This window comes from Quercus lobata, chromosome 2 (genome assembly GCF_001633185.2).
Source record: "Quercus lobata isolate SW786 chromosome 2, ValleyOak3.0 Primary Assembly, whole genome shotgun sequence".
NCBI lineage: Eukaryota > Viridiplantae > Streptophyta > Magnoliopsida > Fagales > Fagaceae > Quercus > Quercus lobata.
In genome coordinates this window covers 87165418-87237506 of record NC_044905.1, presented here as the reverse complement: position 1 = coordinate 87237506, position 72089 = coordinate 87165418, and the positions used below count along the sequence as shown (strand labels likewise).

The 72089-nt window shown below is 39.6% G+C and overlaps 2 protein-coding genes and 1 long non-coding RNA gene across 5 annotated transcripts; 2 read left to right on the top strand and 1 right to left on the bottom strand.

Annotated features, from left to right (window-relative positions):
- Positions 1 to 40328: 40328 nt before the first annotated feature.
- On the top strand, positions 40329 to 48032 carry LOC115977021 (potassium channel AKT1-like). Of its 2 annotated transcripts, none has more exons than XM_031098640.1 (11): positions 40329 to 40868; positions 42449 to 42814; positions 42972 to 43029; positions 43115 to 43432; positions 43554 to 43799; positions 43897 to 43995; positions 44140 to 44169; positions 44302 to 44487; positions 44653 to 44847; positions 44949 to 45024; positions 46788 to 48032. In XM_031098640.1, exons 1-11 carry the CDS (start codon positions 40681 to 40683, stop codon positions 47684 to 47686), a joined length of 2661 nt encoding a protein of 886 aa, XP_030954500.1. In that variant the 5' UTR covers positions 40329 to 40680; the 3' UTR covers positions 47687 to 48032. The 2 variants fall into 2 exon arrangements, with proteins under 2 accessions (XP_030954500.1, XP_030954501.1); XM_031098641.1 differs by having other exon boundaries at positions 40781 to 40868; positions 42430 to 42814.
- Positions 48033 to 48687: 655 nt separating this feature from the next.
- On the bottom strand, positions 48688 to 55429 carry LOC115977022 (boron transporter 4-like). 2 transcript variants are annotated; one of them, XM_031098642.1, is made up of 14 exons: positions 55150 to 55429; positions 53746 to 53851; positions 53548 to 53630; positions 53252 to 53444; positions 53027 to 53165; positions 52755 to 52920; positions 52511 to 52677; positions 52114 to 52287; positions 51904 to 51999; positions 51708 to 51824; positions 51039 to 51355; positions 50649 to 50928; positions 49749 to 49886; positions 48688 to 49133 (listed from the first exon to the last, which is right to left on the bottom strand). In XM_031098642.1, the coding sequence occupies exons 2-14, from the start codon at positions 53847 to 53849 to the stop codon at positions 49083 to 49085; spliced, it is 2025 nt and encodes a 674-aa protein (XP_030954502.1). In that variant the 5' UTR covers positions 53850 to 53851; positions 55150 to 55429; the 3' UTR covers positions 48688 to 49082. The 2 variants fall into 2 exon arrangements, with proteins under 2 accessions (XP_030954502.1, XP_030954504.1); XM_031098644.1 differs by having other exon boundaries at positions 49779 to 49886.
- Positions 55430 to 64243: 8814 nt separating this feature from the next.
- On the top strand, positions 64244 to 67992 carry LOC115956758. Its single transcript, XR_004084306.1, has 4 exons — positions 64244 to 64381; positions 64925 to 64995; positions 65144 to 65214; positions 67714 to 67992. It is a non-coding gene; the product is annotated as an uncharacterized LOC115956758 (long non-coding RNA).
- Positions 67993 to 72089: the final 4097 nt, after the last annotated feature.

The window sequence follows — 72089 nt, the reverse complement described above, 5'->3', positions numbered from 1 at the left end:
TATGGTTTTTCTTTAAATTGATGGGATTGTTGTTTTAACCAAAATTTTGATTTGGTTATTTGTTCTTTGGTTGCAAATGGTGGTGGGTAGAAGAGATATGAATTCATTGAGAAGGGTGGTTGGCCATGACTGTGTTGATGGCTTTAGTAGCCTCTTGTTAGTGGCACCAATGAAGGTTGGAGGTGGGTGGGTGGGAGGGGTAGTATAGTGGTGGTGGTGGGTGGGTTTGAGAGGGATGAAGTGGAAGAGAGAAGGGTTTATTGGAGGCAGTGGTTGGCCATGAATGAAAGCATCGATGGCGTCGGCGAAGGTAGGTGGTGGTGGTGGTGAAAGTTGGTGGTGGTGATTGGGGTGTGCTAAGAGGGATGAAGTAGAAGAGAGAAGGGCTCATCAGAGGCAATGGTTGGCTGTGAATGGAAGCGTCAACGATGCTAGCAAAGGTAGGTTATGGATTAGTGGTGCTGAAGGTTGGCAGTGGTGATGGGGTGTGTTGAGTTATTTATTTATTTTCAGTAACTGAAATATTAAAGGAATACAATTAGAATTTAATTCATTGGGTTACACAGGTCAAGTTTTTATTTTTGGAGTAGGAAAAGTGGGACAGAAAAATTTGGAGTCAACCTAGGAGGGGCAATTGCCTTAAGCTCCACAAATCAATCCTTAATTATGTTATAAAGAAAGTATTTTACCGTGACACAAATTGGAAACTCTCCAAAGATAAAATGTGACCATCATTTTTGCATTTTCCTAAACAAACAAAGAAAAAAGATGACTAATAAGTCCCACTAAATCTCACTTAAAAAAAAAAAAAATTTGCTTATCAGATATTTCACTCCCTTATGAGCAAGTCTTGTTTTGGGTTTAAATTGACCCTATTTCAATTAATCAATCATCCAGTTTAATTAATTAGGTTAATTATGCAATGGTCTAATTAATTGTGTGACAAGCACAATCACTCGTCAATTCTAAGTGTAGCAAAAAATAAATTTGAACATAGGTGATGAGAAAACCTCTAACTAGAAAAACCCCAACAAGTGGTTTAAAGCCAACCACCAACTTAAAAAATTTACTATAAAAGATTGAGATTACAAATATAAGGAATCTACTTGATCCTAAAGTACCTATCTATAGTAGAACCTACTAAGCTATCTAAGCACAACTCCAACCTGGTTGGACTACTCTTCCAAGTATCTCTTCAATGAATGGATACCCAATCTATGACTAACTTCACACAATCACACTTTGATTGTTGAAGGTAGAGGGTGCAACAATCTTGACAGGAACAATATGAATTTTGCAGCTCTAGAAACTCGACTTGGTGCATAACGTTGCAACAAATTCTTTTTGTATAAAGTGCTCTAAATCTGAAAATATGTCTCCATGATGTTACAAAGGAGTTCTCATAGACCTCTTATGATGACGGCTCTGAAAAATACTATTTAAGTCATCTTGGAACCCTAATGCATGAATTCCAAAATTGCCACATCATCAAACAAAATAGAATTAAAATTATGTTTTTCTGTGTCTCAATTGAATAGTAGATCCCATAAGATAATAATTAAAAAAGGAAAATACTAAAATTACTACAAATTTCATTATGAAAAACTTAGAAATTGATGTGTCAATCAATGTAATTGATGACACTTCAAAATAATAAATAAGTGTTTGAATTACTTTTTGTGATTGGTGACACATCAATTTCTAAAAGCTATTTAGGGTGTGTTTGTATAAGCTATTGGAAAACTATATTTTGAGTTTAAAATGGCCGCTTGTAAAAAAGTTATGAGAAGTTGTAGTTGCAAAATAGAGTTTTGAGTTTTAAAAATGCCCTTTTGATCTCTCACCAAATGGACCCTTCATAAAATTTGTAGTATCCCTTTGATCAAATTTTAACAACTTAGAAGAGTAGAGGAAGAAAAAGTTGAATTCTACATAATTTTTAAAAGCATTCAAAACTATGAGACATGTATACAACTTTCTACGTATATTGCTATATTCTTCACACTTTTTTATTTATTTATTTTCTCAAAGTATTTTACGGAATCAAATTACATCTTCAAACTCTATATATTTAAATTATTCTTTTAATTTGATTTGATTGTAAACTATTTACACGGAGAGCAATTGAGGAAATTAAACTTGGTATAAAATAAAATTTATTTTAGATTGTGTGGGGGCCTGTCAATCAACAGGCCCATTAAGGTCAGGATCGTTGGGCCTGTGGCCCATCCGAGGATGCATATCCATCCGAGGAGGCCAAGTCAAGTCACAAGGCAATTATCGAAGGGGGGTGGTAGTCAATATCATGAAGGTAGAGTTCTGTATTCGTCCGAGGACGCCATACTCCTCGGCAGTATACGTCCGAGGACGATCAAGATGTGGTCTTATTGCAACCGGATCTCAGAATTATGTCACCACTGAAGATAGGATAACAGACCAAGGGTAAAAGAGAAAAGACAAAACAAATATCTATAACTACAGCTGCCTCCTCATTAATTACCTCTCAACCAGTTCTCTGGCCGCATTAATGTGAAGGTGATACCTGAACAGTAAGGAGGCAGCCTTACAGCTGCCTATAGGAAGTTCCAGGAGGTGCTAGATGGGACAAAAAGAAATCCTCCGAACCCAACCTACACATGTGTGGTGAGGATGGAACACAAAGGGTGGTATATAAACTGAAAGAAGAACATGCAAAAGGGGATCGGAACAAAAAAGAAAGAAAGAAAACATAGACTGAAGAAGAAGAACGTAAAAAGAAAAAGAACTGTATCGATTACCAAAACAAAACGATCGTTGAGCCAGCTCTGGGCCTTCGAGACACGTGAGGGTGAATCTTTTCATTACAGAAAAGTTAACCTAGTTCTTAACTCCCACGCTCTACAAATTATATTGTTTGGGCCTTTTTACGTGCGAACCCAGTATCGCTTTGGGTCGTTACTAATTGTGTCCTTACAATTAGCGCCGTCTGTGGGGAGAGCTTGTGTTAACTTAAAGGACTTCCTGTGCAACGTTTCTGATGGAGGAAGTGGGTCCACATCACCACAAGGTGGGACCGCATCAAGAGGATGCCAACTTACACCAGACAGAGTCAAGGGGCTCCTAGCATGGTGATCCTCGAAGGAGTCCCGAATGGAGGGAAGGCCATGAGGGGAGTGTACGTACAACTCATACCACCAGAAGTCACTTTCGTGGGAAGAGTCACGTCTCCCACACGAAGCATGATGAGAATCTGCAATGTGAGATTGCAGATTTGAAGAGAGAGTTGCGCCATGCACGGCGGGAGCGCTCCCCACCTTGCTCCGAACCATTATCTGAGGAGTCGGACGGAGCTAGTTATAGGCGGAGATCGAGAACTCTGCCAAGCGAAACTTTCTCCTATGAAGAGGAGCACCGCCATCGACGTAAGCGTAGAAGTCCACCTAGCAGGGGTTTGGGAAACGATGCCATGAACAAGGCCTTGAGTCAAATTTCCAAATCGCCCTTTACGAGAAACATAGACGATGCGATTCATCCTCAGCGATTCCATCAGCCTACGTTCTCTTTGTATGATGGCCATTCAGATCCGGTGGAACATGTAAGCTATTACAGCCAGAAGATGGCTATTTACTTCAAGGATGAGGCTTTGATGTGCAAAGTTTTTCCATCGAGTTTGGGTCCGACGGCGATGAGGTGGTTCAACGGCTTAAGGTCTAATTCTGTTGGATCTTTCAAAACACTGACTCGGGCTTTTGGTGCTCGCTTTATTACATGCAGCAGGACTCCTCGGCCTTTGGGATCTTTACTGACTCTGTCTATGCAAGAGGGCGAGACTCTCAAGAATTACTCGGATAGGTACTGGGAAATGTTTAATGAAATAGAGGGAAAGAACGATGATGTCGCTGTAACCACTTTCAAAGCTGGTCTCCCAGCTGATCACGATTTGAGAAAATCCCTGACGGGTAAACCTGTCACCAGTGTGCGCCAACTGATAGACAGAATAGATAAGTACAGAAGGGTAGAGGAAGATCAACTTCAGGGAAAAGGAAAGGCCAAGGTGATCCCCTCAGGAGAGGAAGGATTTCAAGTCGGATCGTTATAATAACAGCCGACCATGGAGGGATTTTGTTGGGCAGTCGGGTTCGGCGGACGCCCAGGTGGTTAATGTAATATTTCAAGAGCCAGTGCAGCAGGTTTTAGAGAAGATAAAGAACGAGCCATTCTTCAAATGGCCGAACAAGATGGCGGGAGAGCCTACGAAACGCAACCCGAACTTATACTGCCACTATCATCAGGATCATGGGCACACGACAAATAATTGCAAGAATTTGTGGGATCACTTGGAGCAATTGATCAATGAAGGGAAATTGAAACAACTCTTGCATCACTCCAGTGGAAGGGCGAGCCAAGCAAGTTCAGAGGTGCGTGGGGATGCTTCATCAAGACTCCCTCTGGGTACAATTAATGTTATTTTTGCGGCCCCGGGAAGGACTGGATCTTGCCCCTCCAGAGTATTGTCAGTGTCCCGATCCCCGGCCGAGGATCATTCCCAAGCAGTGAAGAGGGCCAAGGTGCGTGTCCCCCTGATTCTAGGCTTTTCAGAGGAGGATATGGTTGGGACCATACAGCCCCATGAGGATGCTTTAGTGGTAATGTTGAGAATTGACGGGTATGATGTCAGAAGAGTGATGGTTGATCAGGGTAGCGCTGTGGATGTGATGTATCCAGACTTGTACAAGGGGCTAGGTTTGAAGCCAGAGGACTTAACAACCTATAACTCTCCTCTAGTAAGTTTTGAGGGAAGGTTGGTCACTCCCAAAGGACTAATCAGGCTGCCCGTGCAGTCAGGTACAGATGTTGTGGAGATGGACTTTATTGTCGTAGATGTTTTTTCTCCATACACGGCTATTATGGGCAGACCTTAGCTTCACACCCTTAAAGCGGTCTCGTCTACTCTACTTCAGAAGGTGAAGTACCCATCCGGAGACCAAGTGTTGGAAATAGTAGGGAATCAGGCAGCTGCTCAGCAATGCCTAGTAGCGGCTATACAGCATCGGCCAGAAGCAGAAACCTCGGCTACGGCCGACAATGAGTTATAGCAATTAAAGTCCCCAGTATTAGGTTTAGACGTGCCAGCCAATGGGGTAGAGTGTGAAGATCTGGAGAAGGTAGTTGTTGCTGATGATCCAGAAAAATTCTTCCAGGTTAGGGCTAAATTGCCTTTACAAGAGAAGGCGAGGTTGCTGGAATTCCTCCGAGCCAATGTGGACGTTTTCGCATGGAACCCATATGAAGCCCCAACGGTGGACCCGAATTTCATTTGTCATCGACTCAACGTGAATCCCACCGTTACGCTCAGGAGGCAACCTCCTCGGCGACCATCAAAGGAACACGCCGAGGTGGTTAGAAGCGAAGTTGCCAAGCTCAAACAAGCTGGGGCTATTAAGGAAGTTTTTTATCCTCAATGGTTGGTCAATACGGTGGTAGTAAAAAAGAAGACTGGAAAGTGGCGGGTGTGCATGGACTTCACTGATCTTAATAGGGCCTGCCCCAAGGATCCCTTTCCTATGCCGAAGTTCGACCAGTTAGTGGATGCGACCATGGGTCACCCTAGGATGAGTTTCTTGGATGCCTTCCAAGGGTATCACCAAATACCGCTGGCCGCCGACGATCAGGAAAAGACTGCTTTTGTGACCCCGATTGGGAACTAGCATTACAAGGTGATGCCCTTTGGCTTGAAAAACGCTGGATCTACCTACCAACGCATGATGACAAAAATGTTTGAACCGCAACTGGGTAGAAGTATTGAAGTTTATATCGATGATATGGTTGTGAAAAGTAAAGTGGTGTCCGAACACGTGGAGGACCTCACGAGTATCTTCGGGATACTGAGAAAACATAAGTTGCGCTTGAAAGTGCTCCTTTGGTGTAGGTTCTGGAAAGTTCTTAGGGTACATGGTGACCCATAGAGGAATTGAGGTGAACCCAGGCCAGATTAGGGCCATCAACAATTTGCAAGCACCTCGAAATCCAAAAGAAGTGCAGAAACTGACTGGGATGACTGCTGCGTTGAATCGGTTCATCTCCAGGTCAGCTGAGAGGTGTCGTCCTTTTTTCCGCCTATTGCATAAGTGGCAGGGATTTGAATGGATGACGGAGTGTGCTGAAGCATTCCAACAGTTGAAAGAATACCTGTCCAGGCCACCTATCATGTCTAGTCCTGAGGTGGATGAGGTGTTGTTTGCTTATTTGGCGGTAGCCCCTCATGTAGTTAGTTTCGTCTTGATACGAGAAGACAATGGCGTCCAAAGGCCAGTTTATTATGTGAGTAAGTCCCTCCATGAGGCCGAGGTGAGATACTTGTCATTGGAAAAGGCCATATTGGTGGTGGTCCATGCAACACGCAAACTCCCGCACTACTTTCAAGCCCATACCGTGGTTATCTTGACTCAACTGCCTCTTAAGTCCATACTTAGAAGTGCTGACTACACCGGAAGAATTGCCAAGTGGGGCACGATTCTGGGTGCTTTCGATATCAAATACATGCCTCGCACCTCTGTGAAAGGTCAAGTCCTTGCCGATCTGGTGGCTGAGTTCGCCGAATGCCTAGAAGAAGTTAATATGAACCATGGTCACATGGATGAAAAATAGGTTGGCCTAATATCCACACAAGGTGAGTCCTTTTGGAGGGTGTATGTGGATGGGGCCGCAAACCAACGGGGAGCAGGATTGGGATTGGTGTTGATATCCCCCGAGGAGGTCATCATCGAGAAGTCGTTAAGATTAGGGTTCTCGGCTACTAACAACGAGTCAGAATACGAAGCTTTGATAATGGGAATGAGTATGGTCCGTAAAATGGGTGGAAAGGCTGTGAAGTTATTCTCAGACTCGAGATTGGTGGTCGGCCAGGTGAGAGGAGAGTTGGAGGCTCGAGACCCAAGGATGCAAGGGTATTTGGACCAGGTTAGGCGTCTACGAACGAAGTTTGAATCTTTCGACTTATTGCATATTCCTCGAGGTGAAAATACCCATGCTGATTCCTTGGCAACCCTTGCCACCTCCTCAGTACGAAATTTTCCTCGGGTAATTATCGTCGAAGACTTGTGTATCCCCACCTCACCAGAAAAGGAGGTTTGCCAAATCAATCAAACCAGTCCGTCGTCAAGTTGGATGGATCCCATATTAAAATTTCTTGAAAGTGACATATTACTCGAAGACAAGGTGGAAGCTGAGAAAATACGAAGGAAAGCTCCTCGGTACTGGTTATCTGAGGATAAAAAGTTATACAAACGGTCCTTCTCTGGGCCATACCTGCTCTGTGTGCCTCCTCAGATAGCAGAGTCAATACTGGAGGAATCGCATGAAGGCATTTGTGGAAGCCATACTGGAGGAAGGTCTCTATCATATTGAGCCATCACACAAGGATATTGGTGACCAAATATGCGAAATGAAGCGCAAGAGTACGTTAGGAAGTGCGATCAGTGTCAAAGATATGCTCCAAATATCCACCAACCGGGAGGAGTTCTTAACCCTCTCTCTAGCCCTTGGCCTTTTGCCTAGTGGGGGCTGGACATTGTCGACCCTTTTCCTAAAGCCATAGGAAACAAGAAGTACCTGCTGGTCGACACAAACTACTTCACTAAATGGGTTGAAGCTAAGCCCTTGGCGAACATCAGAGACGTAGATGTGAAGAGGTTTGTTTGGAGAAACATTGTTACGCGATTTGGAATTCCCCGCACTCTTGTCTCAGATAATGGACTTCAATTTGATAGCAATGCCTTTAGGGAATATTGTTCAGAACTGGGTATAAGAAACAGATATTCCACTCCGGCTTATCCACAAGGCAATGGGCAGGCTGAAACTGTTAATAAAGTGATAGTCAATAGGCTTAAGAAGAGGCTGGATGACGTGAAAGGAAAGTGGGTGGAAGAATTGCCACATGTGCTCTGGACATATCGGACAACACCCCGACGTTCAACGAGGGAAACTCCCTTTTCCATGACCTATGGGGCCAAGGTCGTCATTCCCCTGGAAACTGGATTCCCAACGTTAAGGACCAGTACATTCTCTTCGGATAGTAATGATGCGATGTTGGAGAAAAGTTTGGACCTGATTGAAGAGAGGAGGGAGAGTGTGATGGTTCAACTAGCTTACTACCAACATAAACTCAAGCAAGGCTATAATAGTAATGTGAAGATGAGGCCACTAGCTGTAGGAGATTTGGTGCTGAGGAAAGTTCTGGGGGCCACCAAGAATCCAAATTGGGGAAAATTGGGACCTAATTGGGAGGAGCCATATCGAATCATTTCTATAGCGGGAATAGGAGCCTATTATCTGGAAGACTTAGATGAAAAAGCCGTACTTCATCCTTGAAATGTAAATAATCTCAAGAGGTATTATTATTAATAAAAGTTTTTCAATTCAAATATTTCTTTTAATTTATGTCAACCTTACATCTTGTACTCCTGCGTCGTATGATGTATATTGAAATGTTAAACAGAAACTAAGTTATGCCAGGTCCTCGGATTGCAAACTTGGTGGAAATTAACGTCCTATGATGCATATTGAAATGTTAAATAGAAACTAAGTTATGCCAGGTCCTCGGATCGCAAACTTGGTGGAAATTAACGTCCTATGATGCATATTGAAATGTTAAATAGAAACTAAGTTATGCCAGGTCCTCGGATCGCAAACTTGGTGGAAATTAACGTCCTATGATGTATATTGAAATGTTAAACAGAAACTAAGTTATGCCAGGTCCTCGGATCGCAAATTTGGTGGAAATTAACGTCCTATGATGTATATTGAAATGTTAAACAAAAACTAAGTTATGATGCATATTGAAATGTTAAACAGAAACTAAGTTATGCCAGGTCCTCGGATCGCAAACTTGGTAGAAATTAACGTCCTATGATGTATATTGAAATGTTAAACAGAAACTAAGTTATGCCAGGTCCTCGGATCGCAAACTTGGTGGAAATTAACGTCCTATGATGTATACTGAAATGTTAAACAGAAACTAAGTTATGCCAGGTCCTTGGATCGCAAACTTGGTGGAAATTAACGTCCTATGATGCATATGAAATGTTAAACAGAAACTAAGTTATGCCAGGTCCTCGGATCGCAAACTTGGTGGAAATTAACGTCCTATGATGTATATTGAAATGTTAAACAGAAACTAAATTATGCCAGGTCCTCGAATCACAAACTTGGTGGAAATTAACGTCCTATGATGTATATTGAAATGTTAAACAGAAACTAAGTTATGCTAGGTCCTCGGACCGCAAACTTGGTAGAAATTAACGTCCTATGTTGTGTATTGAAGTATTGAACAGTAACTGAGTTGTGATAGATCTTCTAATCACAAACTTAATGAGAAATAACGCCCTGTAACACTCATTGAGGAGTCAGAGAGATCTTTGGACGTAAGTTGGCGTACAATCGAGGTACTGAAGGCATGATATTATTTAGTTTATGAACTTTCGTAAAGAATTGCAATTGATTGGAAAGAATACATGCATATAAAAAACGTCTCCCTAAGACCCTGTTGTATTAATGCTTATTGCCTATTGCTGATTATCGATTGACGATATGTGTGAGTAAAATTGTCCCATACAAGCAAAAGGTAGTTGAAATGAACCTATCCAAATTACAATAACAAAGTGAACGAGTACAAAAATAACATAAAATAGTAAAAGCGGTAAGAAAATGAGCAAGGAAGTTCCCTACTAAATGTCTAGTTAGGCTACAAAACAAGTTCTACTTTTTCAATTTCAATTGCATCTTCGGGTTCTGAATGGCGGGTAGGTCTGCCTTCGAAGTGGTGATTCCCTCTTTGGCTTTGGTGACGCCCCCAGTTGGTAGAATTGTGGAGTCCAAATCTCGTTGAAAACCTTGGAAGGCCGTCTCTGCCTCCGAAGTGGTGGTGGTCTTGTCTGGGGAAGCTCCGGGAGGGGCAAGTCCCTCTTTAGCTAACTCCGGCTGGCTACGGGGAGAAAAACTGTGAGGCAAAACCTCCTCGTTGAGGTTAATAACTGAAGGGGGAGCATCAGCCTGATAGGGTAGAAGAACTGAAGGGCGGATCGCCTCGGGATAGAATATGTTCTCTGGCTTACGTAACTCAGATGAGGCTTCAACCCCAGTACGGTTAAGAGCCTCGCTCCAAGTTCTTGCGCAGTAGATATGGCATACCTCCGGAACCTCAGCTCTTAAAGCCTTCTCAGTTTCAGCTATTCCAACTTCGTAGCCTCTCTGCTCAGCTTCGTTCATTGCCTGTTCGGCATCGATTTTTGCTTTCTCGGCTTGCTCCTTGGACTTTTCAACTCGCTCCCTTAGCTTTTGAGTTTCCTCCAGGTGCTTCCTGAGAACTAGAGCTTACTCCTGAGTCTTCTTTAGCTCAGCATTCGCCTCATGTAGAAGTCTCCCTTGGTCCTCGGCCTGCTTTTGGTAGCCTTCTAATGCCGACTCGGTGCTCTTGCGAGCTTGCTCTTCGACCTGTAGCTTTTTCCTTGCATTGGCCAAGTCCTGTTCAAATTTGGACAAGGTCTGTACATCCGTTGCCTGTCTTTTTCTTTCGTCATCTAGCTGATCGGAACAAGCGTTGAGCATCTCATCTAGTTTGAAAGTATTTTGGATGATCTGTAGGAAAAAGGTTAACACTATAGTCAATGAAAAGTGCATATTGGTGAGTAACAATCATAGAATGAAAAAGATAAAAGATAGCTCCTTACCATGCCCAAATATCGTTTGTTGTCGAGGACGAGTTCATTCTTCCTCATATTCTTTATTTCGGCCATATCTTTTGGGAGCAATAAGGCTTCCTCTATGGCCGAGGCCACGTGACACCCTATGCCGCCGTTAAAGTCCCTTATAGATGCATCATCTCGCAGGGGCTCCCCACCGTGCATAGGTGCTGGCAACCATGCTTGTGGTTCAGGATGTTGGGAATCAGATTTCTCTTGGCCCCGCGTGGCTTGGTGCTTGGTTTTCTGCTGCTTTGCAGCTCGTTGGACATCCTCCTTTCGATTTGGACGAGACTTGCTCGTGTCCGCCACCTCCTTGCCTTTCTGTTCCCTGCGCCTTTTCTGCTCGGTAACGTTAGGAAGCACTGGCTGTGTTGATGGCCAAGGAGGTTGACGAGGAGCAGGAGGAGGGGACTTAGCGTGAAGAGATGAAGCCTGGGATGGTACTGATTTTGCAGGCGCACTCTTTCCCGGCTGACCTTCTATCAGCTCCAGTAAACTTTTCTGGGGTTTTCTTTGTATCCCCATCTCGTCAGGATTTTCCTCGGGGCTTATGGGTTGATCAAAAATCCCGAAATTGTCCGAGGACTCAGATACTGCTACAACTGTTTCCTCGCCTTTCTCCTTTTTCTTTCTCCCTTTTATTTCCTTTTTCCTGAGGGAAGGTAGGGATGAAGAAGTTCCTACCGAGACGCTGGCTACGAAAAGAGGCTCTGTGCGAGGTGTGTACTGGGGAAGCGGAATACCCTCTGGAACAATGAACCCTTCGTAGGCAACACTGATACGGTGAAGCCGAGGATCGCGGGCTCTAATCACGCACTTTGGCGCCTGAAAGGCAAAAGAAAGGGGGGTATAGCCGAGAATTAAGTGTGCTGCCTGGAGTTGACCGTCAGCCTCGTTCACGTATATTTCGGCTTTTAATAACTTATCCAAGCTCGCCTTATTGACTAACCTAAGATTGGGCTTTATGTAGCGTCTATCTGCAAAACCGTTGAGTCGAGAGTGAAAGTTGTTAGAGACAAATATAATTAAAAAGAAAAAAGAAAAAAGAAAACGAAATGTGTTTGCGAACTAAATATTATAGATCTATGCCTACGCGCCCACCTGGTGTTCCCTCTACCGTCGGGCAAGGCAGACCATCGTGCCATTCCCCAAAGAAAATAAGGAAGTCCTCCTTTAGGTTCTTGTTTGAAATGGGAAGGCACTGAATTAGCCTTACCTCAGGATATCTCGACTTGAGATAATACCCCTGGCCGGTTAAGTGATGGAGGTTGTACACCCAATTCACACATGATGGGTTAACTTTAGGTCCATTCTCTTATTCAGAGCGTCTATACTTTCCAGGACCCTAAACATGTTTGGAGCACACTGGGTAGGGGATAGCCTAAAGAAATTGAGGTAACTCCTAGTGATACTACCCATGGGGATAGTCATCCTGCCCTCTATAAAAGCAATCATGGGAATAACTACTTCCCCAGTTTGTCTGGCATCAGCCCATTCCCCTTGGGCTGCGTACCTCATCCCTACCATTGAGGGGATTTTATACTTAGAGCGAAAGTTTCTAATACCTTCCTCGGACTCAACAAGACATCGAAATGGATTCTTTTGTTTCCCCATTTTTCTAAAAGACTAGGCAAAAAAGACTGTTGGGTTTGAAATAAAAGTGGTAAAAACTTTGAGAGGACTTACAGATTCAAAGGAAGGACCTCGGACAAAGTACGATTATTTGTAGTCACCAGGAAAATAATGAAAATAGAGAAAGGCAGGTTCAATGTATGAACTCTGGAACCACGTGATCATCGAAGGTAAAGTACAGGGTTAATTTGAGAACGCCTTTATAGTCATATGAGGATTGTGAGCAGTAAAGTTCCCGCTCACAAAACAAGGGAGGCCCTCTGCCGTTTGATTTAAATCTCACTGTCGAACATGGGAGACAAGGGCGTTGCCAAAATTTAATGCTGCCAAAATCGGGATGCTGAAGCGTCAGGGGCATGCCCCAAAACACGCATAGGTACGGGCTTATGACGTCAAAATCCACCTTCTCTCCCAAGGAGTCGAAAAGTAGGATTTTGAGGGGCTATTGTGGGGGCCTGTCAATCAACAGGCCCATTAAGGTCAAGATCGTTGGGCCTGTGGCCCATCCGAGGATGCATATCCATCCGAGGAGGCCAAGTCAAGTCACAAGGCAATTACCGAAGGGGGGTGGTAGTCAATATCATGAAGGTAGAGTTCTGTATTCGTCCGAGGACGCCATACTCCTCGGCAGTATACGTCCGAGGACGATCAGGACGCGGTCTAATTGCAACCGGATCTCAGAATTATGTCACCACTGAAGATAGGATAACAGACCAAGGGTAAAAGAGAAAAGACAAAACAAATATCTATAACTACAGCTGCCTCCGCATTAATTACCTCTCAACCAACTCTCTGGCCACATTAATGTGGAGGTGATACCTGAACAGTAAGGAGGCAGCCTTACAGCTGCCCATAGGAAGTTCCAGGAGGTGCTAGATGGGACAAAAAGAAATCCTCTGAACCCAACCTACGCGTGTGTGGTGAGGATGGAACACAAAGGGTGGTATATAAACTGAAAGAAGAACAGGCAAAAGGGGATCGGAACAAAAAAGAAAGAAAGAAAACATAGATTGAAGAAGAAGAACGTAAAGAGAAAAAGAACTGTATCGATTACCAAAACAAAACGATCGTTGAGCCAGCTCTGGGCCTTCGAGACACGTGAGGGTGAATCTTTTCATTACGGAAAAGTTAACCTAGTTTTTAACTCCCACGCTCTACAAATTATATTGTTTGGGCCTTTTTACGTGTGAACCCAGTATCGTTTTGGGTCGTTACTAATTGTGTCCTTACAGATTGTGTATGACAATTTCATATAATTATTTATTTATTCATTTATTAATATTGATTAATAAATTTTAAATTAATTTTACTTTCAATCTTGTCTCCTAACTGAAATCCTAACTCTGTCCTTTAATCAAATCACAATAAAAACATAAAATAAATTATTACAAATTTACTCCCCCAGCTTTCAATTTTCAATTCCTTTTATAAGAAAGATCTATCTATGTATATCTTACTCATTGTAGTTCAAGGCGTCATCTCACATGCTAAGAGTGTTGTTAAATTAACATACCAATTCCACATAAACAATTACAATGATGCACTAAAATGGAAATGTAGGTGTAACGCACTAACCACTGTACCTACTCAAATGGGAGGGAGTTAAAAAAGTTTAAAGCCTGTGCTGTGTATCCAAGAGTTAGGCCTAGGGATGGCAATGGGGCAGGGCGGGGCTGAAGGATGGGGTTTTCGTCCTTGCCCCGCATGGTTTTATCTTACCCCATTCCTGCCCTACCCTACATGACGGGGAAACTTTCTAACCCCATTCCCACCCCTTGGGACCCTGTGAAGTCCCGTCCCACCCCGTAAAACTCTACTTTTTGTTAATTTTCCCTACAACTAGTACAATTTTTTTAATGAAACTTATTTCATTAATAAAAATATACTTGAAATTACAACTAAATTTATCCTATCAAATCAAATCAATTTTTAGAAAAAATTGAATAATATATCCAAGCGTTTAACAAGATAATCACAAAAAAAATCTCATAGTATAACAGATAACAAAATAAAAGTAGAGAACCATGTTGGGTAGAATAAAATAAGCTAACATTGATATGTTTGTTTAAATAGTAGGGTTTTAGGGTATGAAAAATTTACAATTATTACCCTTAACGTGGGGCAGGGCGGGGATGGGGAAGGACGAGGCGGGGTGAGTCTAAAAAATCTAAATCCATCCCCACCCCGCCCCGTGACACGGGTCTAAAATCTTGTCTCATCCCCGCCCCACCACCTTTGCGGGGCAAAGAAAACCCATGAGGGGAGGGGCGGGTTAAGCAGGGCAAGGCAAAATTGTCATCCCTAGTTAGGCCCTTTTGGATATACACCACTGTAAGTTTCTTTAAAAAAACTTTCTCTCTTCTTCCCGTGTGTGTGTTAAAAATACTTAATATTAAATAATAATAAAAAAGGAGGGTATTTAATTAAATGGCTTGAACAAATCTAAGATTAAAAAAGAAGAAGTTCAATCTCAAATCAACATCCGGAGAAATATCCAAGCCAACAGAAGTATTAGCACATTTGCTCGTTTTCCTGAACTCAATGCTTATACCTCGTCAATAGACACCTGCGGTCACTCACAAAAAGTCTCAATTTATGATGAATTTTACAATTATTGACAAGGAAAGAAGACAAAAGAAGTGCATTCAGTTCAACGATTAAATCATAAAACCCCATAAATAAAGCATAATTAAGACTTACACCCATCTCGGAGAGTCCAAAGTTCAAGCACAACACTCATAACTTTGAGAAATTATTAGGTACACTGAGAGGACTATTGATATGATCCTCCCAACCAATGAGATGATACCATCTATGCAAATGTATGAGTGAGTTTCATAATCAACATAAGAAATAAAAAATAAAAAAAATTACCAAGTGATGTCACATTTACATAAATAATAGCATTTTATTGGTTAAGAGGTCAAGAAAGATCATGTCAGTAATCCTCTTGGTGGACCTAATAATTTCTCCATAACTTCTCCAATGTAATGAGAAAATTTGCACACCCAAATCCCACAATGATCTCAGGTAACCCCAGTGAGAAAATCAACACACTCATCCTTTTTATTAATTCAAATTACTGTGTTTGGCTTTTTTAATTATTTTTAAATTTTAAATTGCTATGAGATTGAAACTTTAGTTATTGGGTTTTTAAGTTTTTTGGACCCAAATTTAAAATTTTGGGATTTGGTGCTCTTGATTTGTTTATAATATTTTTTACTTGACAACACGGTAGAAGTATATTAAACATATTTATAGAACATTTTGTTGAGTGATTGAGACTGAATAGTCTCAAAAGTTTTGTTGCGTCTGAGTTTTTTTCTTAATGATTTTTTTATATGGCAACATTAGTTGTTTAATATATTTTTGAAATTTTTTTTAGACAAAACACAGCACAAAAGATGATATTACTATTCGGCTATCCATTAAATGGAAGAAAGATGCATATAGAATATTGATGATTTATGTTTGAACAAAATTTAGTTACAAAATTGGTTGTAACCTAAGGTTGTAGGCTACAACTTTACTCAATATCTTTTTATTGGAGGTAAATTTTGACAAATCCATAATTAGATTAAATCTTCTTTTATCCTCTATGCTTGCAAAATTTCTAAAAAATTAAAGATCAGTAGCTATATAATCAATAAATTGTTTAAATTACAAGTCTTTATAGTTTAAAATTATGCATAAAATATAAGCTTATACATGATATAGTAAATGATATCCAATTGATACAAAATTTTACATGTGTATTAAGAGCATAAATAACATACAATTCAACGGTTAGATTTAAAAAAAATATAGTAATATTTATTTTTCTAAGTAAAGTTGTAGCCTTAGGCTATAATCAACTTTATAACTAAACTTTGTCCTGTTTGTTTTCTTACAATTTTTTTTTCTTTTTGATAATTTGATAATTGGGAATAGATGATTTAAATTTTGAATATTTCCGTTAAAAAGATCCATTAAATGCTGTTGTCTTTTTCTTACAATAATTTTGAGCCCATATCATCCCCGTCTGAACAAATTTATTGCTAAATTAATTGCTGATATGGGCACATTAAAAGCAATAATATTATCATTATCACAAGTTGTGCGAATATATTTATGTATGATCTTGTATCATTCGGAATACAATAAAGAGCTACAAAAACTTTGCAACATTTTTAAATTAACATACTAACTCACCTATAGATGATAGGTTTACCACAATAATTTTTTTTAATTACGAATTTATTGCTGTTACTCATGCAGGATAAAAAGGATGAGAAATTATACAGTTTTCTGGTGGACTACATTAATTGTCCACCATTCCACCAAAAAATTTGTATTTGTTTAAAATTGCTAAGTCAGTAATCAGTTTATGTTTAAAAAAAAAAATTAACTCAATAATTTTAAACAAATAAGATTTTTTTTTTTTTTTTTTGTGAAATTATGAATTACGTCGCTTACCCTAAAAACTTTATAATTTCTCAAAAAGAGATGAGACTTTTTTTTTTTTTTTTCTTTTTGATGGAAAGATGGGGGCTTTTTCTTGTTTCCACAAGTGGTGTGTATATATCTATGTATGGTCTTGGATTAAATAAACGCAAAAAAGTCAACTTAGCAAAGGAAGTATTTAAAACGTCAACTTGCTGGCAGTTGGGTTGAACTTTTTGGGTGTGGCATTCGTAATGTCAATTTTCAAATGAGATGGGCGTTGACTTAATCTTTTTTCAGGGACACAATAGTCATTCGAATCTGAACAATGTCCATTGAAATGAAAGTGCAAATGGAAAATTTTAGGAGAAACGGTAGTGGATTTATGTATAATTACTAATTAGTGATTATTAATCACCTCGTCAAGTTGTGACAAATGTTGTATAGCATTTTTTTTTTTTTTTTTTTGCTTCGGAATATAATTTTACTTTAACTTAAACTAAATGTATATATGTAAAGTTTCATTTTAAAGACTTGAACATCAACCTTTGACCCTTACTTTATAAAAATTTGTACTTATGATGCATAGTAGCATGACACTTTTTAAAATAGAAAGAAGTGCATAAAGACAAAGTGCAGTGGTACACTTGACAAAGACAAGAATCAAAAGTTAAGCCTAGGTTAGTAGACAATAAAGTAGTATTAGTTCCTACAACATGTGAAATTATTTACTCTAGTACATATGGTATATTAATAGAATAATTTTTAGGTATTTTCAGAACATAGTGAATTGTGTTATCTCTTCTTACATTCATAGTGGAGTTTATTCATTAAATTCATTGTGGGTCCATCATGAATGTGAGAGATGAGAATATCACTTCACTATACTCTAGAAGTATCTAAGAATTTTCCATATTACTTTATTCTTATATCAATATAACATGGGTTGGGATTGTGTTTGTATCCTAACATGTCCAGTGCACTAATGCATAGACACAAGTTGTGTCCATATAAAACCATATATAGGTCTTGTCCCACACATGAGACCCACAATTATGTAAGAGAAGGATATAGTTTACTTGGTGTGACAAATAATTTCTCCTACAACAAACAATAACAACTTATCAATTTAACAAGTTGTAAAAAAGATTATGAGAAAATCAAATTACACTTTTTGTACCTTTTTTCTAATTGAACACCTTATATAACTTTAAGTAACGTTACTCCCCCCCCCCCCCCCCCAATAAATTTAATTGGATTAATATTTTGAAAATCTCACCGTTAAATTACAGGTTTTCTATGTTCTTAACATACATACCAAAATTTGTGACAAAAAATATTTTTACCATTCGATCCCTTTTTTGTATCATTTTAACATACAGAAACCCGACATTTAAATATTTGATTGATAACATAGTTATTGATTTTTTTTATAATCTTGAAATTTTGCAAGCATGGAGGATATCAAAAAGAAAATGTAATCCAATGGTAGATTTTTCAAAATTTGCAGATAATATAAATCAATTGAGTGGCGTAATATTACTTAAATCGTCTGAGTGCAGGATTGCACCGAAGACTATTACTTATATGTTGAAGGACTGTCATGAGTCCATTATTGTTTGGAGTAGGTTGTGCAACCTAGCACCATAGTAGGTTGTGCAACCTAGCACCTTTATGGCTTCCTTTAATCTACCTTTGATGGATTGGCTTCATCTCAATTACTCCTCCTCATCTTTAGCTCCTAACCACCCCTTTCCTTGGAAAATTTTGTTCCCTTTTAGTCTTTGGCATATTTGGCTTCACTATTACAAAATTGGGTTTAATCCTAAGTTTGGTCGGTGGTAGGAGCTCTTTCTAGGCTTATGAACCTATGTGTCTCTAATCCTTGTGAGTTCTATGCCATTTCGGGGCTTTCTCTCACTCCTCATAAAACCATTCCTTTAGTGGTTAAATGGCACACTCGTGATCTTGGGTGGGCCAAGCTTAATACAGATGGGTCCTCTCTAGGTAACCTAGGCCCTGTTGGTTGGGGGGTGGGGGGTGGTTACTGGCAATCATAATGGCAAGTGGATTTGTGGGTTCGCTTGGTAAATTGGTCATGCTTCTAGTGTTATGGTTGAAATTTGGGCGATTAGGGATGGACTTTCTTTGGCTATTTCCATGGGTTTTCCCCATGTTTATGTGGAGTTAGATGTTTTACTTGTGGTTTTTTATCTTGTAATTTTTTTTAAATTTCATCCTTATTTGATGACCTTAGTTGATGATTATAGGTTGATGCTGCATGGGATACCTAATTCTCGTGTTTCCCACATCTTTAGAGAGACTAACAAGTGTGTTGATGCTATGGCTTCTTTGGGAAGAACCCAATCTATTAATTTTTCTATTTTTTCTTCACCTTCAAAGTCCGTTTTGGGCCTGATTGATTTTGATATTTCAGCAGAGGTTTGTCTCCATCTTGTTCTTGCTCCTAGTTAGGGTTAGGTTCTATTGTCTTGTATTAAAATAAAATTAAAAAAAAAAAAAAGTTAGATTGTAGGGATACCACAAATTTTACTATATAAGTCTTACAAATTTTTAAATCACTAATCACCAAAAAGTAATTCAAGCCATCATTTTTTATTGTTTAAATGACAATCATATTCTTGTCACATTAGTTTATATGCTTTTTTATTGTAGCTTCAACATTTTCCGTAATTTTATCAAAAGAGATGTTTATTGTTCGGTGTCAAATTTAAATTGATTTTATATATGGCATGTAAATAATAATTTTCCAATATTAGATCTACTAGGAATCATATAACAAAATGATCATTTGATGAGTCGAGCAAGTAAAAGGGAATAATAATAATAATAATTTTATTTCCATTTGAATTGAAGGCTCAACAATATAATTTAATGACATGATCAGTGAAGTGGGTAGACCTCAGGAGGGGAGTTAAAAAAAAAAAAAAAAAAAAATCCATTATCCAATGTGTAGGGATAAGGGCCCAGAATCATATATTGGGCCTTGAGTTTGGTCCGAGGACGTCGAATGATCCAAGAAGGGACAAATAGTAACTAGGAATTCCACTTGAAGGCTCAACATCTTTAGAGAGACTAACAAAATGCTTAATGACATGATCAGTAAAGTCTCATGAGTAAAGAAAAAATGGAAGGTGGTCCGAGAAGGAACTCCTCCTCAAATATGGTGAATGTAGCTCAAGTACGTATTCCAGCAATTAGAGTGACCCTCCAAGAAGCTCCAATGATAGGGACGTGCCTCATGAACATACGAGAAAGAAGGAAACCCAAAAATATCTAAAAGAAAGCTGCTACCACTGCATTAAATGCACTGCAACTACTTTTCTGGCCGCATTTATGTGGAGAAGACCTCTGAACAGTACTGTCTTGGCCACCACAACTCACAGAAAGCCAAAGAGAGTGTCTAATGGGACAAATACTCAAGTAAGGGCTCAAATGATCAACAAGTGTAGGATCAAGATGGTCAAAGGGGAGCTATATAATGTGAGAGACCCTCCATGAGAAAGAGATAGGAAAATTCTTTAGAGAAAGTACTGCAGCAATCTAAATTGTATTTGTACCCAATTGTGATAAACTTATAAAAGGGAGACCTCCTCGGACTATAAGTTTATTGATATCAGGATCTCTTATTGGTGTTTGATTGTCATTTAATTCAGTATTAGCCGTTGTCCAACTCATTAAGACCTAGTTTTTTGACCCACTCTCTACAAATTCATTATACTGGGCTCACTGGCCCAAGACCCTACAACTTGGGTTTGGGCAGTGAAACAGGTCCTTACACAATGTTTTTTTTATTATTATTAATTTTCTTTTTAAAATTTTTTTAGTTGTAGGATTCATAGTAGTAGAAGTTACAATACATGTGGCAGTTAGCTATAATATACACTTGGCAAAACCATAGATTTTTGGATCCAACATTTATTAAATAGTATGTGATATTGATATTGATATTGATACGGTAATCATTTCCAGTCAAAAAAAAAATTTAAGAAAAGGTTTATTTATATGATTCAATAGTTATAATGGGGAGGGGAGATTTAAACCATGTATGTCTCACTTGGAAACGCTAGAAGGTGCCAATCAATTGAGCTGCAAGGCTATTGGCCAAAAAAAGAAAAGAAAAGGTAACCATCAATTAAGGCAAGAAATATCATTTAGTGTCCATTTGGGAACAATTTATCTAGTTTTTTTTGTTAAAAATACAGTAGATAAAAGGTAAAAGCTAAATAATATAAGTGGTAGACTCATGTGAAACCTGCAAATAGTAAGAAAAAGAAGAAGCAATAAGCTAGATTATAATCAAGATACAAATGCATACTTTTAATGCAAGTTCATAACCTCAAGTAGTTTCAGAAAATCACATGCTTTAATGTACCAGAAATATATCATAACGCTTATCTATATAATTTATTTATTTATTTTATCTTATGTAGAATACACATGGTTTTAAAAACTGAACCTGACCGAGAAATTCAATCAAGAACCAGACATAGAATTGATTTGATAAAAACTAAAAAAATCTGACAATTCAACTATGAAAATTGAAAAACCGAGAATTGGACCCATTTCAAAAAAATTGACCATTTTAGTTTTTAAAACCATTAGAATACGTGACAATATGGTACGCAACTCACGCGCTTTGTATGGACGTGAGCATATCTCTCCTTGTGTCATACTAACATACGCAAAATGGATAGACCTCTAATGACATACGTTCCCTAATTTGGCTAGTATGACATGCATATCTGTAACTTTGGAACAACAAAGTTAACATGCAACTAGTATTTTTCTCTGATGTGAGCGTTAAGGTGACAATTTGTGATTAGTATATAATAAAAAATTGTTAGGACATATGTGTTTCATGTGTTAAGAACATATGTCATGATTTTATATAATTGGCTTATCCTTTGACAAAACACACTTTACTTGTATTTGGGTAGATTTAGGATGTCTTTAAATACTTCAAGAAACCTTGTTTCAAGATCAAGTATTGAAGCCTTCAAATCTGTTCAAGAAAACAAGTTCAGAGTGCAAAATCATTAAAGCTCGACAGCTGCATCTATCAAGCTTAAAGAAGTTGTTCTACATTCGGTGTGCTCGACACCTGCTCGACACCTGCTATCTGTCGAGATTATAGATTTTCAGAATTCCAATATGATTTTCTTGGGATCCGTGAATGTGTCTTTGGGCTTTCTTTTCTCCTAACCCTAGACATATAAAAGAATCAGTTTAAGGGTCGTCAAAGTGTTCACAAGTTGCACAAGCTTTGAGCAAACTCTGTTCAAGCAAATTGTGACCGGAGACGAAGTTCTTGCCCTAATTCATCTCTTTCTCTTGAAGAAGTTGCTGTGTATGTGTACCGTAGGGTTTTGTGACCAAGCATCTTCTTGATCTTCATCGTGTGGATGAACTGAAGAACTTTGCAACCAATAACCTTCTTAGTTGGTGATTGAAGTCACGTACTGGGATCCACGCAATTGGTTAGTCGTGTACTGGGATCCATGCAATTGGTTAGTCACGTACTGGGAGTCGTGCATCTGAAAGGGGAACTGTCACTACAGAACAAGTCCAATTGGGTATTGGGGTAAGGGTTCAACTGTAGGTTAGTAAGGTACTTGGATTCGTTTACTTATAATTGCTTGTTGTGATAATAGTGAAGTTTCGGGAGTGGTGACCTGAAAATCACCTGGTGGGGTTTTTGCTGTTAGGTTTTTCCCATTCGTAAACAAATCACCATGTTCTTTATTTTCTACTGTATATTTAGTTTATTGGTGATTTGTTTGTGCTATCACGCGTTTGCATGATAAATTGATTAATTAATAACTTGGCTAATTAATTAATTAATTTCTATCACAATGAGTCATTCAGTTTGTGGCCTATCAAAAATGATGTTGATGATTGTTTGATTGAAAATGTTGTTGCACTAAGTCACTAATCATAATTAGCAATTTAATAAGTTGTGAAATTTGTTGTATTTGTAGCACATTCTGGCTTTAGAATGACTAGTGTGCGTGCCAAAATTGAGGCTACGGGGGTTGGGCCTCACTTGGGCTCACAATCTATTTGTAATGTGAACTTTGGATTTCCTAGCTTGGATAGTTCTCAACATAGAGACCCAACGTAGCAACTTCTCCTAAGGAGTTCCCCTACTCTCGTTTCTGTTATTCTCCTGTTGCTCTCTTGCTCCTATCCTCAATTTTCTCTTAAACCTTTCAACAACCCCCTCCTCTCACTTATCTTCTCATATTTATAGCCCAATAGTTAGTAAGGAGTTATAATTACTCTTGCAGTTAATGGTAAGGGAGGTTCAACGTCGTTATTGTTAGGTGGATGTTTAGTTGGGAGTGGGGTATGGTGAGAGTGGCATTAGAACTAGCTCCCCACTTCAGAAGGAATGTTCGGCAAAGGTTTTTCCCAAGGCGATACCGGTGTAACCAAGGTATAATGTCCCCGATCAATCATGCTTCGGTCCGAGGTGTACCTTGTTGGGTAGATCCTAGGTTACAGGCTACTATGAACATGCATTATAGCGGTTTGCTTAACAGGTTTTAGGCCGGGTGTAATATCATGAGGCCCGAGCCCATAGCCTTGGCAGGCCTAGGGTATAGTTTTGGGCAAGTGGGTTGTGCTTGTGGGCCGTACCATAAAGTTAGAGCTCAAGACCCAAGGCCCAAACGAGTTCTGTGTAGTACATTAGCCCCCCCTTGATTTGTGCTCAGTCCTCGGGGATGAATCAAGGAATTCAAGAGACAAAAACTATTTGAGAAGCTCAACAAATAGATACTGGTCGGTTGAGAAACCTATTAATGCTTGAGAAACCTATTAATGCGCCCTCAAAAGGCGCGTTTCGTTTGACTATTGGTTCAGCCATCATCATTGTCTGACGGTTCATGAACCGAGGCTGCGCGTGTGTGGCAGTTAAGATGGGAATTCGTAAGGTTTCCCGCTTCCCAATTATTAAATGCCATTTATTCCCCCTTTGGCCCCAATAAATTGCCACCTCTGAGTCTCTCCTTCACTTTTGCATACCTCATTCTTCAAATTTTCACTCTGCCGGGCATACACTCTTTGTGCGTTCATCTTCCAGCCCAGAACATCTTTCTTCCTTAGAGCCCTCAGTAAGTTCCCTCTTCCTTTCCTTCTATTTGTTCTATTTCTTTCTATTCTTTCATAATCTTAGTTGTAGGAATCCTAGCTTAGAGAATGGGCTACTCTTATCTTCTTTCCTCAAAAGCCGCTTTGGCTACCTTTAGGGCTGCCTACAACGTCCCTAAGGATGTTGATATCGCCAACTATCACGAGGGCGATATTGACATCCAAAGGGGTCGTGGTGTAAATACAATTTTCTTTCCCTTGATGGCAATTCTTGAGGGCGGGATTAGGTTCCCCGTTGACCCCCTCATTATAGGTACCCTTAGGTTTTATAGCCTATGTCCTGACCAGCTCCCACCTAACTTTTACCGAATAGTGAATTGCATCAGCAGGTTGAACCAGTTGTTCGGGTTGCAACTGAATTACCATGACATCAATTTCATGTATAGTTTGTGTAGCAATATTGATTCAGATTATTCCTTAAAAACCAGAGATATGAGGGTACGGCTCATTTCATGCCTGCCTAACTCGAATAGGAACTCAGCTGGAGAGTTTGTACGAGTGAGCGGCAATTGGCTTGCCGAGGAGCTCCCATACGTCGCATGATGTTGGTCGGTTCCAGACTAACTTTATTAACCTGATTTTATTAATTTATTGATTTTGATTTGATCAAGCAATTACTAACTAGTTTTTGTGCTGCTTCTGTGCAGAGGGCAAAAGGTTTAAGAAGGATCTTAAAGTAGTGCATGTTCGGGACCTGAATTTTGTGCTTAGGTCAGAAATTTTTGTACATTAGGACGGAAAACTCCGAGTGTCCCATTTAATTCTCAGCGTTGATCCCATGTATTCCACTTGGCAAGCATTCAGCCAAGCTTTGTTAGTTGACAGCCCCCTCCTTTCATACATCGACATGCGGCACGTGAATTTCCTTCCTCCAAGGTTTATACTAGGCGAAGCTCGTGACCTTGGTCCACGATACACTTGTTCAGACGAACTTGCATCCATACAGGATGAGTTGGTAGAATGCGTGTCTCAACACCGCTGAGAACAAGCTCACATGCCAGTTCAGCGGGAGGCCCCTGTTCAGCCTGAGGTCAAAGTAGAGCCCGAGGCTCCTTTTGACCCCGAGGCTCCCGCTCACGTAGCCGAGGAAGCAAACATTGAATCAGTTAGCGCTTCAGAAACTGAATCTGATCAAGGTCACGACATGGTGACAAGGAAGGCGATGATGATCAGTCGTTTTGTGTCTGGCGCCAGGCCAGCCGCACAACAGTAAGAATTGCAAGGCCAAGATCCACCACCTCCTCCCCCTCCTTCGGGCCGTTCCCAAAAGAGGTAGCGTACGGCTGAGCAAACACACGCAAGCTCAGGTGACGTGCCCACAAGAACTCCTCCCCGACCATCAACGGGTATCGTCATTCGGGAGCCAATGGTCCCAACTGTGATGAACATGGCATCTACTTCCCGGGCCGCAGCAGAATGGCAGCCTACCTTCCAACTTGATGGTAAACCACTTCCTGCGTCTTCCAGTGTAAAAGTATGGAAAAAGGGCCAAGGGGGTCATGTTGCCCAGAGTTTGGTGCATGGCCTCCTTTTGCCCGAGGACATGCACACCTTTGAGGACGGGACGGACGAGTCATTAGGCAGGTGGTTGCAATGCACACCATAGCAGTAATCTCTTGTCCCCTGCTTTTCTATTTGTTTTCACACATGCACATTCTTTTCACTTTCATACTCATCATTATTGTTTTATCAGGCCGCGCAACTGACTTATATCATCGGTGAGAGGCTGAAGGAGCTTTCCGAAGAAGTTAAGTGGGAGAAAGCTCTTAAGGATGTCGCTAAGGCTACAACGAAAGAAAAAGTGAAAGCTATTGGGGCTGTGGAGAAAAAGGCTGCTACGGTTAAGAAAGCTAGGGCTTTGGTAAAGAGCAAGTCTGCAAAACTGGAGGTGCAGCTAGGCAGTACCGAGCTCAAGTTGGCGGAGGCCCGGAGTCTGAACATCGCTCTAGTAGAAGAGTTGGTTGATCTGAAGGTAGCATTAGAAGATTGTGAAGACAAGTGGTACAACGAGGGTTTTGATGATGCCGAGAATTCCGCAAAGCCGATCGTCTGTCAAGCCCAGAAGCTCGAGTTCGAGGAAGGGTGGTTGGCTGCCCTACAAGTTATGGGGGTACTCGAGGATTCTCCTTCAAGGATCCCTAACCAAATCCCTTTCCCAAATCTTCCAACCGCCATGCAGAGCACTCCTAGTGCAATTGATGAGGAGGAAACTACTAGCATAAGGGAGTTGGTGGAGGCGATTGACTCCCATGTAGACTCGATTAACCTGGAAGCCACCAGCAACCCTCATACTAGTGATCAGCTCGGTGGGAATGTTCAGCCGCCTCTTACAGCTCAGCAGACTCTCGAGGACATTGCCCAACTCCAGTCCGTAAATCCTTCAGCTTGATTCCCGAACTCAGTTTCTACTTTTTATTCTTTTTTAGCTTAACTTCTTTATTTAGCTCACCTACATCACCGGGTTGTGGTGATGGAACAATTATTTTTCCAGGTTTAATTTTCCTACCATCACTGGGCTGTGGTGACAAAACATTGTTTTAACCTTTATTTGCTCGCTTTAGTCATGTTTACAAATGTTTACTGCTATCTCTCCTGTCGTGTTCTTTGATTGTCTTTCTGTTTTATAAATATGCACGTATTCCAAATGTTCGGGTGGTTTAACCCCGTGATTGAAACTACTTTCTCAACTTGTTAAAGGTCAGGTAATTACTAGCCATTCATGGTGGCGGGACCAGCATGGACGGGGTCACTTGTATCTAGAAAGAATTAGCTCCTTGGCGGTGATAATCAAATTTGATATACGTTGATAGTTTTTGAGAAAAGGTTCCCCCACTTGCTCGGTGATGAGAATAATTTTAGTGCAAGGTTTCCACTTGCTCGGTGATGAAAATTTAACCGAGGACAGATTTCTGTCCTTAGGATAACTTTAGTACAAGGTTTCCACCTGCTTAGTGATGAGAATAATTTTAGTGCAAGGTTTCCACTTGCTCGGTGATGAAAATCAAACCGAGGATAGGTTTCTGTCCTTAGGATAACTTTAGTACAAGGTTTCCACCTACTCGGTGATGAAAATCAAACCAAGGACAGGTTTTTGTCCTTAGGATATCTTTAGTACAAGGTTTCCACCTGCTCGGTGATGAAAATCAAACCAAGGATAGGTTTCTGTCCTTATGATAACTTTAGTACAAGGTTTCCACCTGCTCGGTGATGAAAATCGAATCAAGGATAGGTTTCTGTCCTTAGGAGAATTTAATACGAGATTTCCCGCGTGTGTCCACTAGAATTTAATGAGTTAATAACGATAAAATCATAAGTAGTGATGCACTTGCACGGATAAATATCATTGTCATATTAGTTAACAAAATGTACATTTAAGATCTAATTGAATTCACACCCCCATGTACAGATGATCAGTGATAGAACTTTTTTAGATTATGAACATTCCATGGTCAGGGAAGCGGTCTTTCGTTTAAGTCCTCCAAATAGTACGCTCCTACACCCGCAATGGCAATAACCCTGTAAGGCCCTTCCCAGGCCAAGGCCAACTTCCCGGCATTTGTATCCCGCATATTTCCTATTGCTTTCCATGGCACTAGGTCCCCAGCACTGAATTCCCTAGCCTTTACGCCCCGGTTATACCGCCGGCCAAGTTTTTGTTGATACTCTGCTAGTCGTATAGTCGTTGCTTCTCAGTATTCTTCTAGCAAATCCAAATGTTCTACCAACAAGCTATCATTCTGGGAGAGGACAAATCTACCAACCCATGCACTACATAAATTTGCCTCGGTCGGTATTTCAACTTCTATTCCATACGTGAGAGAGAACGGAGTTTCCCCAGTAGACCTTCTAGGAGTTGTCCGGTATGCCCAAAAAACGTAGGGCAGTTCCTCGGCCCACGTACCTTTTGCACCATCTAACCTTTTCTTCAATCCGTTCACGATCGCCTTGTTGGTGGCTTCTGCTTGGCCATTGCTCTGTAGATATGTCGGGGTGGAGTACTTGTTCTTGATGCTGAGACCGCTGCAAAACTCACGAAAAGCTCTGCTATCGAATTGCAATCCATTATCAGACATAAGAGAGTTTAGCACCCCAAACCTCGTGACTATATTCTTCCACACGAACTTCTTAACATCCACATCCTGAATATTGGCTAACGCCTCCACCTTCGCCCACTTGGTGAAGTAATCAACAGCCGCCAATACAAACCTCCTATTGCCCGTGGCCCGGGGAAACGGGCCGAGAATATCCAGCCCCCACTGTGCAAAAGGCCAAGCGCTGCTTACCAGGTTCAGATGGCCTGCCGGTTGATGGATCAAGGGGGCGTGTTTTTGTCACCATTCACATTTTTGTACATACTTGGTCGCATCCTTCTGCATCTGAGGCCACCAGAACCCCTAAGTCATTGCTCGGTGTGCTAATGAGCATTCTCCCACATGACTGCCACAAACCCCATCATGTAGCTCGGCCAAGAGTTCATTGACTTTCTCAGGGTGCAAACACAAAAAGTACAGCCCCCCAAAAGACCTCTGGTACAGCTTGCGATCTGCCGACAACCAGTACCGAGCAGCTACTCGGCGAACCTTATTGGCTTCCTTCTCATCATCTGGGACTCGATTCTCGGTTAAGAAGTCAATGATCGAGTCCATCCAACATGGCTCGGTCATCAAAATCACTGTAATTCCAAAACCAATTGCTGTATTAATGCTCAGCTTCGCTATAAGCTCTACCTTGATTAACCGAGGCACATCCTCTGTCATTGATGATGCCAATGTGGCTAGAGAGTTAGCATGTCTATTTTGTCCCCGAGTAACTTGTGCTAACTTAGTCGTACAAAACTCACCTATGATCTGTTTTACTACCTGTAAGTACTCTTTCATTCGAGAATCCCAGGCTTTAAAACTGCCCTGCACTTGGCAGACAACTAGCCGAGAATCTGAATAAATCTCCACATCCCGGGCACCCATACCTAAAACGGTCCTTAATCCAGCAAGTAAGGCCTTGTACTCAGCCTCATTGTTAAAGGCCCTGAACCCCAACCAGAAAGAATGCTCCAACCATATTCCTTCTGGTGTGATAATGACAATCCCAGCACCAACCCCCATAGCACTTGATGCACCGTCCACGAATACCTTCCACGGGCGACATTCCATATGACAAACCACCTCCCCTTCGTTCCTGAGAGAAAACTCTGCAACAAAATCAGCAAGAACTTGGCACTTCATCGAACTTCTCGACCTATACCTTATATCGAAGGATCCTAGCCGGGTCCCCCATTTAGCTATTCGGCCCGTGAAGTCGAACCTTTTCAATAATGACTGTAAAGGATACTCGGTCAGAACGTGGACAGTATGAGCTTGAAAATAGTGAGGCAACTTCCTTATAGTGTGTACCATTGCTAGCACCAATTTTTCCAAGGGTAAATACCTTGTCTCGGCATCAACTAAGGTCTTGCTGACATAATACAAGGGTTACTGCACTTCTTGGTCCCTTAACAACACGACACTCACAGCATGATTGGATACCGAGAAGTACATGAATAAGTCTTCCCTAGGTTCCAGGGCTGTTAACATGGGTGCCCACATTAAATACTTCTTTAGATCCAAAAAAGCTCTTTCACATTCTTCATTCCACTGAAATCCTTTCCACATCCTCAAAAGTTGGTAGAATGGACGACAATGATTGGCAAACCTAGAAATGAACCGATTAAGGGCGGCTAACATTCCAATCAACACCTACATTTCCTTAGGATTGCATGGCAACTTAAGCCGTTGCACGACTTCAATCTGATCGGGGTTGACTTCTATCCCATGGTTAGTGATCAGATAACTTAGGAACTTGCCAGTCCCCACCTCGAAAGCACACTTGTCTACGTTCAAGCGCAACTTATGTTGCCGATGAACTTCAAACACCCCCCGGAGATCTTCTATATGTCGTGTTTCTTGTTTACTTTTTACCACCATGTCATCGATGTACACTTCAACTGTACGCCCAATCTTGTCCCGAAACATTCTAGTCATCATACGTTGATATGTTGCCTCGGCATTCCTTAACTTGAATGGCATCACAGTGTAATGGTAGTTTGCATTAGGGGAGATGAATGTCGTCTTCTCCTGGTCCTCGGCAGCTAGGGCGATCTGATGATAACCCTGAAAGGCATCCAAGAAACTCATCCTCGAGTGCCCACATGTGGCATCGACCAATTGATCTATCTTTAGCATAAGGAACAGGTCCTTTGGGCATGCTTGGTTCAAATCTGTGAAATCTACACAAACTCTTCATTTGCCATTCTTCTTCCTGACCACCACAGTATTCGTCAGCCATTCCGGGAAGAAGATTTCTTTGATTGCCCCGGCCTCTTTTAACTACCCGACCTCCTGTCTCACTGCTTCAACGTGCTCCTTCGCCGATCTTCTTGGCCTCTTCTTCTTTGGAGGAAATGATGGGTCTACGTTAAGTTTGTGAACAATGAACTCGGGATCAACCCCGGGCACCTCATACGGGCTCTAGGCAAACACATCTACATTCTATATAAGAAATAACAATGCTTCTACCTTCTCCCCGTCCTTCATATTTGCTCCTATCTAAAAATACCAGTCAACATCTGGTAGTATCTTTACTCTGATTAATTCCTCAACATAACTAGCCCCAATTCCATCTCGAGGCCCCTGTAATTGCTATAAAGGAACCTCCTCGGCGGTTTTATTTTGTTTAGTCTGCTTGTGCTTCCAATCGACTGCGGCCACTAAACATTGCCTAGTTGCTTGCTAACTTCCCTTTACTATAGCAATGCCTTGCTCGGTGTGGAACTTAACCTTCACATGCAGGTTGGAGGGAACTGCCCCCATCCCATGGATCCATGGCCTTCCCAAAATAGCCGTATAAGGAGAAAATGAAGCGACAACTACAAAAACCACTGTCACTTCCTTTCCTTCCATATTCATAGGAAGTGATATTTGCCCCTTGGGAATCACCACTTGACCGACAAACCCAACCAAGGGCGTATCGTATTTTGAGAGGTCCTCCTTCTTCAATCTGAGCCATCTGAATAGATCCGGATACATCACATCGACCCCATTTCCCTGGTCCACCATCACCCTCTTTACTATGAAACCCTTTATCCGGGCTATCACCACTAACACATTATCGTGCAGCTAAATCATTCCTTCTAAATCATCATCGTTAAAAGAGATGGGCTCTGGAGCAACTTTTAACTTTTTCTCGGGTGGCTGCTTGCCCGAGCCATTTTCCACAAGCACTACGGTCAACACTCCTTTCCTCCTGGCCATTGCAGTATCCCTCGGGGCAACGTAGATAACTTCGATCACTCCTAATAGGGGCAGGAGAAGCTTCCCTCTCTGCTGAGTACCTTGCCCGGCATCCCTATTCCCTGTATCTGCCACAAACTCCTTCAGATATCCCGCCTTCATCAATTGCCCAAGATGATCCTTTAACACCTGGCACTGTTTGGTGGTATGCCCATTGTCCCTATGATAGGTACAGTACAAATTCTGATTCCTGCGAGACGGGTCACCCCCCATCTTGTTCGACCATCTGAAGTACGGCTCGTTCTTAATTCGATCTACAATTCTGTGTATCGACTCCTTAAATGTCACGTTCACCTTTCCTAGCTGTAACTCTGGCTCTTGTATCCCGAAATCCTTTCGAGTCCTTGGCTGAAACCCACTCTGCCGAGGACGATTCACTAACGGGGCCTTGCCCTTACTCTATAGCCGATCATCCTCCAAGCGTTTGTACTCCTCTATACTCCTCATGAGCTACCTCATATCCTCGGGAGGCCTCTTTGTCAACGATTCTCATAGTTCAGAATCCTCGGGCAGCCCCATCCTAAAGGTGCTCGCCGCAATCTTCTTGTTGCCCCCACCGATCTCATTATAAAGCTCCCAATACCGACTGGCATAACTGCAAAGGGTTTCCCCAACCCTCATCTTCATAGATAGTAATGCATCCACTGGTTGCAGTACCTGGCTGCAAGTAACAAACCGGACGCCGAATTCTTGTATCAACTCGGCAAAACTGTGAATGGAGCCCTTCCGTAACCCATTAAACTATCTCAAAGCAGTGGGCCTGAGGCTCGAGGGAAATACCTTACACATTAAGGCATCATTATGAGTATACAGAGATATCAGTCTGCGCAATCACTCAAGTTCTTCATCCCCCTCATCAAGTTGCCCATGCCCCGAAGCACCGGAAACTATCTGATGGGTCTGGTACGACCCCTCTTCGAGGCCGGACCGCTCTTCTTCTTGTTCACGACTCCTATCTTCACGCCTCTTATGCCTCTGCTCTCGTTAGGTGGATCCCCGAGAAGATCCCGCCGAACCACTTTCGGCGTAACTCCCTGGATGTGTTTTAGACATTTTCCCGAGTGTGAGTCTTAGTTGAACCACGGCTTTGTAGGAGATTCCCATAGACAGTGCCAATTGTGGACGCCAAAAATGAGGCTATGGGGGTTGGGCCTCACTTGGGCTCACAATCTATTTGTGATGTGGGTTTTAGATTTCCTAACTTGGGTAGTTCTCAATACAGAGACCCAACGTAGCAACTTCTCCTGAGGAGTTCCCCTACTCCCACTGCTGTTATTCTCCTGTTACTCTCTTGCTCCTATCCTCAATTTTCTCTTAAACCTTTCAACAACCCCCTCCTCTCCCTTATCTTCTCATATTTATAGCCCAATAGTTAGTGGAGAGTTATAATTACTCTTGCAATTAGTGGTAGGGGAGGTCCAATGTCGTTATTGCTAAGTGGATGTTTAGTTGGGAGTGGGGTGTGGTGAGAGTGGCATTGGAACTAGCTCCCCACTTCAGAAGGAATGTTCGGCAGAGGTTTTTCCCAAGGCGATACCGATGTAACCAAGGTATAGTGTCCCTGATCAATCATGCTCCGGTCCGAGGTGTATCTTGCCGGGCAGATCCTAGGTTACGGGCTACTATGAACATGCATTATAGCGGTTCGCTCAATGGGTTTTAGGCTGGGCGTAATGTCATGAGGCTCGGGCCCATGGCCTTGGCAGGCACAGGGTCTAGTTTTGGGCAAGTGGGTTGGGCTCGTGGGCCGTACCGTAAAGTTGGAGCTCAAGGTCCAAGGCCCAAATAGGTTTGGGGGTTCCGTGCCGTACAACTAGCTATGAAAAAAAAAAAAAACTAAGTACCGTATAATTAAAATTTTAAAAATTAAACATGTAAGGACACAATTCTCTGGCGGCCCCATAAGGATGTTGGGCTCGCGCATGAAAGATCTCTCACAATATGATTTGTAGAGAGTGGGCTTGAAAAGCTAGCCGTTGGTCACGGGGCGATGCCCGGTCCTGGTTTTAGAGGAATTCATGTAGAAAAAAGGAGTTGGGCTTGAACATTTAAGCTCTAAGGCGTCGCACCCTATGGGATGGGACTCCTCGGAGGTAATCCGAGGACCATTGAGGTCTTACCCCGGTTACCCAACGATGGACTTTTTTCAGTGAAGTCCGGTGTTAGTGAGATGTTCTCCCCCATGTCGTCTTTCTTGTTTTGGAGGTGGGATCCCCTTTAGGTTTACTTACTTTCTTCTTTTATACTCGTCTGCGTTAATTGTCCTTCGTCCACGTGTAGGGTCAATCTTTACAAGACTGATATTTGTCCCATCAGTCTAATCCCAGAATTGTTGGGGATGGTCGATAAGGCTGCAGAGTATGGCTCTGTCAGGGGCAGCGCATTGAATGGCAATGAGAGCAGCTTTCCCGGATATTCTTAGATTCTCTTTTAAGCTTGGCCCAATACCGATTTTATCCTTCTTCTTTTGGTGAGGTTTTGGATCTGCCAAGGACTGAGTTGTCCTCGGCTACACCACAAAAATGTTTGGTGCTCTGCATTGTAGAGCTTGGGCCGTAGTTCTTCTCGGCTCGGGCCTTTGGACTCTCTAAGGGCGAATGGGCCTGGTCCTTGAATTATTGGGCCCCACAATAGCCCCTCAAAACCCTTCTATCCGACTTCCAGGTTGGAAAGGAGGGTTTTGACAAACCCGGGCCCTTAATATGGCTTATTTAGTTCAACCCCGCATTTATGTGAGCGGTTCTCCACCTGTCCAGGAAGTTAGCCGGTTTTCAAGGGATTCCGTTTAATCTGCTCGTGATCTACTCCTGCCGCTTGGCTGTCCCAGACGCGCCCTTAATGAATCCCCTTTACGAGGCTCATTTTTGTCCAACGGCTCATCTGATAAGGTGGGGAAATGGAACGGACGTCTCTTTTTTCTTCAGATTCTTTTGGAAACTTGAATGCATTTAATACCCTCCGTTTTGCCCTTCCTATAAGAAGGCAAGCAGGAGGCCATCACTTTCGTGCAGACTCCTTTCCTTCCTTCTGAGATCTAAAACTCGTAGCCTCCTTTAGCGTCTACTTAGCCCGTTTGTTAGACACCATATCAGTATACGCCTACCATAACGAATGATGAAGGAGCCATGCCCCTCCTCAAAACACCATGTTCTGATAAAGCTTGAAATGGCTCGATCAGGGCAAGGGTGGCGCAGACTTAAGATCTGTCCCGCCTCTCTTTCAGCCAAAATCCGAAGCAGGGGCTCGTCACGTCGAATTCTCGGCGTGACTGAGTCGAGAACACCCAATATCAGCACCACCCGGCTCCTCACGAGCGTACCTAACATGGCACCAGTGTGTTAGGAGTCAGGGCTGAGGCAGGGGCGAAGTGCTTCTGCTTCTCCCTCTCTTTGCTCACTGGTGCCCTCCTCCGCCTTCCTCTTATAGTCTTCCCAGCACCGGTTCCGCCCTGGTGCTGTCCTTCTCCCTCTTTTGCTCCTCTCTTTGTCTCTTCATCTCTCCCCCTCTTCTTCTCCTCCTTCTCTTACTCATGTCCTCCATCTTCTTCATTGATTTCTTCCTTACTATTTCTTTCTTCTTCATTCTTTTTTTTTTGAAGCGAGTTCTTCTCTTAGTATGAGCAACAATGAGGCAGAGATTGGAGAGACTTTGAAGACAAGTTTAAAAGGCGCTTGACCGTTTGCTTATCTGTACTGTGGATGTTAGTGCTGCTTCGGCAGCCCCTCTTTTGTATAGGCTTGTTGAAGCCCCTTTTTGTACATTGTAATAATTTTTCATATTAATAAAAGTTGTTTCTATTTCATTTTGCATGTTTTGTCTCTGTTTTATAAAATTGCAAGCGCCGCTCGGCACAATAATATAGCATCTAGATCAATGTCAACTAAGACCAAAATACTTGATAGTAAAAAAGATGTCGCCATAACTCTAATAAAAATGCTTGGCATAATAAGGCCGACCAGTGAAAAGTAATAATTACCCATGCTAGCCGAGGAGAGAACTGAAGGCTTGATGCCGTGTGAGAAATAACCATTTGAAGACATATCACCCACCAGATGAACAGCCCTCTTAGGCCAATGAATACTGGGGCGTTCTAGCACCTTCCTTACACCTTCGTTGGGCCTAACCCTTTAGGGTGTTTAAGCCGCGGATGAAGTGACCTGACCTTTTTATCAAGTAGCCCATCTTGCGAAATTCAAACCTTTTCTTATCCGAGTAGTTGGTTTCCCCATAGGCTTGAGTCCGAGGACCATGCAAGGCCTTGGTTCTGTCCAAAACTTGTAATTTTTATTTTTTGTACTTGGTTTCCCCATAGGCTTGAGTCCGAGGACCATGCAAGGCCTTGGTTCTGTCCAAAACTTTGTAATTTTTATTTTTTGTACTTGGTTTCCCCATAGGCTTGAGTCCGAGGACCATGCAAGGCCTTGGTTCTGTCCAAAACTTTGTAATTTTTATTTTTTGTACTTGGTTTCCCCATAGGCTTGAGTCCGAGGACCATACAAGGCCTTGGTTCTGTCCAAAACTTTGTAATTTTTATTTTTTGTACTTGGTTTCCCCATAGGCTTGAGTCCGAGGACCATACAAGGCCTTGGTTCTGTCCAAAACTTTATGCTCTTTTTACGCACTTGGTCTTTCCTCAGGTATCTCACAAGTTTCCGAGCAGGAGGTTGTCCTCGGCAACGGTTATTCCCCGGCGTGGGCCGTAGTCCGTGGGCCTCCATGTAGAACGGGCCTGGGACGCGAATTTATTAGGCCCACAGATTTAGAGGCATTTCCGTAGTCTTTGGTCACGCGGTACTTTTTGGCGTCCCAGTGTTCGAGGTGCGCCTTCACGAGGCTCCTTTAATATTGCAGATGGCGTGGGAAATCGAGCCGGAGACATTTTGTCCGTAGCGTTCCTTGGGACGTTGCGTGCATTAAATGCCACCACTTTAGCTTTTTGAATAAATAGGAGAGAAAGCTGTCTTACCTTCGCACAAATCCTTCAGTTTCCTCTCTTAGTACATCATGTTTGAGGCGAGGGTTGGGGCAAAGGAACTCTCTCCGCCACAAAGGCGCCGTGTCTTCCTGAGACTCCAGATAGTGGGGTACGGGCAAAGGAGGCGTAAATTCAAGAGAATATTCCAGTTCGAGAGAGGGGAAAGGGTGTTTCTCCCTCTTTTAGTCAAAATCCGAAGCAGGTTCTGGTCATGCCAGATTTTTGGTATGTCCGAAGAAGGAATTTCCGCCATCAGCGCCGTCTGCCTTATAGCAGGCAAATTTTTGCGGGGGCTTCCCAACTTCCGGCTCCCTGCACCTTTTCGGTAGATGGTGTTAGCCTGAGGTCAGGTTCTTTGGCTGCCTGAGTTATGGGCATGTAGAAGCGTCGAGGAATAGTTTCCTTAGACGACATCTTGGAACAGTAGCCAATCTCTCCTCTGAGCTATCTCCTCGGCATCATCTTCACTCTTTTGTACTTTTCTTTTGCTTACGCAGTTAACTCTAATGTAAGCTTGTTTCAGCTTTTATTGTACACTGTACTGTTCTTTTGTCTTAATAAAAGATGTGTTTATTTCTTCATACATACTTTTTTTTTTTTTTTTGCAACAACCACTTTGGGTCTGAGTATTAAGTCTAAGCCTGCCTTTAACAATATTCTGGGCAGAAGAATACTTCAACACAAATCCTTATTAGTTTAAACTCGTAAATATTATCAAGTATAACAATGGTAATCCTCAATAGATTAAATTCATGGAACTAACCGGGATAGCTGTTGAGTGCTGCGCGATGCACGCCAGACCAATTCCCGAGAACGATAAACTCTAAACAATTCGTCCGAGATGATAGTTGAGTAGCGAAGGACTTTGTGCTTTCGGGTAATATGCTGTACCGTATCGCATCATTCCCTTTGGCACGGGGGATCCGAGGGTAGACCGGGGAACCCGTGCAATTAAGGGATTGACCCAACTGTTAACGAGGAGCTCTCTTCGGATGGATCTTGAGGTTTATGTGCCATAGTACTTGGTTTCCCCATAGGCTTGAGTCCGAGGACCATGCAAGGCCTTGGTTCTGTCCAAAACTTATGATCTTTTATGTACTTGGTTTCCCCATAGGCTTGAGTCCGAGGACCATGCAAGGCCTTGGTTCTGTCCAAAACTTATAAGATTTTCTTTTTTGTACTTGGTTTCCCCATAGGCTTGAGTCCGAGGACCATGCAAGGCCTTGGTTCTGTCCAAAACTTATAAGATTTTCTTTTTTGTACTTGGTTTCCCCATAGGCTTGAGTCCGAGGACCATGCAAGGCCTTGGTTCTGTCCAAAACTTATAAGATTTTCTTTTTTGTACTTGGTTTCCCCATAGGCTTGAGTCCGAGGACCATGCAAGGCCTTGGTTCTGTCCAAAACTTATAAGATTTTCTTTTTTGTACTTGGTTTCCCCATAGGCTTGAGTCCGAGGACCATGCAAGGCCTTGGTTCTGTCCAAAACTTATAAGATTTTCTTTTTTGTACTTGGTTTCCCCATAGGCTTGAGTCCGAGGACCATGCAAGGCCTTGGTTCTGTCCAAAACTTATAAGATTTTCTTTTTTGTACTTGGTTTCCCCATAGGCTTGAGTCCGAGGACCATGCAAGGCCTTGGTTCTGTCCAAAACTTATAAGATTTTCTTTTTTGTACTTGGTTTCCCCATAGGCTTGAGTCCGAGGACCATGCAAGGCCTTGGTTCTGTCCAAAACTTATAAGATTTTCTTTTTGTACTTGGTTTCCCCATAGGCTTGAGTCCGAGGACCATGCAAGGCCTTGGTTCTGTCCAAAACTTATAAGATTTTCTTTTTTGTACTTGGTTTCCCCATAGGCTTGAGTCCGAGGACCATGCAAGGCCTTGGTTCTGTCCAAAACTTATAAGATTTCTTTTTGTACTTGGTTTCCCCATAGGCTTGAGTCCGAGGACCATGCAAGGCCTTGGTTCTGTCCAAAACTTATAAGATTTTCTTTTTTGTACTTGGTTTCCCCATAGGCTTGAGTCCGAGGACCATGCAAGGCCTTGGTTCTGTCCAAAACTTATAAGATTTTCTTTTTTGTACTTGGTTTCCCCATAGGCTTGAGTCCGAGGACCATGCAAGGCCTTGGTTCTGTCCAAAACTTATAAGATTTTCTTTTTTTTTTTACTTGATTTATTTTTTCGACCATAAACCCCTACACCAGGGCGGGGAAAGTTGGCTCGAGGCCGGAAGCCCCTAGAGATGCCCGCGCCCTTAGTACTGCGAGGCGTAGCCCCTAGCAGAAGTTTTCGTCGGAGCGACAACCATATGTCGCCGGAGACGGAGGAGATCCCAGAAATTTCTGCTTGCCAATGAGTTGATTCCACCGCCACCTGCGCCAACGCGCAAGCTTTCCCACAGACGGCGCCAATTGTAAGGACACAATTCTTTGGCGGCCCCATAAGGATGTTGGGCTCGCGCATGAAAGATCCCTCACAATATGATTTGTAGAGAGTGAGCTTGAAAAGCTAGCCGTTGGTCACGGGGCGATGCCCGGTCCTGGTTTTAGAGGAATTCATGTAGAAAAAAGGAGTTGGGCTTGAACATTTAAGCTCTAAGGCGTCGCACCCTATGGGATGGGACTCCTCGGAGGTGATCCGAGGACCATTGAGGTCTTACCCTGGTTACCCAACGATAGACTTTTTTCAGTGAAGTCCGGTGTTAGTGAGATGTTCTCCCCCATGTCGTCTTTCTTGTTTTGGAGGTGGGATCCCCTTTAGGTTTACTTACTTTCTTCTTTTATACTAGTCTGCGTTAACTATCCTTCGTCCACGTGTAGGGTCAATCTTTACAAGACTGATATTTGTCCCATCAGTCTAATCCCAGAATTGTTGGGGATGGTCGATAAGGCTGCAGAGTATGGCTCTGTCAGGGGCAGCGCATTAAATGGCAATGAAAGCAGCTTTCCCGGATATTCTTAGATTCTCTTTTAAGCTTGGCCCTATACCGGTTTTATCCTTCTTCTTTTGGTGAGGTTTTGGATCTGCCAAGGACTGAGTTGTCCTCGGCTACACCACAAAAATGTTTGGTGCTCTGCATTGTAGAGCTTGGGCCGTAGTTCTTCTCGGCTCGGGCCTTTGGACTCTCTAAGGGCGAATGGGCCTGGTCCTTGAATTATTGGGCCCCACAAAACATATAAAAGCATTATAAGAAAGTAAATAATACCACTAAATTATGCGACTTTCAGTATCCTTTAAATATTTAATTATTGTATGTTTCAACATCCCTATAGAAGTTTAAAAAAAAAATTAAAATCAAAACTCAAATTGATTAAATTAATGTTACAAGATAATTATATACATACACCAAAATAAAAACAGTTTTAACTGATTATGAGTACATAATTTATCTTTCAAAAGTTTTAACCTTTAATAAGTACAAAATTTATAAGATCAGTTAAGAGTTTTAAAAACTGTTGGCGCTGTTGGTGAGGTTGACATTGGACTACGGTTCAATCCACTTATTGGTTAGGTTTCTTGAGTATTGGTTAGGGATGGAAATATTACTACAGTTACCCATAACTATGGTCGCCTTCTCTCTCTATCTCTCTCATATATATATTGGCCAAGTCACACTTTTTTTTTTAAGTTAGCATTTTAGAAATCAAAATTGATTCACAAGATAATTAAGTAAATACAACTCACAATCCTATAACAATTTTATGGGAAATTAACCTTATAAAATACTACAAGCTTTTTCCCCTTTTTAGAAGAGTTTCAACCTTTTGTGACTATGAAATTTATAAAATCAAGCTAACATTTCTTAGATTTTTTTTTTTTTTTTTCCAAAAATGATATAAATCCCTTTTTAAGGAGTAAGGTAGGGGCAAAAAGGTCAAAGGATTTTCTTGACAAATAAATGCAAGGAACAAAACAACTTTCACTACTGCCGAGTTGTTAAATTTGTATTAATTTTTTTAACAGATTTGTTACTTTTTTATTTACCAATACCAATTTGATATGTCGACAATTGTGTTTCATACACATCACTTGAAAATTGTTTATTCAAGACACAATTTTAGTTATAATTGTAAAAACCTAAAATCATATTTTAAAAACACGATTTCTTAATTCAATTGAAATTATGTTGTGAGCTAGAGAGAGATAGAGATCAGAGAGAGAGAGAGAGTCGGTGGGTGACGTTATAAAAGGAGAGACAGTCTTATACTTCCATAAATCGCATAAAAGAAAGAAACCAAAGAAAGAAGTATTTTTACCAAAAAGAAAAAAAAGAAAGAAAGAAGTACTACCATAACGTATTAATTTCCAACACCTGTGTGCTTCTGCAGTTCTGCTTCGCTCTCTTTATCTTCATTAGAAAACACACACAGAAAAAGTATAGAGTGTGTTTGTGTTTGTGTGTGTGTGTTTTCTTCAGCGTTTCTAGCTAACAATGGATGCTCTGATGAACCGAGCAGGATTCAGGGGTTCAGCGTGCGGTGAAGAAGAGATTGAACAGTTGTCAAGGGATGGTAGCCATTACAGTCTTTCCACAGGGATTTTGCCTTCCCTTGGAGCAAGAAGTTCACGCAGAATCAAGCTCAGGAAGTTCATTCTATCGCCTTATGACCGCCGTTACAGGTGCACAGTTTTTTACGTTCTTGGTTTTTGTTTCTGGGCTTCTTTTTATTTTGTTTATATCTATGTTCTTTCTTTTCCCAGATTTTTTTATAATACTTCTTTTAGTTTTTGTTTGTTTGTTTTTATTATATTTATATATATATATATATATATATGTATATATAAATAATTCTATTGTATTATTGCCTTTGTGTTTTTGGATTTGCACTAGATTTGTTTTGTTCTTTTTTAATACATTGATAGTTAAGGATAAGATTTGAATTCAAGATATCTTTTTTGAAAAAAAAAAAAAAAAATCAAAAAGCACAGAAAGCATCAGTGGTGCTTCCTGATTTGTTAAGTTTTGAGTTGACTAATTTGTTTCTTTTGTTTTAATTTCAATTATTTATTGCCATATTGAGTGAACAGTAATCTTTGCTTTGCTTATCTTGTATATTTATTAATGACAGGTATTTGGAAAAGATAACATTGAATCATTGTGATGCTTCGTTTGTAACTAATAGTATTTTTCCTCTCAAACAAACAAACAAAAAAAAAAAAAACTAATAGTATTTTTGTTTTTTTCTATTTCTTTTTAAGTTTTGTTTCCTATACTTAGATTATTGTATGTTTCAATCAGGACTTGTTTTTTATTTTCTTTATTACTATTATTTTGCGTTAGTTCTATATCGTTTTCTTGTTTGTTTGTGTTTTTATTTTTAATTTTTAATTTTTTTAGTGGGCATGCGGAAAAGAAAGATATTAAAATATGTGATGCCTCTCGAGCTATTAAAAAGTATTTGTTTGTTTTGTTTTCTTAATATTAATTTTTTTATGTACATTCTCAGTTCTACTCTCCGGAAACTACTTTTTGATTGGAAACTTTTTGCAATCTGTCTAATAATTTTCTCCTCAAATCTCGGAGAACAATTTAGTTGATTCCTTGCCAAAAAAGTTCAAGCTTTTTCAAGATACTATTTTCTCACTTTCTTCTTTTGCAAAAAGTTTTTTTTTTTTTTTTTTTTTTCGGTGTTTATAATGTTTTTCCATTGTTCACATGGATTTGGAATCTTGGAATGGTATTCAAATAGTAAGAAAAATACAGTGGTCGCTCGGTGATTAGTTTTAGAATCTTCTCTGCTAATTGTCACAAGCTAGGCTAGACTAGAGCAGCCGCTACTTGGAGGCTTTGTATCTGGTTTGACTTCAAAGAAAACCGTCGGTAGGCTCCTACTTTCATAGTGTGACTGTGAGAGTGTTTGCCTTGGCCTTTTCTTCCTCTTCGTTCAATGCCCATATGAAAATTCTTTTATATGGAAAAAAGATTAGCTTCAATACCATTTAAAGTATGACCAAAAAGGGGGGGAAAATATAAATTCAAACTCTGCAAATATGTTAACACTTTTGCATAATTAAGGATCTCTAGTCTTCCTTCAAAAAAAGAAAAAGAAAAATAAGGATCTCGAGTCTTTACACACTGTGATCCATTAATATCCAGTAATTCTGAGGAATGTTAAAAGTTTCTGGACATTCTGATTAAGAAATTAATAAATGACATATCATTTTGCTAAAATTTGCTCAGACTAAATTGGTTGTGGCAGGATTTGGGAGACTTATCTTGTTGTTCTGGTCATCTACACTGCCTGGGTGTCGCCATTTGAATTCGGATTCCTTAGAAAACCACAGGGACCACTGGCAATTGTTGATAATGTTGTCAATGGATTCTTCGCTCTGGACATTATTCTTACCTTCTTTGTAGCTTACCTCGATAAATTATCATACCTACTCGTCGACAATCCGAAGAAGATAGCTTGGAAGTATGCAAAATCTTGGTTGGCCTTTGATGTCATATCCACAGTCCCTTCAGAGCTTGCTCGGAAGATTTCCCCTCCAGCTCTTGGGTCCTATGGCTTATTCAACATGCTTCGCCTTTGGCGTCTGCGAAGAGTTAGTGCCTTATTTTCAAGGTGAAAGAGATTTTTCATCTTATGAGTAGTTCCAGCTATTGAAAACATTATGAAAATGAGTTTTTTGATTTGATCGATAATTTAACTGGACATTGTTTTGCCCCAAGAGATTATTTTGTTTGTGTCTTTAATTGGGGCTTGCTTTTCCATAATACAGATTGGAAAAAGATAGGAACTACAACTACTTTTGGGTTCGATGTGCAAAACTAATTTGTGTAAGTTCATTATATCTAGGTATGTGACGGAAAAGCACTTCTCTCCTACTGCATTATCTTATTTTGATTTGAATATCTTTTACAGGTTACCCTTTTTGCGGTTCATTGTGCTGGATGTTTCTATTATCTTCTGGCAGCAACCTATCACGACCCCAAAAGGACATGGATTGGAGCAACAATGGGGGATTTTCTTCATAAGAGTTTGTGGATTCGCTATGTGACTTCAATTTATTGGTCCATCACTACCCTAACAACTGTTGGCTATGGTGATTTGCACCCAGTGAATACACGGGAGATGATCTTTGATATCTTTTACATGCTTTTCAACCTTGGATTGACTGCATATTTGATTGGAAATATGACAAACTTGGTTGTTCATGGGACCAGTCGAACAAGAAAATTTGTGAGTAAATTGTACTCATCGAAACTCTACAATACAAATAAAAATCCAGAGAGAGTTTTTTTATTAATTGTTTGTTAGTTTCTAATTTCATTCTTAAAACCATTCTCTAATTAATTTCCAGAGGGATACCATTCAAGCTGCCTCAAGTTTTGCTCAGAGAAATCAACTGCCCATTCGCTTGCAAGATCAGATGCTTGCACATTTATGTTTGAAGTTCAGAACAGACTCAGAGGGACTCCAGCAGCAAGAGACACTTGATTCCCTTCCTAAAGCCATCCGGTCGAGCATTTCTCATCATCTTTTTTATTCTCTTGTGGATCAGGTGTACTTGTTTAAAGGGGTTTCAAATGACTTGCTTTTCCAGCTGGTAATTTATTAAAAGCTGTCTCAACTCATAACTTCCAATCTTCAAATTCTTCTCTCAAAATGCTTACTGGGTTTTTTTTCCCCACTAAATTTTAAAGGTCTCGGAGATGAAAGCCGAGTATTTTCCTCCCAAGGAAGATGTGATCTTGCAGAATGAAGCACCCACAGATTTCTACATACTTGTCACTGGTGCTGTGGTAATAATTCAATGTGTTTATGTCTCAAAATATCAAAAGACAAGTTGAATAGAGCTACACTATTTTTAAGATTAATTAATAATTGCAATTTTTTTTAACTAAACTTAGCAAATAATGGCCTCTGATGTTTAAATTACTTCACAGGATCTACTGACCCTAAAAAATGGAGAACAGGTAAGCCTGATCTCTCAAACTCTGTGGACAGCTTTCTATGATTTTGAATGGTTGCAAGTGGGTTTGAAACATATGTCCCAGGTCCCATTATATAGAGATGCTAACTGAAAAAATCATGGTAAACCATTGCAGGTTGTTGGAGAGGCAAAAACTGGTGACCTCTGTGGAGAGATTGGGGTACTTTGTTATAGGCCACAGCTTTTTACTGTGCGGACCAAAAGGTTGAGCCAGCTACTACGGCTGAACCGTACAACATTCCTGAATATTGTTCAGTCCAATGTTGGAGATGGGACCATAATCATGAATAATCTCCTTCAGGTCTGTATACTTTATATAATCTAATGACATCTAATCCTTTGAGCATGTAGAAATCTAATACTTTATATGAAATTGTATCCCAAGTCTTGGACAAGATTTTGTAGACTCAGAATAAGCTTTAGACATGCAATGCACTATGTGCCTTTTTTTTTCCTTGGTGGGCAGCATTTGAAAGACCTTGATGACCCAATAATGTCAGAAGTTTTGGTGGAGACAGAGAACATGCTAGCTCGTGGTAGAATGGACCTACCTCTTAGTCTATGCTTTGCAGCTCTTAGGGGAGATAACTTGTTGTTGCATCAGTTGTTGAAACGGGGCCTGGATCCAAATGAATCAGACAACAATGGCAGGACAGCTCTGGTGTGACATGCTTCTTCTTCTATTTTATTCAGCAACTTTTTAAAATGCGAAAGGCTAATATTTATTTTTGCAAATTACTTCCTTGTTTTATGTAAAATCAGCATATAGCAGCTTCCAAAGGAAATGAGAATTGTGTGCTTCTACTACTTGATTACAGGGCAAATCCAAATAGTAGAGGTACCTTCTAGCCAACTGCATATACTCCTAAGCTAAGCCATTTGTGTTTGACTTACATACACAGCATTGTTATCATATTACCTTTTGCTTGCACTTTTTTAATCATTGGACTGTTTGTAACTTTTGTTCTTTAATTTCACAAAAGTGGTTATGAATGCTTCAATGAATCAGAATTGATTGTATGAATATTTTACCGAATTTTAGCTCCACCGTCATTCTTCCTTACTTCCCTCCCAAAAGGTTTTGTTTAGGTAGATCTAGACAATGAGATTGCAACAATTTTAAGGCAAAATGCATTCTCAAACATCTTCAGGTTGGTTTGTGCAATCCAGTTGCAAATATGGTAGTTTTCTTAAGATGTATATAATTTAACATTAAACCAAGTTTTAAAATCTTTCTCTTGCATTCCTTATATATTTCTCAATTTTTTGATAAATTGAATGTGTACTGATATCATTTAGCTTCATTTTGTCTTTTAATTTGTTCTCCATGACAAAGTTGCCCCCCCTTGTGAGCAATATTTTATACACATAACTTATTTTTCAAACTAAACAAATTTCCTAATAATTTAAGATAAATAATGTAGTGACTTGTTGATGATTGGAATGCCAATTTGAATTCTATTTTCAACTGAACCTTAGTATAATAAATACCAATAAAGAAAATCCAAATGTGAATGAACTTATATGGCATCCATAAAGCCAATGGATAATTGTTTGTTGGAACATTTGTAGGTATATTTTACTACTTGTGCAAATCTATAGAGATTCAAGTCACCGGGTTTTTTATTTTTTAGTGAATGTTTTTCCTTATTTCTTATTAAATTTGGGAATTGGGTGAAATGTTACTGTCAGCTTGTATTGTTATGCCATGTGCGTTTGATTGGTTGTTAGCAATACTTTCTGATATGGTAAGGGTAGAATTTTATTTGTAGTTCATTTGTTTACTATTTCCTATTTTGTCAAGCAGCTTAATAATATTCTTTTTAGATTCATTTCTTTTGTTTAAAATATCTTATGAAGTTAATGTTGACCTTCTGATATTTTTATCCAACCAGCTGCTTGTACCCTTTAATTTGTGATTGGAGGTGTGCACACACGCACACACTTCAAATATGACTTCTAAAGGCACACGTATGTGGTTTCCATTCCTTGATTGTTGATAAGAACATAACTGAGTTAGTAATTTAAATCCATACCAGGTGCTCTACAAGTCCATTTCTTGTCCCTCCTAAATGTGATAAATTAAATGATTTAGAAAACTCCTTCCACTATTATTTAATTTTTGGGTAATAATTTTAAGAGACATAATAAATAAAATTTCCTTTTTAAGTATAGATCAAGTGGTTCATGACTGTTGACTATATTTATAGAATTCTTTGCGATTAATTTATCAGTATCTGCACATACCAATGTGTTATTGTTTACATTATCAGATATGGGTTTTCATGTCATGAGGTCACCTTCTTTTTGATTAGATAATGGTGTTTCAAAATTATGTTTTGAGTCTTCTTCACACTAATACTACTACAAATTATTTTGATACCCTGTACTGCTGAGATGTATAAATGGCCTTGTGCAGTTGCATCCTGGTGACACCCAACTCTATTTTTATATTGCATCCAAAATGTATTTGCATTTTGAGTGAAGTTCCCTTTAAATTCATTGGATTTTTTAAATTAAGGTCAATATCAGGCATGGATTATTCATAAGAGTGACTCAATAAGTAACATAAGTGATACATTTAATTTTGCGTGTACACAGACTCGGAAGGGAATGTGCCACTATGGGAGGCAATGCTGGGTGGTCATGAAACGGTGATCAAGCTGCTACTAGACAGTGGTGCAAATTTACACTTTGGAGATAGTGGTCAATTTGCATGCACTGCTGCTGAGCAAAACAACTTGAACTTGCTCAAGGAGATAATTCGTTATGGAGGAGATGTCACGTGTTCTAAGATGGATGGAACCACCACGGCTCTTCATCTTGCAGTTTGTGAAGGCAACATTGAGATAGTCAAGTTCCTTTTGGATCAGGGTGCTGATATTGACAAACCAAACTCTGATGGTTGGACCCCAAGGACACTAGCTGACCAACAAGGACACGAAGACATTAAAACCATTTTCGAATCTAGTAGAGAGCCAAAATCTCAATCCATCATTCCAATTCCAGAGAAGCGGAATGGGACTCGTTTCCTTGGGAGATTTACTAGTGAGCCAACAATGTGTCCATTATCCCAGGAAGGCTCATTCCCTGGTGCAACAGATGGATCATGGACCCAATCCCGTCCAAGGCGTAGATCAAATAATTTCCACAACTCACTGTTTGGCATAATGTCAGCTGCTCATACCGAGGAGAGAGACATTCTATTCCCTGTTACAAGAAGTCCTAGAAACCAAGGAGGTAATTCTGTTAGAGTGACTATTAGTTGTCCAGAAAAGGAACTAGCTGGAAAACTGGTGTTACTTCCAGGGACTTTTAAGGAACTACTTGAGATTGGTGCTAAGAAATTTGGAATTGTTCCCACTAAAGTCCTAAGCATAAGTGGAGCTGAAATTGATGGTATAGAGGTCATTAGAGATGGTGATCATCTTATTTTTGTCAGTTATGTTGAAACTCAAGAACCTAACAGCAAATGCACTCAAATTAATGGGCATTTGTAGTAGTTTTAGGATATTCATAGTTGGAATTTCCTTGTCTTCATGCAAGTCCTTGTTTCGATCTTGGGTGGATATGTGGGTCACAATAAGGTAACTACCTTTTCTTTATGTTGCTTTTTGCTCATTTAGCATCATTCAACGATGGTAGTTGAGTGTATCATATATATATATATATGTGTGTGTGTGTGTGTGTGTGTGTGTGTGTAAAGGGTGGCAGTTGAGTGGTTCTCACATGCAAGTCAAGGTGACAGCAATGTAAAGATTTTTTTTTTTTCTTTTTTAAGTTTGCATGGGAGTCAATGCAATGGAATTTCTATGCTTATATATACAGTCAAAGTACATAATCTAATCCAACAAATCTCAACAACGATAGCTTTTCAACGAACTATAATGTCTTGTAAATCTTTGACCTTAGCCAAAATTGTTGGTTACGCATCATGCATATGCAGCATGTCTCACACAATACGAGTAAGTCCTCACACAACTGAGTCCCCCACATTATTGGGATCCATTCCTGCTAAGGCCACTAGCAGTGAAAAATTATGTGGAGCGGACACGGGATACGTTACATATCTTCTGCAGTGATACCCATTAGTGTCATTAAGGCCAGTAGTTGGACCTGGATACAAAAGCATCTATCAAGCGGGCTTTATCTATTTCTAAGCCAGCTTCTGATTTTCCTTTTCTTTTTCTTTTTCTTTTTCTTTTTTGAACTTGGAAATCTTTATTATAACTATACAATTCAATTCACATTGTTACCTAGATCCTATTTTATATAACATCATTTTGTGGGGAAAGAAACTTTGTAATTCGGATTTTAAGAATAAGTATGCCTCTTATTAGGTTGGTTAAACCCAATTTTAGTTGAGAATTATCATTGTAATTAAGTTTTATAATAAAAAAATTAAAAATATCATTAAAATTTCTATCTTTTTACCCAACCAAAAAAAAAAAAAAAATTAAAGGTCTTGCTCTTAGAAGAACAGGAAAAGAAGGGGTGCTTGGATTTGCTTTTCTTGGTATTACAAATTTAAAGATTTTCTAGCCGACGTAACCTATATCCTTCGTTATCTCTCTCACCTCTAAGTTAAAGATCTAATACATGAAGAAAATGAATTACCCATATCCTTCTGTTATCCCTCTCACTTCTGAGTCAAAGATCTAATATATGAAAAAAATGAATGATTTGAACAAAATTCTTTAAAAGAAATGAAAAAAAAATATATATATATATATATATATTTATATATATTCTTGTGCATCAGTTTGTGCCTCCATCCTTTCTCTTTCCTTTCTGCTTCACATATTCTTTATGAAAAGGGGAGGATAGAAGATGGTAGTTTCTTCCTTTCCTCCATTTGAACTTGATCATAAACAGCATTACCACATCTTATTGTGCTTAGAAAAAAGGTTCTTTCCCAATATCTGAGTCATCTTCCTCAGGGTGAATCTGCATTTATACAAATCAAATTCACTACATTCAACATATTTCCATGCAAACTGAAGGTTATCAATGCATGATATACACGCTGCAACCAATGCTTGAAAAAGTACGATTCTTAAATGTAGTTTTACTGTTGGAGAGGTTCCATGTTGAGGGGTTTCACTTGAAGATTGCTTTTATTTTTATCCTTAAAATATTTCCATAAACATCATAACTACAATAAAAATCCCAAGGGGAAACAAAAAGTATATTATCATCTCATAAGGAAGTACCTACAGTTCACCATCCCCTATTCCCCGTCTAAGTCCCTCAAGCACTAGTTCCCCAGCAGGTGTGTGCTGCTAAGATCACTGAACAAGGCCTTGCATGAAGTGGTCGCCCAACCCTTTTTTTAAGCAAAGAAGGTAAGGAATCGTCTTGAATACTTATATTTGTGTGCGTACTGGTTGAAAATTATTTCTTTTTATTTTTATTTTAATTTTCCAAAATGACTCTTTTTTCTTTTTTTTTCTTTTTTTTCCTTTTTGGGTTTTCTGGAAGCTAGATTTGTCTGATGGGTTAGACACTACAGTGCATGCATAGTCAACATCTCTAAAAGTGGAGCAAATCAAAGAGTCTTGCCTGAGCAAGGACATTGTCACTGAAGCTTACAGATCTAAGCTTCAACTCTCCTCTGCTGGTGGTCAGCTCATCCAATATCTCGGCATCACATATTTCTACTTCTCTACCTTTATCTTCAGATTGATTAGGCTCCTTGTCCTGCTCATAGATCATAAATCATAGATTAAATGCAAAAAACTAAATTGACCATGACAAATGTCTCACATCAGAATGAGAAATCACTAGATTTTTTTTGGCACCATAAAACACCATTTCATTCTAGGCCCATTCAATAGTTGCTTCAAAGCTAATAAACAGGAGCATATGTCTGCAGCTCAAATTGGATCCTAAATTTTTCTTTTTGTTGAACATAACAAAAGCTGTAACTGAAGCTATAAAGTTAACATCTCCTATTGATTCTACAAGGTTTATATGCATGCCATTGACAAAAACTGAAAAGAATCCAAGTTATTCTTTACACTCCTTTTTAGGGCATGAGCAAACCCCAAAGGAAATGGGATGAGTCAAGTTCCACATTTCATAAATTTTTAAAACCCCCAAACAAATTATAAACCAAAGCAGCTACTTGAGCCCAGAAACCACGTTGTCTTTTTAGAGTGATTTGCATAGAGGAATTTTTTTTTTCAATTCTTTTAAATAAAATGAAGTTGGCGAAATATACTTAGGAAAAATGTGAACTTAGTTCATTTGTAGATTAATTTTCAAACACCCTATAGTTATTTATCATCTTAATCACCAAAAAACCATTTTTTTAATAAGTAATGAAAATCACCTAACAACCATTAAACAGTACTTCAGATCAAATCAACAGAACACAACAACAACAACAATAATAATAATAATAATCAGGAAAGGAACTTAGTCTCTGGCAAGTCAGATAAACATGGTGAGGTCTCATACCTTGAATGAAATGCCATGACTGTGAGTCCAAACTCCAGGTATTTCCTCATACTCAGCCGCATCCAATTCATGAAGGTGAAGTGGGTGAAACAACTTGGGGAGAATATGCTCTCTGATGCTTATGAGAAGAAAGAATGGCAAGGGGAACAATATTCCAGCAATGGGTATCCATGTAACTCCAAAACAAACTAGAAGATACATCAACTGGAAAAGTGTAAATGTAGCAATATATTTGTATGGTACTGACTCCACAAAAGAGGCATGTGCTCCTTCCAAAACCCTGTCCAAAATAGTTTCAAATCCAGCAAAGTAATCAGTATGTCTGTGTGAAAACATGAATGGAGTACCTAATCATTCAATCTTAAAATAAAGAAGAAAAAATTCACTTACTTGTAACGCCGTCCAGGAGTTATGAAGAGCAGCTTCATTCTTTCCCAGAACTGATTTCCAGGGAGGCTGTCTATGGCCATGTAGGCAAAATATCCCCAAAGAACTGATGTAGGTATCTTTTTTATTACAGGCATGGCAAATAATGATGCCGCCACAAGAAGTGACTGTACTAGGTTGCTTAGTCTTTGCTCATTAACCCGGACAGGCAAGCAAGCATCAATGTGCTTTTCAGGATCAAATTTTTCATTTTGGATTCCTCCATCTTCACCTTTCATAACTGCGTCCTTCAATTCCTTCAGCTCATTTGCTACTGAAGGCTGCAATGGTCCTACCATTATTAGGGGCTAGGAAATAATCGATGCAATATTTCAAAATGCTATTCCTATGCTCACAACTTTCCTCCCACAACTTTGCAGCACATTTGAAAGGATGAACTCGTGAGAGTCAATATCATCATGATCAGTGGCTTGTTCCCACATCAGGTTGTGGCATAAAAGTTGCCAGGAATTTTTTTATTTATTTATTTAATTTCAAGTGTTTCCTTATTTACTTATTTCAAGAAAGTGAGCATCAAAGCCTCTTGTCAGACAAATGAGACAGCTACCAGTTCGCCCCTAAAAATCACTGGTAAGCCTTGATATTCGACTGGCATAGAATGAGAAAACTTACAGCTGGAGTTGCATCAATTTCAATGAACACTGCTTGCATCCTGCCATAAATTTCCAAGTTGCTAGCTTTTTGCTTCATGCATTCCTTGGCACTCTTTACCATTCTCTTTCTAAACAACTGCAGTCAGAATTTGAACTGTATAAGACAATATACATATTATCTTGCCTCCATGAATGGAGCAAATCCATCAACCAACCTGTCTCTTGAGAACAGCTAGACTCTTGGTGTGCATGGGAGATTGTGGGAGTACCCCATTGGAGGGAGGAAGTCCAATTAATCCACACAGCAAAGTCTAAATTATGTATTCAAAGCAACATGTGAATCTTAAAGAAACATTTAAGCAGAAACAAAAGCTACTTCTACTTGTGTGACAACCAAAAGGGGAAAAAAGAAATAACTACAATACCATAATCCCAAGAATCAAGATGTCATAGTGATAAGCAGGTGGGTTCTTGAGATTGAACTCCTTCTGTTGTGCCATTTGTGAGGCAACACTATGGTCAAAAAAGTAAAGACCCGCAATCATCACTGCTGGCACAAAGGCAGCCAATATGTATTCTGGTGGCACCTTCCCCAAATCCTGTCATTAAAATTATGACATTCCATAATTTAAGAATAAAGACCCAGATATCCATTCACAATAGTCTACATTAATAATGAATGAACAGCTTATTGGATTGATTACGTACAACGAAGTTAAAAGTAATGCATTAACTAATAGCAGATGTAACCTTATAAGCAAGATTTAGTCAGTAACCAGACACAAGTATATATGGTCTCCAAGAGAAAACATGCACTTTCACCTTGATTACTGTCCAATGCTGCAATGATGCAGACTCCCAAGGAAGAGGACTAACAAGCCTCCTGGGAACTCCAGAAGGAACTGTACTAGGTACACTGAATGACAATGCTGACCATACCAATACCATCAAAGGTACCCCATAATCTGCAATACAACTTCGAAACCATCCTGCATTTAGTGGTAAAAAGTTCAGCATTCAGATGAGATTGTTGCAGCAAAGATTCTCATAAAATCATTTCACAGACCTGTGCCATACCGCCATGATCTTGCCCTTCTGCTCTTTAAAGAAGTAAAGAGTAGACCAAAGGAGAATATAATTCCTAGCAGCCCATTTGTATATAGCCACGGAAATTGATACTTTTCTGCTGTTGCGTCTTCAGCTTCAGGAATTTTATATTCACTTATCACTCCCTGTGAATGTAATACACGGTACTTAAGATAATGTAGAATATCACCTTCATTAGCATTGAAATAAGACTATTCTTCATTTTTGGTTTACTTCTGCTCAAGCACATACCTTAACAGCCTGTTGAATGAAAAGAACTGCAATCAACATGCCAAAAAGCTCCCCTGCAATCCTTGTAAATTTACCGATGATGGTGCAAGCATTGAATATTGCTAAAAGAAAGAGTAGGAGAGCTGTCCAGATGCACACCCTACACATGTTAAAATTGCTCTATTAAATTACAACTTATAAAAATTTGGAGATTAAAGTATGAAAAAGAAATTTCATTCTTGTTACCATCCAGCCCAAGCCAAGAACAGTGCTTGTCCAAGACCAGCCCGCCCTTTTGCAAAACTGTATAAGTAAGTGTACATTATAACTGTCGGTTCTGCCACCCCTAAAATCAAAAGCGGCTGTCCACCAATTATTGAGTGTATGATACCACAAAGAGCAGTAGAAGCCAGAGTTTCCACTGTGCTCAAACTTCCATCTGAGGGGAAAGAAAGTTGATTAAACCATACATTCATGACAGCACGAAAGACCCAACTGGAATAAATATGGGTCTAATACCCAGAAATAAGACGATGATCAACCTGTTTCTCTACTAAGTTGTTCTCCAAAAGCAATTACTGGAAGTGCAGAAGCAAAGAATATATAGGTAGTCGGAGCCAAAATCCTGGAAAATATGCAAATGAGATTACGTTAAAAGAAGCCTCATAACAATGCAACTCCCACTGAAGTAAATATTAAAGGAAAGAAGGAAAAAAAAATTGGGGTCTGGGAAGAAGAACCTGGGACCACAGCAAAATGCAGCAGTCCAATCTTGTTTATAGCATGCTATTCTTCCTTTGAAGTCACTTACAATCCCTTTCAATGGGCTTTTTATGTTATCCATTCCTGAAAGCAAGAAAAAGCACAGGGATTAGACACAATACTTTATACATAACCACTAATCAAGAGACTAGTTAGGCCTAAGAATTATGCTAGCTGGTGATTCTTTGACTTGGGTTCAGCATGTTTTGACCCAAATTCAAATTTCATCCCAGTTATCACTGTGTACATGTTGCCTGGGAAAGAATGTACTATGGGATCATGAAGTTACTCAAAGAGCTCGTAGCTCCGTATACCTCGTAAAAAAAAGTAACAATAGAAAAGAAAATTATGATTTTGGTTTTTAAATTATGTATTGAAGAATTTGAAGTTCAATTTCGCTCTTAGACTATCAATCGTATCAACTTAATCCTTGAAAGTTGGAAGCATTTCAATGTTATTCTTACTTCAGTCTCCTTTTGAAAATAGAGTGAACTCTTGCAAAATTACTTTACAATTCAAGTTCTCATTCACGTTAATTCCTACTGAGAATTCAAAGGATGCATGATTTATAGGATTTGGACAGTTAATTTTATTGCTAAGTGTAGGCAATTGAACCGTTTTCAATACTTCATGAGTTGGCATAATTGAGATTATGGATGAACTTAAAATTTGACACAATTCAGAGACGAAATTAGCTATTTAAAAATAAAAAAAATAAAAAATAAAATAAAAAAAGCAAGCAACTACATTTTTGGATGGCTGCTTCATATCCAGTATCCAACCTTGAAGAAGCCATTGGGGTCTCATTACAACAATCATATATATGATGTTAAAGTCAAAGCACAATTAGAGTCCAAATCGAATGCAAATTAATTTCTAGTTATTGTCTAATTTTGCACCATATATCTGATTTAATTTTGATGCTTTCATTCATAATGCTCAACTGAAAGCTAAGACCATCTCATCATCATTATTGTTGAATGTTTTCATGCTTTAAGTATGGTTTACAACCTATTACCATATCAAATTTAAAGCCTCAAGAATAAGTTCTTTTAATATCAAATACAATTCAGATCCACAAAAAAAAAAAAAAAAAAAAAAAAAAAAACACACACACACACAAAAATGACAATGGCTTGGATTCTCATCGAGAATTCATGAACAAGATCACTACAACACATAAAATTGAAAAAATCAACCTACATTCTTAAATTTTAAAAAATAAATAAAAATAGAAACCGAATATTCAGTGCACTTATAAGAAAAACTGAGGAAAAAATATTTGCATACATAAGCCTTGAACCTCCATGCAAAAGAAACAAACAAAAAAGAAAAGAAGAAATCGCATTTTTCTCTGTTATATATATTTCAGAAACACAAACCTGAATGTGGCGACGCCGATGGTAATCGGCGTCTTCTCTCTCTTCAACGAAGACCAGAGAGGGAGAGATTCAAATTCTCTTCAATTCAATTACGCTATAGTACGTACACACACTTCGCTACTAAACAATGCAAAACGATCGCCTGAGTCCCCGGGGATTTTTTTTTTCGCCGGGGACGACGGTAGATTTGGCGGAGAAACAGTGTGTTTTTTTTTTTATGTGGAAATGTGCGATTTTGCCGGCGAGCTTAGGAATCGGAAAGGCCAAAGCTAAAAACAAGCGTTTGTTGTAGCTTTCTGTTTTGAATAACCGCGCTTCGTCTTTCCTTTATAAACGGGGGGGCTTGCCTCTGGCCTTTTTATGTTTGCCACGTGTTGGTTATCTATTGGCTTCGGTGGCTATTGGTTGTTTGGTCCGTTACGAGTGGAAGCGGGATCGGAGAAAGTGCATAAACGACAGCGTTTTGTTGCGGACCTGGCAATGTTTATGTTTCACCGAACAAATTATACAGTTTGTTTACTGTTAATTACGACATCAGTAACAGCTTTATTATAGGCGTTCACGGAGAGCCGGCATTGCCCCTCATGCAAAATCCTTTTGTAGGTGGGGGACTAGGGTTAACTTTGATTGTGGCACTGGCAGATTCTCAAAAAAAAAAAAACCTTTGATTGTGGCTAATTTTGGAAAGTGAAAGTGGGAATTGGAAATTTGGAAGCTCTTTTTTTTTTTTTTAGAGCATTCGTATTAAAAGGTGGGAGAAAATTTAGCTACTAACTTAAAAAAAAGTAATTTATCTATTTTAATATCACACTTTATAATACACCTAATTTTCTATTCTTTTTTTTTCTAAAAAAAAGAATTTTATTTTTTTACCGCTTCATTTAAATATTCCTTTTTGTAACTATAATAAAAAAATTTAATGAAAAGAGAGAGAAAACCAAATAAAATAAATTTTTTAGTGTATAACTTGTAGTTATAGGAAATTGCACAAGATGACAGCCTTTTGGAGCTAAGTAGTAAAAAAATATATAGATTTAACACATTTGATGTAGAATGTTTTTAAGTATTATAGGTACTAAAACCCTTTGATGTGAATGCTCTTAGTTGGATACATGGGTTCTTTGGTTCTTGGGCACAAACAAAGCATGGTACCGCACTAGGAAGTTTAACTTAGTAAAAATAAATTGAAAACTTAGGAAGAACTCATTTATCTGGTGTAAAAAACTTACCTTTGAATGAATGGGGGAGGGTATTTATACACCTTCCTAGCACTTGCTAGTCCTAATAGTCATCATGACCACTATACTATTTTTTGGTGGGATCTGACAGACTACGTCTACCCTGCCAGTTGGATGCTCCTCCCAATTGATTGAGAACTCCACTAATGGTCAAGCCACATCACATTTAATATTGAAATGAATACTTGGTGGTAAGTGGAGTAATTAATGTGATTGGGACAAACATAGATTCTAGTGCAGCTTTTGGACAACAGTACCATTCCTATGGACAGTGCCTATCTAAGTATGCAAAGTTACCAATTTGAAGGAATAAGTAAGAAGAAGAGAGGACTTCTGACATTCTTGAGTTTTCTTTGTCACTAGCGAAAGTTTGGGTCTCCAAACTTCTCCCAGGCTGAGGAAGAGTCTGTCCCTTCACTTTGAAGGCTAGTTAGTCCCTGTTAGCAACCTCTTGGTCACTTCAGGCTAGTGGGTTCTTTTCTTTTAGGGGCTCTGGGAAATACTTTCTTCTCTTTTGCTAAAATGGATGAGATTACCATGGGATGGAATAAGTTGTCTTTATAGGGATCGAAGGGTGATAAGTTCAATCTCTGATCTAACATGGGATCAAAGGAACATATTTTGGTTTCTCACGAAACGGGTTCTTAACATTGATGCAATAGCTCGAAACTTCTCTCAATTGTGGCGCACCCAGAGTGGTTTCAAGATAAAGGACCAAGGAAACCATGTTCTCTTTATCTTTGAGAACAAGCTTGACTATGATAGAATCTTTTTCTATCAACCCTGGAGTTTTGATAAATTCCTAGTGGCTTTTCAGAGGTACAATAATAGCACTCACATGCGAAACCTAGACTTTGCGAGAGTCCCTTTCTGGGTGCAAATTTATGATATTCCGATCAGCTTTATGAACAAAACGGTGGCTGAAGGATTATGCTTAGGTATAGGTGAAGTCTGTCCTTCTGATTTTGCAGTAATGGAAGGGGGCGATCATCTGTATGTCTAAGTTATTCTTGATACATCTAAGCCTCTTTGTCAAGGGTGCAAAATCACCCTTGATGATGGAACCATGGGGTGGGTTTCCTTCAAATATGAAAGGTTGCCCAGTATCTGTTATTGGTGTAGATGCTTAACTCATGGGGACAAAGATTGTGAACTATGGATTAACAGTAAAGGCAGGCTCACAGCTAAGGATCGGAATTATGGGGCTTGGTTACAAGCTCCTTTATCAAACCAAATTAGAAAATTTACCATTTTAGTCCTAGGTTTCTTCCAACAGAAAAAAGTTTCAAAGGTTTCTCAAGATTCGGAAAGCATAGATCTTTCAAAGTCTCATCAAACTCCCTCATCGAAGAACGGAGCTCCGGCGAGATCTTTGGACAAGGTAAATCCTGATTCTCTGCCTCAAGATATTTCTAATGATGCTCTGTACCCAAATTGCAGGGATTTGGATGATCCTCCGCTGGGATTTGGGGGTCAAATCAATGTTAAAGTAAACTTTACGCAAACTCTGCAAGAGATCAATTCAGAGCTAAATAAGTTTGACGAGATGGAAGGCGTGGATGAGAACTCTGAATTCTTACTAAATAAGGAGTCTAGTTGCCCAGCTAAGCTTGTTACCGAGGCTACTTACGTAAGAAGGACATTTCTGCCCTTAGTTATGAGTGTATCTCCATCACATGTTGACAGGTTAGAACGGTCCCCTCTAGTGGACCTCTCAAACTCATTAAACTCTCCCACGTGTACCCCACTTCCACCAAAACCCTCTTGGACTCGTGTTAACCGTATTCCTTATGTATCAGAGAAAAAATTAGAGGTATCCTTAGGAAAAAAAAGGGCTACTCCATCTAAGAAAAATCAACAAGGAGGGGAAAAAAAAAAACAAAACGGGTTTCTCAGGTTGAAAAAGAAAATGTAGTCATATTGGTGGAGGCTGGTTCCTAGCCCCTCCAAGAATAATGAATCTCATCTGTTGGAACTGTCAGGAGCTTGGGAACCGGCAGAAAATTCAGGAGCTTGGAGATCTAGTTCGGGCACAAGATCCTTTAGTCGTGTTCTTAACCTAAACATGGCTGGAAGAAGGAAGGCTAAGCAATATTTGTGGTTCTCTTCAGTTTGGCCATTACCATGAAGTGTCAAGAATTACTCGTGGGGGTGGCTTAGCTCTTTTTTGGAAGATTGGATTAACTTTAGATGTGGAATCCTCATCTCCAAATCATATTGATGCGGTGATCAACAAAGAAAAAGACAATGCATGGCGTTTTACAAGAGTTTATGGAGCTCCAGAAAAGCAATTGAGATCGGTTACATGGGACTTGATTCGCTCTCTTCATAGACGTGGGACCTTGCCATGGCTACGTGGAGGCAATTTTAATGAAATTTTGAAATCGCATGAAAAGAGGGGTGGCAGACTACGACCCTATAATCAGATGGAGCAGTTTCATGAAGTATTGGACGAATGTAATTTGTTGGACCTCGAATTTTCAGGAAATAAGTTCACTTGGTCAAGGACTTATCCTAATGGAGGTATGGTTTGGGAGCGGCTGGATCGGGCAGTGTGCACGGTGGAGTGGTATGACTTATTTCTGTCAACAAGTGTACAGACTTTAACTTGTGTGTCTTCGGATCACAACCCAATTTGCATTCAACTGGAGGAGATTGAAGTTAAAACTTTGAGACCGTGGCAGTTTGAACAGATGTGGCTTAAGGACTCGGGTTGCAAGGAGACAGTGGAGCGGACTTGGGACAGATCAGTCACGGGTTCTCCTGTGGAAGTAGTAGTTGCTAAATTGAACGCTTGTCAAAAGAGTCTTTCATAATGGAGTAAGAACTCTTTTTTCCATGTGAGACGAGAGATTTCAGAGAAAAAAAAGATGGGTTGAACGTGGCTGAATGTGAAGCAACTCAGGGAAAAAATGTGGAGAAGTTTCTTAAGCTAAAATCAAATATAGCGGACCTCCTTTGCCTGGATGAAAAAATGTGGTAGCAGCGGAGTAAGGAGCATTGGATGATTTCTGGAGACTGTAATTCAAAATACTTCCATACAAAAGCTTCGCAACGCTTCCGCCATAATAGAATAGTTGAGCTCCGAAATTTAGATGGGGTGCTGGTTTCAGGTGAAGGTAATCTCCCGGGTATGGTTCGAGATTATTACAAAAATCTATTCCTCTCCTCAAAGCCGATGGAAGTTGATGGGGTTGTTCAGTCCATTAAATCTGTTGTGACTGAGGATATGAATAACAACCTAACTAGCCTTTTTTCTCGGGTGGAGATTGAGTCTGCTCTAAATCAAATGGATCCCCTTAAAGCCCCCGGTCCAGATGGAATGCCTCCCATATTTTATCAAAAATTTTAGAGTGATATTGGTGACGATGTTGTGGAGGCGGTGCTGTTTTGCCTTAACTCAGGTAGTCTCATTTCAAGTCTGAACCATACTTGTATTTCTCTTATTTCTAAAGTAAAAAATCCTAAGTTTGTCACTGAATTTCGACCCATTGCTCTTTGTAATATTTTATATAAGCTTGTATCAAAAGTGTTGGCAAATAGATTAAAGAAAGTCTTACCGTATATTATCTCAGAATCTTAGAGTGCCTTTCAATCCGATAAGGCTATTTCTAATAACATTTTAGTGGCTTTTGAGTCTCTTCACCACTTGAAGCAGAAGAAAGGGGGCAAAGTGAGGCACTTAGCTCTAAAGTTGGATATGAGTAATGCATATGATAGATTGGAGTAGGGGTTTCTCAAAAAGGTGGTGGAAAAAATGGGCTTCCATAGTAGGTGGGTTGGTTGGATTATGGAGTGCGTTCAATCAGTGACTTACTCAGTTTTGATAAATGGGACGCCTACGGATACCTTTACCCCAACTAGAGGTATTCATTAGGGAGACCCCCTCTCCCCCTATCTTTTCCTTCTTTGTTCGGAAGGTTTAAATGGCCTCTTGGAACAAGCGGTGGCGACTAAGCACCTTGAAGGTTTCTCCCTTTGTAAAAATGGACCAAAAATATCTCACCTTTTGTTCGCTGACGATAGTCTCCTTTTTTGCCGTGCTAAAGTTGGAGATGTGTCAAAAATCCTAGAGATCCTTGGGAAGTATGAGAGAGCTTCAGGGTAGAAAATAAATGCAAACAAAACCACAATTTTCTTTTGCGGTAATGTGACAGAGTCGGCCAAACAGCAAGTGCAAAATCTATTTGGTGTTTCGGAAATAAAGGAATATGAGAAATACTTGGGTTTTCCTGCGGTTGTGGGGAGAAACAAAAGAGCAAGTCTTAATCATATAAAAGATTGTGTGTGGGGTAAGCTTCAAGGTTGGAAAGGAAAACTTTTATCTCAAGCCGGAAAGGAAGTTTTGCTCAAAGCCGTGGTCCAAGCCATTCCGACTTTTGCCATGAGTTGCTTTCGTCTTCTGATTGGCCTATGTCAAGATATCGAGATGCTTGTTCGTATATTTTGGTGGGGTCAAAGAAGAGATCGTCGCAAAATTCATTGGAAGAAATGGGAAGTGTTATGTAAATCCAAAGAAGAGGGCGGTATGGGTTTTAAAGATTTATCCAAGTTCAATGAGGCATTGTTGGCAAAACAAGTGTGGAGGTTGGTTCATGATAGGAACTCACTGTTTTATAAGGTGTTTAAAGCCAAGTATTTTCCTCATGGGTCCATTTTTGAAGCTACCGCATCTTCGGGGTCCTATGCATGGCAAAGCATTATGAAATCAAGACATTTGATTAGAGCCAGTGCAAGATGGAGAATAGGAGACGGGCAACACATTAGAATTTTCTCTGATAAGTGGCTGCCTAATGGAGATGGAGTGATTTCTTCCTCATCGGGTGAGCTCTATTCGGAAGCTACCGTTTCTAAGCTCATCAATCAGTCCTCGGGTTGGTGGAATATCCAATTGATTGATCGCTATTTTCATCCTCCTGATGCAATTCGAATCAAAGTTCTTCCTCTCTGCTTAACCCCATAGCCCGATGTGTTGATTTGGCCTCTTGAACAGTCCAGGAAGTATTCGGTTAAAATAGGGTATAGAGTGTTGTGTGAATCCTAGGATTTTGTTGAAAATTCACCTCAAGCCAGCACTGATGAAAGGAGTTTCTAGAAGAAGATTTGGAAAATTCAAGTACCGGATAAAATTAAACACTTCCTTTGGAAGGCCTGCACAAACTCCTTAGCAACTAAAGAGAACCTGGTTAAATGTAAAATTCTCACTGAAACAGCCTGTTTTAGATGCTCAAGTGCTTCTGAAGATATCCTCCACTCATTATGGAGTTGTATTGGTCTCAACGAGGTATGGGAAAAGGATTTTGGCTAGATTTTCAGAATTGGGTTGGTCTTTACTTCATTTAGGAACCTGGTAGAACTTGTCTTCGCAAAACCGGAGAAAGTAGCTCTATTTGCTACGATTGCGTGGTCTGTATGGTATCACAGAAACAAGACCCAATTAAATGAAAACACCAGGCTGTTGGATCAGATTGCAGGCTTTGCACGCGAGTATCTCCGTGGTTGTAAGTCTCTGTTTCATAGGTCCCCCCCCCCCCTATTCGTAAAGCTTCTCCTAGGAGATGGAGTCCACCAGCACGAGAAAGTTAGAATATTAATTTTGACGGGGCTATGTTTGGTGAATTTGATGAAGCTGGGATTGGGGTGATTGCTCACAATTCAAAAGGCGAGGTGAAGGCCGCTTTGGCGGAAAAGATTAAAAAGCCACCATCAATGGAAGCTTTGGAGCTGCTGGTTGCACAAAGAGCTACACTTTTTGCTCAGGAACTTATGGCCTGTTTAGACGTTAAAAAAAGGAGAGGGAGTAGAGTAGAGTAGAGGGAGAGAGAGTAATCTAATTACCTTGTTTGAAAGTTTTTTAAGGAAGGAGGGGGAGGGGTTTGGAGGGGTTTCAACTCCCTTTAACCCCTCATTTTTAATTCCCCAAATTGGAGAGATTTGGGAAAGTAGAGTAGATAAATTATTGTCCAAGTAAATTCCCTAATTTATCCTTTCTAAATTAACAAAATTACACACAGATTATATAAATAATGTTTGATTGTTTCCTGAGAAAATTTAAGCATTGACTTTCTGTTTGTTTCCTGAGGAAAAAAAAAAAAAAAAAAAAAACTACATCCGGTCCAAGTCTTCTTCTTCATCAATCGGAAAATCCAACCCCGTCTCTGGATGCATCCTCATATTCCTCGCGAAAGCCTAAACCTCATTAGTGATCCTGACACCACCAAAACCACACTCCTCTAAATCCGATTCTGATTCCATCTCTGATCCGAACGAGTCGGCGTTCATCTTCGTCGAAATCATGGGTGGAAGTTTACCTTTGTCTGACGTCCTCGACTTGAAGAAAAGAGAGAAGAGCGAGCGATTTGGGTTTTCGATAATGGAAGAAAGCATGGTGGCGCGTCACTCCCATCGGGACCTGACACGAAGAAGCGGCGCGTGAGCTACTTCTACGAGCCGAGCATCGGCGACTACTACTACGGCCAAGGTCACCCATTGAAACCCCACCGGATCCGCATGGCCCACAACTTGTTCGGATTCTGTCAGTCATTCGCCAACGAGTCTATCGGCGCTGCCGTCAAGCTCAACCGTGGCGACGTCGATATCGCTTTCAACTGGGCCGGTGGGCTCCACCATGCGAAGAAGCCTGAGGCTTCTGGGTTTTGCTATGTCAATGATATCGTGCTTGGCATTCTTGACCAAACAGATTAATAAGGTTCAATGAATTTTTGAATTCATTTTTATTTTTGTTAGAATTTATTTTAAGGTAATAAAAATTATTTTATAATAGTAGTTTTATACTTTTATCAGTAGTATTTGATGGAATTAAAATGTTGATTAAATAATTATTTAATTTAATAAATTAATCATAAACCAATATTGCAAGTCCATTTTTAAAATAGGGGTAAATTTGTCTATTTAAATCATTTCCTCCCCTCTCACTCCTAATTTTTAAAACATCCAAACAAGAGGAAGGGCTAATTACTCCCTTCCCCCTTACTAATTTTAAAAACATCCAAACAAAGTGGAGAATAATCATTCCCCCCACTACTCTCCTCTCCTCTCCTCTACTCTTCTCCCTTTCTAAACTTCCAAACAGGCCATTAGTCTTGACAGGGTTATTCTTGAAGGGGACTCGGAGCAAGTGATTAGAGCCCTCCAATGGGGCGGTTGGGACTTTGCTTCGAGTGGTCATCTCATTTGAGACATTTTATGTATTGTAAACTCCTTTGTGAGTACATCTTTCTCTCATGTTTGTAGGTCAGGTAATGCGGTAGCTCATGCCCTAGCCTAGAGAGCGAGACTTAGTTTTCCTATCTCTGTCTGGTTGGAGTCCTATCCAACTGACATTGCAACTTTTGTATTTGCTGATTTTCAGTCTTTGATCAATTAAAGTCATCAGTTCTTTCTCAAAAAAAAAAAAAAAAAAAAAAAAAGAAGTATGCAAAGTTACCAAAATACCTTCGCCTTCAAATTGCCTTGCCACACCTTTTTTTTTTTGGTTAAAACTTGTAACAAAATTGCGTTTTTTAATTATCATGCTGTAACTTGTAATATAACAGCATTTTCATCAAGCTCATTAAATGGATTGGGATAACAAAGCATATATAAAAAAGTGTACACGGTTTCACTTTTTTTTTTTTTTTTTTTTGGCCCTAGAAACATATGCGATTTCACATGAAATCATGAAACACTATGACGACTAATCTATATATATATATATATATATATAAAACCGAAACTTTTGAAGCTCTCACAAATTTCCACGTCAGCACAGTATTAAAAAAAAACATAAAATTAAAAGCCAACTATCTCTCAAACAAAAAACCCTAAAAGTCTAAAAGCAACCGTGCTCTCTGCCTCTCCAAGCCGTTCTCTCTGTATCCCTGATGACCATAGCCATCTCTCCCACCCATAACTGAGCCGTTACCCATCATATCCATCACAAAATCTCCAATGTCGCAGGCCAAGTTAAGCAAGTGAGATGGTCTTAATATCATGTATCTAATCTTTCCCTCTCTCTTTCTCTTTCTCTTTCTCTTTCTAAATATTTGTTTTTTAATGTTCATTGGCTTTGCTTCTTTTTGTTGATTCCTTAATTGAATTACTATTGTTGCTTAAGTAATATTTTGATTTTTTATTCAGTTCTTTCACAAATACTATTGTTGGGTATTGTTAGGGTTTTTTTTTTTTTTTTGATTTAATTTTGTGAATTCTTATCTGGATTCATGTGGCTACCACTTAGAAACTTGATTTTAGTGAGTTTCTCTGTAGGCGTTGATTTGTAAGCCTTTTAATTCTTGATGCAAATTTGAAATTCATAAGGAATTTTAAATTCTGATTCTTTGGGATTGTGTATTTGAAATTTTAGTAGAAACAAAGCTATGGGTTTGAATTTTGTATGATTCATATGTCAGATATTGGGATTGGTATTGACGGTGAGATAGGTTTGTAATTACTTATTGTTTATATGCATTGCTGACTTTTTGTTTTCTTCTTATCGTTTTTCCGTTTTTTGTTTTCTCTTTTCCCTCTATGAGAAGAAACCCATTGAAGGTTAAGAAGAAAGAACAGAGTAGCCTTGCACCATCGGTCTGCCAGTAAAATCACTATGGTAAATTGATTTCTTTTATTGTTCCCTTTCATTGTTTACTGTCACGCTACTGTTATTGCTCAATCTCTTCTTCACTAACATTGTTGACTTTTTGTTTTCTTCTTTTCATTTTTCTATTTTATGCTTTCTCTTTTCTCTCTGCGAAAAGAAACCCAACGAAGGTTAAGGAGAAAGAACAGAGTAGCCTTGCACCACTGGTCTGCTAGCAAAATCACTACAGTAAATTGATTTCTTTCATTGTTCCCTTTCATTGTTTACTGTCACACTACTGTTATTGCTCAATCTATTCTTCACTGTCACGCTACTGTCTTTTTGGCTCCTTCCACTAATTTGATAGAAATATTGTTTTTCCATTGTATGTTTTGATTTAGACAACTTTAGTCAATTTTCCAAATTACACCACATTTGCTTTGGCGACATAAAAAAAAATGTTAGACATTTTGGTGAGGAATAAGAAACCCATGGAAGAGTTGGGTTTCTGGCTTTAAATTATTCATGACAGAATTTGATTAGTTATGTAGTTCCATATATTTAATACTCCTCAATTTGTTTGTTCTGCCTGTTTGTTGTGTTATTTGTTGCATTACAGGAACTGTCAATTTGTCAATAGGATGTGTATTTCTGTTTTTATTATTATTATTTTTTTAATAATAACAAACGTTAATAACTAAGACATTGAAATTTTGTGCACACCATGTGTTTGACAAAATGCCTTACTTACTCTTGCATTAGTTTATAGCCACTTTATGGTTTGTGACTCTTGGTTTTAGTTGTTATTGGTAATTGACTAATTTTTGTTATGTATCAATCATAAGTCATGATGATATGAAAAATGAGTAGAATTTATTTAATTCAGCAACCTACTTATTTTAAGAAAAGTGTTAATGTAATTTAAAAGTTTCACTTATTAGGCCAAGAGCAACAGCTTTTGTATTTAAATTTTTTGAGATTAGTGTAGAGCATTTCAGTTAAAAAGAAGCTTGGATCTGTCACAAGCCAAAAAATATATTAATACATCAATAAAAAAACTTTGGCTAAAAGAAGCTTTTGTGTTTTGATTTTCCTAATTGTAAAAAATGGCTCTATCATAACTAAACAACCATATCTTATAACAAATTGATGACATTTACTTGAATCTTATTTGTTCATGAAGGTAGTAAATAATTAACTTTCTCTGTGATCATACTTGTGTTTTTTCTTAAATGGAGGAGGAACATTATAAAATGCAAAAAAAAGTGAACATGCAGTGCATGATATTGCTCCAATATTTATGTTGACCCTAAATAATTAGGAGTTAAGTCTTAATTTTGGAACCTAAGAACCTGTTGTTGATGAGAAAAATAAACTAAAGAATTTGATGCTTGTGACCCTAAATAATTATGTACCTCTCTTTCTTAATTTCTTTATAATTATTACTATAGCATTCATCTGATTGAAAAAACATAGTTTAGCTTAAGATTGTCTAATATTCATTCTTTTGATATTTGGGTGTCAATGAACAATTAGATTCTTGGACTGCACAAGATGCAGCTATTGTTAATGATACACCATATACTGAATATTTGCTTTCTACATACACTATAGTCTGTGAGATCATATTAATAGCAATTTCATTCTCTAATTCATTATAAACTATGTATGTGAATGTGAGGTCATACCTTGGAAATTTTTATTGATTTTTTTACCATTGGTTATGAGATTGATATTGAACTTGGACTTGGTTCTACCCATTTGGTATATAATTTTAGAAGATAATTTCAAGCTTTGTGAATGAGGGGTTGGGAAACTGTGAAGTGGATATGATTTGATTATGATTTATTTCATGGCGTGATTATGAATTTTAGTGTGATTTAAAGGTGGCTTGGTGTTTTTCAATATATTATTGGAAATGAATTGTGAGTCTACAATTGTAAAGTCTCATTACATTAGAGTTTTGCTGATTTGATAGGGCATTTTGTGGTGGCATTGGTATTGAACATTGAATTTTGATATTCTTCTTGAGTTTTAATTTCGTGTTCTTTTTGAGTATTTTCAGTTTAGTTGGATTTGAAGTTTCATAGGAAGGATTTTGTCTAGGCTTCAACAAAAAATGATTTCATGATAGTGGGACCAATAATTTTATTTTTGGAAGAACAGTGGGCCCATTTTTATTTAATTTTATTAAATTTTCTTGAATTATTTGAACATTTACCCCAAAAAAAGCTCTTTAATTTTGCCTCTTCCTCATTTAATTTACATAGACAATTGTTTTTCTTGGGCTGAATGAATTGTTTACTCTATTAAGGTTACAACTAAGACATTATATAGCACTTACATCCATTCAAACAAACACGTAAAGCTGTACATTGAGGTCTATACAAATAAGACAAAGACAAACGACCATGTCAATTAACATCAATCACTCACACATGAACCATTTTTCTTTTTTCCTTGCTTTACCCTCTTTTTCTATTTGCTGAGATAGAGTAAATTTGTGGTTTGGTAAGAGTACTTGCAGCACACAAATGATAATTACTATAGTTCACAATCGAATGAGTTTTATTATAGCTCACAAATGAGTGTTTTTTGGAACATGCAACTCCTACTGCTAACGGTTTGAAGCCATGTCATATCTGTAATGTAGTAAAGATAAATAGCAAATGAGTGTTCCCAAGTAGATCAAAGATGACTTTTGTTTATCATGTGGAACTAACAAAAATGTGAAAACCATAAATGCAGGGTCCTAAACTGATCATTAACATATTAAAGGGAACATCAATAGTTAAGGCCACCATATGCCAGTCAAGTCTTCACAGTTTTGCTTTTGTTGGAGGATTATTAGCAAGTCCACAAAATCAGGTAAAGGTAAAGTCAAAGGAATAGAAGTGAGCACACCAAATGAACATACATGGATTTGGGTGTACATGGCATATGATTTAAGAAATTGTATATTAATTGCATACATAATGCTACCTTCAGCAAAATTAATCAAATAATGTAGTATGAAGTCCCATAAAATTGTGCCACTTCTTTTCTTAGGTTATTATAAGCAAGATTCCAACCATTGCCATTGCATAATTTTTATTTTATTAATCAGTCAGATGCAAGACCCTAATTGATAGTTTAAATTTTAAAATTAAAACAAAATAACATATTCAGTGACTATTATGAAGCAATAAAGGAAGAAGATACAAAAAACACTTTAAAGTTTTTTTTCTCAATTTATTTGAAATATTGATTAAGTAGTTCTTTAAATTTGTGTTTCATACATTTTATGGATAGTTGAGGATATTAAAGATTTAATTCTTCATTTTATTTTAAACTTAAATTTGTGTTTCATACATTTCTATTTCATTAAATTTATACACAATAGCTTTCCTGTGCATCACACGGGTTAGCGACTAGTGACATTAAAAACTAAACTATGACATAATTACTAAAATGCAAATTAAACCCTCAAAGTCTAGAGTAATTTTGGTTTTGGTTTTTGATATTTAAAATTTTAGATTTTGAAACCTAAAGTTTGTCAATTTTTTTCTCTTAATGTTATACTTTCATCCATTCTGTAAGTGATGTTACCATTAAATGACACTTAAGCTATAAATAACTTTGTTTCAATATGTTAAAACTTATATCATTTTGGCCACATAAAAGATATTTTTATTTAGCTAATTGAATTTCCGTTTATATTTTACTCTCTCTTTCATCCTTATTCTTTTCTTTCCAACAGTCTCTCCTACATCCCCTTTTTTTTTTTTTTGAAGACCGTCTCTCCTACATCTCTAATTACACCACCATCACCCTTAAACCCAAGAAAGAAAGAAAAAACTCTCAAAAAGTCCACTGCATAAAACCATATTAATCATCACACTCTCATACATAATAATTAAAATCATATTGATTTTGGTTGATCAGGAGTAAAACTGGGGTCAAATTCAACAATAGATAGGTACTCTAGATGGTCCAATTTGGATGGTAAGGAGTAAGGACAAGTGTTGATAGGTTTGTTCAACCTTAAGGACACCGCTTACACTTACCACACCACAATTAACTGTGCCAATCTTGGTGGTTTTCGACAAGTATAGCAACACGGTGTGGTAATTATTTCCCTAAAACTACTATCCTTGGCTTGATTGTCAAAGAAGGGATTAGAAACAATCTTCTTCCTTTAACTTTCATCTCCCATTCCCCCTTCTAATATTTGTCTCCCTGCCAAGCCCAAATCGACTAAGCTCAACACACCAACAACCCCCCTTCAATTGGTTTATCAAAGAGCTAATCAAAGATATTTAGAGGGTGTTTGGATTAGGCTGTTTCTAGTTATATAACTCAAAATCTTAACTCAAAACTCAAAATTCATGGGATCCACTTACTGAAATAATGTTTGGTTGAGTTTTCAGTTTTTGTTTCCATAACTCATATCTCAAATTTTTGAGTTATGAGAATGAAAACTGAGAACTCATGAAAAGCTGTTTTCAAAATCTGAGAAATGAGTTTTGTGGCAATTTTAGTAAATAAGTATTGTACGCTCCAAAGATGGGCTTGCTAGGCCAAACCGCTATTTGGGCTCACAATTTATTTGTATGGTGGGTCTGGGTATCCTACCTTAGGTTGTTCTAGGCTTAGGGACCTAATGAGATCACTTTCCTCTCTTTCTCTACGTTTTCTTCTTCTCAAATCCTCTCTTTCTCTCTCCTTTCTCCCCCCAAAATTGCATCCCCCTACCATTCATTCATTTCTCCTATTTATAGCCCCTTGTTAATGGGGTGATCATCATTATCTTTTTTCCTAGTGCAAAGAGAGGTCCAATGTCGATAAATTTAAGTGGATTTTTAGGTACGAGTGGCTTTGGGAACGGTTCCCACTGTAGCAAATGTGTTCGGCGGTGGAGTTTCCTAGGGTTCTGCCAAGCACTCGAATGGCAATGTGATCGAGCATGGATATAGAGCCCGGAAATGGTTTCCCAGGCAACATGGGAGCGGGGCGTCCGCAGTCTGCTTTCCAAGTATCCGGACAACACCCAGTTTAGACTAGTAGTCATTGTGGGCTTGGAACGGGGCTTTTGTCGGTGAGGAGGTTGGACCCCCGGCCCATATCATTAATTCATGGCCCACAGCCCAAATGAACTTGGACGTTAGGTGCCATACAATAGCCCCCCCATTGATTCATTCTTGGCTCCTGGGGACGAATCAAGGAGTTAAACGCAGTGATTTGCCCGAGAAATCCAACGGGTGCGTTTTGGGTGGTTACAGCGATCCATAAATGCGTTTCTCAAAAGGCGCGTTGCTTCAGACCTTCTGGTTCTACCGTCATTATTACCTATCGGTTCGCAAACCGAGGCACGCGTGTTGATTGCTCTGGGTATTTCTAAGGTCACTCCTTCTTACTTCATCATTGCTAATTAATGTTAATTATTGCTCATTAACCGATGCTTTTCCTTAGCTCCTATAAATGGTTCACCATAATCCATTTTCTCACTTTTCATTCTCTGCTCTTCTGAAATTTCTCTCTACCGAGCATTCACTTGCGTTCTAGTCCATTAACCTAGAATCCTCCTCTCCCTTAGAGCTAGAAGTAAGTCTTCTTCCCCTTTCCTCTACTTTTATTTCCTTCCCCAAAGCTCTTTTTAATTTCTAGGCTTTAGGATGGGTTTTGCTTATCTTTTGAATGCCAGAGCGCCCTTAGCCGCTTTTAGGCAAAACTTTAGCATCCCTGATGATGTGGAGATGGCGTATTGCCATGAAAGTGAGATGGCCCTCCACAGAGGGGCAGGCACAGCCTTTTTCCCGTTGATGTCAGTCCTAGAGGGCGGGGTTAGGATTCCTATAGACCCGCTTTTACTTAACATCCTTAGATACTATGGATTGAGTCCCGACCAACCTCCCCCCAACTTTTACCGGGTAGTGAGTTGTGTAGGTAGGCTAAACCAAACGTTTGGTTTGCAACTAGACCACCACGACGTAAACCACATGTATAGCCTATGTGGAAGGAAGAAATCAAATTACTACTTAAAGACTAGAGACACAAGGGTACGGCTGATTTCATGTTTGCCGGACTCTAATAGGAACTCCGCCGGGGAATATATCCGGGTGCGCGGCAATTGGTTTGCCGATGATATCCCTCCCCCTTTGTCACGGCACGAAGTTGGTTCGTTCTAACCTTTAATTTTTCATATCCCTTCCATTTGTAACTATTTTATTTATTCTAACTCTGACTCGTCCTCTTTTGCTGCAGACGGTTCAGTGTTCACCCAGGACATCAAGACAATTCATGTTCGGGACTTGAACTTTGTGCTAAGGTCCGAAATTTTTGTGCACCGGGACGAGCAACTCCGTGCGTCTCACCTCATCCTTGGCATGGATCCGGTGTACTCCACTTGGCAACCCTTCAGCCAAGCCCTCATTGTTGATAGTCCGCTCCTTTCTTACATAGATGTTCGGCATACGAACTTTCTTCCTCCCAACTTTACCGTAGGCGAAGCCCGAGACCTCGGCTCGCAGTACACCTGTTCGGATGAACTTACGCCTATAAAGGACAAATTAGCCGAAGCAGCATCCAGATATCTCCGGGAACGTGCTCACAAGGCCATTCATCATGAAGTTGTACTAGCAGAACCCGAGGCTCCAGTTCAAGTAGCCGCACAAGAAGCCGTAGAATCTAGTGACTCTTCTAGGACACACTCTGTTCCCGATGACATGGTGACCAGAAAGACCTTGACTTTCAATCATTTTATCCCTGGGGCAAGCCAGGCCATTCAACAGCAACAGCCTCCTCAAGGGCGTGTCCCAACTCCTCCCGCTCATCCTCCACCTCCTCCTCCTTCCGGGCAGCAACGTAAGAGACAACGGGTTGCTGACCTATCCTCCACCGGCCTGAGAGAGACTCAAGTTCAAACTTCACACCAACCGTCTCGGGGTGTCACTATTCGGGAACCCCCGGCCCAGGTTGGAACAAATGTGGCCTCATCCTTCAGACCAGCGCAGCTGTGGCAACCTACATTTGAGCTAGATGGCATGTCCCTCCCGGCAAGTGCAAGCGTCCGGGCATGGGAGAAAGGTGAAAGGGATCGTGTTGCCCAAAGCTTGGTCCACGGTCTCCTTCTACCCGAGGACATG

Coding starts and splice junctions, on each gene's coding strand:
- LOC115977021 (XM_031098640.1), top strand. CDS start 40,681: ATGGATGCTCTGATGAACCGAGCAGGATTCAGGGGTTCAGCGTGCGGT. Junction 43,800..43,896: donor ATGACTTGCTTTTCCAGCTG/GTAATTTATTAA, acceptor TAAATTTTAAAG/GTCTCGGAGATGAAAGCCGA. Junction 44,848..44,948: donor ACAATGGCAGGACAGCTCTG/GTGTGACATGCT, acceptor ATGTAAAATCAG/CATATAGCAGCTTCCAAAGG.
- LOC115977022 (XM_031098642.1), bottom strand. CDS start 53,849: ATGGATAACATAAAAAGCCCATTGAAAGGGATTGTAAGTGACTTCAAA. Junction 53,445..53,547: donor ACAACTTAGTAGAGAAACAG/GTTGATCATCGT, acceptor CTTTCCCCTCAG/ATGGAAGTTTGAGCACAGTG. Junction 49,134..49,748: donor GTGACAATGTCCTTGCTCAG/GCAAGACTCTTT, acceptor GTATAAATGCAG/ATTCACCCTGAGGAAGATGA.